This window comes from Pteronotus mesoamericanus, unplaced genomic scaffold (genome assembly GCF_021234165.1).
Source record: "Pteronotus mesoamericanus isolate MK-2021 breed Mesoamerican mustached bat unplaced genomic scaffold, CSHL_Meso_final contig_68, whole genome shotgun sequence".
Taxonomy (NCBI): domain Eukaryota; kingdom Metazoa; phylum Chordata; class Mammalia; order Chiroptera; family Mormoopidae; genus Pteronotus; species Pteronotus mesoamericanus.
The window spans coordinates 26,052,439-26,124,527 of record NW_026555234.1 but is presented as its reverse complement, the minus strand read 5'-3'; the positions used below and the strand labels follow the sequence as shown (position 1 = coordinate 26,124,527).

At 43.0% G+C, this 72,089-nt stretch overlaps 1 protein-coding gene across 1 annotated transcript; it reads left to right on the top strand.

Moving 5' to 3' along the window:
* The first annotated feature begins 32,919 nt into the window (after window positions 1-32,919).
* BEND4 (BEN domain containing 4) lies at window positions 32,920-62,904 on the top strand. The gene is made up of 5 exons (XM_054582256.1): window positions 32,920-33,400; window positions 41,171-41,737; window positions 53,151-53,242; window positions 58,819-59,059; window positions 62,687-62,904. The coding sequence occupies exons 1-5, from the start codon at window positions 32,920-32,922 to the stop codon at window positions 62,902-62,904; spliced, it is 1,599 nt and encodes a 532-aa protein (XP_054438231.1).
* Window positions 62,905-72,089: the final 9,185 nt, after the last annotated feature.

Sequence of the window (72,089 nt, the reverse complement as noted above, 5' to 3'; positions counted from 1 at the left end):
AAGTTGATTCTTGTTGCTTGAAACCAAGAACCTAAATTGATTTGTATGGTAAGCAACTAATTCATTTAAATAGAAAACTAAGATTAAGTAACTGAGGAAATTAGAGTTACAAAACCGATGTAAATGTTATAAACTTGGCCAATATATAATAAAATAATATAACTGACAAACCCAGGAGGCGGGGGAGGAAAGTGGAAGGAAGTAGGAGTGCTCATTTCCTCACCTTTCCTAGCAGGGAATTAATAGATACTAATTAAAATAGAATCATGTAGTTTTAAAAATATAATGACTCATAATGTTTCTCATAATCATTTTAAAAATATTAGAATGATACTTAAGGTAACACAGGTGAGGAAGCTTAAATACAAAGATGTCAACTGACTTCACCAAAATCTAACAGCTGGCTCATTCTACCAAAAATTCAACACATGTGCTACGAGGTGCCAAGCATTATGCCACGTGTTGGGCTTCCAGGGGAGGCTACCCTGACACGGTTTCTGCTTTCATGAGGCTGACAGTGTGGTGGGGGAGCCAGACATAATCAAGTAAACAACGAAATAAATATGAAATTCCAGTGCGGTAAACACTGCGAAGGTAGACAACGTACTTGACGAAGGGCGGACAAGACCCTCTTGGCAACAGGGTAGACATTTAATGAGACTTCGAAGGTGACAAGGAAACTGCCTCACAGAGATGGAAGGGTAGATCGTACCTGACAGAGGGAACAGCATGTACCAAAACGACCAGGAAGGTGTATTAATCCAGTCGGGCTACTATCACAGAATACCACAAACTAGGTGGCTGATAAATAACAGAAATTTATTTCTCACAGTTCTGGAGGCTGGGAAGCCCGAGATCAAGGTACTGGCATATTCAGTGTCAGAGTCAGATTCCTGGTTCAGAAGAAAAGGAGCTGGCACACTGGGGAAAAAATGCAAGATGATGTGAATAAGTGAGTGAGGGGAAAATGTGAATAAGTGAGTGAGGGGAAAATGTGAATAAGTGAGTGACGGAAAAGGAATGCGAAATGAGGGTTGTAAAGACGGCAGGAGCGAAATCCTGCAGGGCACGCTTGTGTGGACAAGGGATGGCGTTCAGCTTTTTCTAAGAGCAATGGGAAGTTCCTAAATAGTCTTCATCGGGGCAATGGCATGACAGAATCTACCTCGTGTCACAGCTGCCAGGGCTGCTGGGTGGAAACGGGTTTGGAGGGCGGCTGCAAGGGCAGAACAGCGAACGCAGGTGACGAGCAGTGGCCCAGGAGCTAAACGATTTTGGCTGAACCTGGTTGATGTCAGTAGAAATGGTGAAAAGTGTATTAACTGGAAAGATACCTTCTTTTTTCAATTTTTATTGAACTTATGAGGGTGACATTGGTTAATAAAATTATATAGATTTCAAGTGTACAGTTCGATAATACATCCACTGTATAGTGCACTGTGTTCGCCACCCAAAGCCAAGTCTCCTCTGTCCCCATTTATCCCCCAGGTCCCCCATCCACCTGCCCCGACTCCCTTTCCCTCTGGTAACCACCATACTGTTGTTGTCTGTGTCTAGGGGCTTTTTTCTTCCCGCTAAATCCCTTCACCTATTGCACCCAGTCCCTCAAACCTTCTCCACAAAACATCTTCAAAGTAAAATCCAAAATCTTAGTGATGGATTAGATGTGGGAAGTAAGGAAGAGAGAAAAATCAGGGAAGACTCCCAGGTTTCTGAATTGGGCTTCTGGGTGATACGATTTACTGAAATGGTAAAGGCATTGAGATCAACATTTTGAGGAGTGACTATTAAAGATATTAGACATTTACATGGCATCTGCACCAATCCGCAATCCCACCAACAGTGCACGAGGGCTCCCTTTTCTCCACGTCCTCGACAACAGTTGTTGTTTATTGATTTATTGATGATAGCCATTCTGACAAGTGTAAAGTGATATCTCAGCATGTAAAACAATATGGAGGTTCCTCAAACATTACAACTAGAACTATCTTATGACCCAGCAATTACATTTCTGGGCATTTATCTGAAGAAATCCAAAATAATTCAAAAAGATATATATACCCCTATGTTCACTGTAGTGTTATTTACAATAACCAGGATATAGAAGCAACCTAACTGATCATTAACAGACAACTGAATAAAGAAGATGTAGTACATGTATAAAACAGAATATTACTCCACTGTAAAAAGAATAAAATCTTAACATTTGCAACAGCACAGATGGGCCCAGAGGGTATAATACTAAGTGAAGTAAGTCAGATAGAGACAGACAGATATCATATAATTTCACTTACATGTAGAATCTAAAGAACAAAACAAACAAACAAACAAACAAACAAAGCTACAGAGAACAAACTGACAGTTGCTGGATGGGAGGGGGTTGAGAGGCTGAGTGAAAAAAGGTGAAGAAATTAAGAAGTACAAATTGGCAGTTACAAAATAGTCACAGGGATGCAAAGTACAGCATAGGGAATATAGTCAATAATATTGTAATAACTATGTATGGCACCAGGTGGGGACTAGACTTAATGGGAAGATCACTTTGCAAATTATATAAATGTCTGACCATTATGCTGTACATACGGGACTAACATAAAATAATACTGATTGTTAATTGCAATTGAAAAATATTTTAAGAAATCTCAAAAAAAGAAAGAATTTTAGACATTTCATGACTAAGATATCTATAAAATATCCAAGTGGGAATGTCAAGTAAGCAGTTAGATCTGCAGTGCAGAAGAGAAGTTGAGGCTGGAATCATCAACACACAAGGTATTTTAAAACATGAGAATGGAAAGAATGACTAGAGTATAGAGAATAAAGAGAGCCTATGGCCATCCCTGAGGAAATCAGATACTTAGAGGTAAAACAGATCGAGAAGAGGAGAACTAGGGAGGTAGATAAAAAACCAGGAGAGGGTGGTGCGCCAGAACCTCAAGGAAGCCAAGTGTTAAGGGGGAGTGGGGGGACTCGACTATGTCAATTGCTACTACTAAGCCAAACAAAATGAGAACTAAAGAGGGTCCATCGTACTGGGCAATCGATGAATACAAGAGTATTTTGGGGCCCCAGCCAGCTAGCTCAGTTGGTTAGAGCATTGTCCTGATACACCCAGGACAATGGTTGTGGATTCAATCCCCAGTCAGGGCACATACAAGAACAATGAATGAATACATAAATAAATGGAACAACAAAGTGATGTCTCACTCTCTCTTTCTCTCTCTCCCTTCATCTCTCTCTCTCTAAGAATCAACAAATAAAAGAAAAAAATTTTAAAGAATATTTTTGATGGAGATGTAGAAACAAAACGGGCAACACTTCTGAAAAGTTTGACAATGCTGAGAAAAGAAATGGAGCAATTACTAAGTATGACTGGGTCAAGGGAGGAATTTGAGGACACTTTTAAGATCCAGTAGAGGGGGAGACAATAAGATAAAAGAGGAGGAGAAGGCACGAAGATAGCAGGTGCAGGGCGGGCACGAGAGAAAGTGAGGCGACGGATGCAGACACAGGAAGGGCTGTCGATAGGATGATGGGACGGCCAAGGTGCACCCGCTAATGGCTTCTATTTCTCAAAGAAGGTAAGTTCACCGGCTAAAAACTAGCTGGGAAAAATGGAGGAAGGAGTGGGAGGTTTGAGATATCAAGTAAGTCATGAAAGGGTCACTGGGAGAGTGGGAAAGCAAACCTATCTCGGTCTGAGGGAGGGCTGCCACACAGCGCAATGTGGCAAAAAGCCCCGGTGCTCAGGTACAAGTTCGGAGAAAGAAAATGGTTGGGTTCATCCAAGGTCAGAGTTTTGCCAGGTAAAAGTGACAAAAGATGAAAGCATCAAGGGAATTCAAATATCTGTAAGGCATTGATTATAATGGCATGTCATGGAATCTAAGTTGGATAATGAGGGAAGGAAAGGGAAGGAGGGAGCTGTAAGTTACAGAGAAAGGAGTTTGATCGGCAGACCAGACATCTCAATGACACCAAAGAATTGCTACAGCAGGTGATTGAGCAAGACACCCAAAAGCACAGGAGGTTTCAACTGAAGAGTGGATGAATGAGCAGTGATTTTGGAAATGGTGTGATACTTGATGATAACCAATGTTTAGACGGAATGGAATGGAGGTGAAGGTCACTGGGTCAGGTGTTAAATGGATTAACCCTTGCCAGTTGAAGTCATCAATGGTGATGCGCATTGGGGTGATTAAAAGGACTTGGCCAAGGACAGAAGTCTCCAATGAGCGCGCAGGAGTAGTGGTGGAAGATTAGGTTAAAGGGCAGACTCTTTAGCACCTGGTCCAGCATCAGGTCCTTTTCCCCTGACTGCCCCCCATTTAGCTACTGTCAGTCTGCAGGTCCACCTGTCTTCCTGCCGAGGAGCTCCTTTTGGTTTCCTCAAGGTTCACGCTCACACACTGGCCTGAGGACATGAGAAGGTCATGGGGTAGAGAAACAGAGTGGAAATATCAACCCTGGCGCTGGGGATGTGTGAAAAATCAACTTACTGACAGAAAACAGTCTTGACAACTTTTGCTCCCCAGACAATCCTCATTAGGGTCATGGCGATGCAGGATGAAGACTTTGCAAGTAAGGCTGCAAGGTCTACCGGTGGGAATGCCCCGCCTGGGAGGAAGAATGGAAGATGGACATAGGAGGAAGAGGGAAGAAAGGGGAGTAGGCCTTAAATCAGCACCTATTCGGTGTCACCCCTGCGGAGGGCTCTGCACTCTGCACAGAGGCACCACATTCCAAGTGCAGATACGACAGCTGCATATGTTTATTCTGACCATTTTCTGGCAGAAAATAGTGTTATGGAGTGAATTGTGAACCCCACCTCCCAAATGTACATTAAATCAACGCCCTAACTCCCCATGTGACTGTATTTGGAGACAGGGCTTTAAGGAGATAATTAAAGTTAAATGAGGTCACAAGGCTGGAGCCTTGATCTAATAGGACTGATGGCCATATAAGAAGAAAGAGAGACACCAATGATCTGTGCACACAGGAAAAATGGCCACATGAGGGCACAGTGAGGAGGTGGCCATCTACAAGCCAAGGAAAGAGGCCTCAGAAGAAACCAATCCTGCCAATACCTTGATCCTCGCCTTCCAGCCTCCAGAACTGTTAGAAATAAATTTCTGTCATTTAAGCCACCCAGTGTGTGGCATTTTGTTATGTCAGCTCTGACAAACTATTATAAGCAGTAAAGTGGTTTTTATTCTCATTATTAGTATACTAGGATGAATTTCTAGTGGGTAGAGGTAAGACGACTTGAGGAAGAAGTTGATTTTTTTTTTAATTCACATAAAAATGCTATATATACCAGCAGGGACCCTGGTAATTACAATGCCAGATGCTTTCTTTTAAGTTATCTCATTTAATAACATACGAGTTTATAAAATAAGAGTTTTAAGATGAAAAAAGAAGCTCAGTAACTTTAACAGAGTCAACCACGCATTGGTAAGAAGCTGATCAGAAATTTGTATCTGGATAAGCCTATACCAAAACTCACATTTCCACTCTATAATTCCACATCCCCAAACAAATCTTGGTATAAAAGAGATGCCACTAATATCAATTGTGCTTTTACTCTGCCTCAGCCAGTCTGCTCGATGCTTTCACATACAAGAGCAAGGTTAGAGGGGACAGAACTGAGGCCCAGAGAGGTTAAGTGACTTGCCCAAAGTTACACAGCAAGTTGTAACCTGTTTAATACCCCACCTTCCCCTTCCTCACCTAATACTTCACCACTGAACCTTCTCTCTTCTCAAATGCAGCTGTTCCTAGGCAATTCATAAACACAAAATGGTCTTTCTCCTGTTTAACATACTATTTATATCCTTTTAGCATAATCAGCATTATCAAAAGTTATTTACAAAGTAAACAAGGTAGCAATTGTCTGATAATGCATTTGCTTCCAAAAAATAAATGGAGATCAAGTTAGAGTCAAGCAACAGTGGCATTTCATTGAATAAATTTCTAGCTCTTCTTGATGCATACAGTTTTTATTTGGTTGATTTATGAATTTCACTCTGAAGATTAATTTGGCCCTCTATAAAGAGCACAAGAATTAATATTCAGTCAAGATACGAATCTTATTTTTGTTTTCATTTTAGTGAATATCAATTTGTTAGAATACTGTTAAGTGCAATTTGTTATTTATTCACTCCCACTTTTCCACTGAAATCGAGGCATTTGAAAATATCTATATAAACACTTTTGTCAATACTCCCAAGATTTACCAAGTTACTGTAACTGTTATCTCTGAGAGCACTATGAATAATGCTATGTGATGTTAGATTTTATTGGACTTATGTAATAGAGAAGTGATCAATTAAAAAAATTCACAGTGAATTTTGTCTGCAGCAGGCAGTATGGAGAAATGACTTCTAGATTGAAGAAATAAAACCAAAAAAAACTGGATGAACCTTCTTCACGTTCCCTAGTCTGGTTTGGAGGCATTTCCATGTATTCCTGAACACATTTCCCATGGCGGTCACTAAGTGGGATCCTGCACTAACAATACCAACTAGCCCGACCCTTAGAATTAGGATTTATCCAGCACTCGCTCTCACTCTCTCTCCCCGCCTTCCCTCCCTCTCACCTCCCTCAGTCCCCCCTCCTCCCATAATAAAGTACCATAAACAGAGAGAATTAAACAACAGAAATGTATTATCTCACAGTTCTAGAGGCTGAAAGTCGGAATTAAGGTATTGTCTTTAATTTAAGGACAATAATTTGCTATTGTCAGAATTAAGCTACTGTCTTTAATTTAAGGACAAAGGCGCTAATTTAAGGTAGCGCCTTTGGAGGCGCTAGGGAAGCCTGTTCCATGCCTCTCACCCGGCCTCTGGCGGTTCACGGCAACCTTTGCCATTCCTTGGCTTGAAGACACTGCCCTGAGCTCTGCTTTCCTGTTCATGCAACGTTCTCCCTGCTTGCCTATCTGCGTGCAAATTTTCCTTTTTCAAAAGGACACCAATGATATTGGATTACTATGACCTCATCTTAACGAATTACGCCTACAACGATACAATTTCTAAATAAAGTCACATTCTGAGGTCCTAGGGGTTAGGACCTCAACATATGAATTTTGGATGACACATTTCAACCCATAACCCTCTCAGTGTATAAACATGCTTTACCGTTCTTACAAATAAAACTAAAATGTAACAATAACATCTAATATGATCTTAATTTTCTCTACCTTTTCATAGCCAGCTTCTCAAAAAAGTAATCTCTTTATTTTTTCACCCAGTTTTTCCGAAACCCATTTTATCTGGCCTGGCACCAAAGGTCCTCGGCACTATCACCAGCAACCACCTGACTTTGAAATCATCTCACATTTTAACCCTGATCCTGCTAAACCTCTCTGTGGCTTTTGAAGCTGTGAATCACATCCTCCTTTGGAAACTGCATCTTTTCTTGGTACCAACATCACTGTCCTGAGAGTCCCTGCTTCCTGCTCCCAGGCGCCCGTGGCGACAGCCTCTGGAAGCACTGAGGGAATTCTGGTCCCAGGCTACCTGGCTTCTGACCCCTCTTCCAGGCGCTCCTCCTTGCATGATCGCCACCCACCCCTTGTCCATTGCTGTCTCCAGCCCACGAATCTGGCCCATCTCCCCTCTGAGATCTAGGACATCCCTGAGAACTTTAATGGTCACCTCCTTCTGTGTCTCCCAAGTCACCTAAAATTCAACATATCTAAATAGAAATCTTTCTGGTCCTGTGTCCTCTATACAGAAGAATGGCATTACCACTGAGTCTTGGCCAGAAACTCGGGAGTCACCCTGCCCCCTGTTAACCAATCTTATCCCCAAACAGAAATTCACACAGACTCTAGCACGCCTTCCCCTAAAAGGCCTTGGGAGTGAAATGCACAATTCAGAACAGGGCGGCGGCACTCCCGAGTAGCTTGAAATTTAGATGGTTCTCACAAGGACCAGCAAGAAATCTGAGCCGCTCCGAGCCGCTCTGTGGAGTAGACAGCATTGCTGCGCCTTGCTCCTTAGAATCCTGCCCCTCCGTGGGCCCCCTCAAGCCCCAGCTCCTGTGCCCCTGATCCTCCCACGGAGGCTCAAGGCTGAGCCCACCGCTAGGCACAGTTGGCAGTGCTCAGACCATGATCCTTTTAGGAGCCTACAAAACGAGTTTACTTTAAATTTTTTTAATTAGGAAACAAACATGAATACAATCCACCCTAAATTATATTCACATGTATACTAACACAATCATAAAATAAGCTTTTTGATTTTTTTTTTTTAAGGAAGAAGGAAGGGGCCCACAAAAGCCAAAGTGCTTAGGGCATAGAACAACCTGCCTGGCTCTGCTCTCCTTCCCTGGTTACCTTGCCACGGGCCCTTCTCTTAGCTACAGAGGAAAAAATACATATATTAATTCACACTGCGGCACCAAAGACTGATCATTTAACTGGGTAACCATCCAAGGAAGATGTGCTTCACATTTGTCTGAAGATACGGAAAGGGATTTCAAAAACCATGTATTTAATCCTCCTTTTACTTTAAGTGTAGAGGAAATACATGAACATACTAGAAATTTCAGAAAACTCCCAGAAGTTTAAAAGTAGGTATAAAAGTCATCTATAATGCCAGAATAATCTCTACTAACAATTTGATCTATTTTCTTCCGGTAACCATGTGTGTGTCCAGGTTTGTTCTTCATCAAAAAGTGATGTTACCTTTTTTCACTTATTGTTTTGCCATGAGCAATTTACTATAGCATTAAATGTTTGTGTTTTAATGACATAATTGTTTTCGTACAAAAAATTTTGTACACAACAGTTGTTCCTTCAGTGAAACTTCTGTTCATGAACTTAAGTTATGCCATTGGGATGATGATCTTTCCTACTCTAAGGGCTCTCTATATAATAGTTATTAATTTTTATATGATTGTACATTTCGATTCAAGTTTATATGATTTTCAATTGGGTGTTATTTTTAAATCAGAAGTTCTTAGTTAAAATTTAATGAAATCTTGTGTCTGCTTTAGAGTTATGCTTTAAAAGTCATTTATCATCCTAAGATATTTCTTTTCTAATATTTCATGGAATTTTGTTTTTATATTAAAGTTTTCTCCAAATGGGATATATTTTAATGTAAGCAATGAGAAAATACTGTCATTCTTTTTCCCTAGGAATTAGAAAATTATACAAAAAATTATTTTTTGAATAATCCATTCAGTTACTCTTTCATTGATTCTGTTTTCCTTTAGTAAACTAAAAGTGACTCTGTTTCTTGAACTTCTAGTCTAATTCATCAACTACCGCCCAACTCCTGGCAACAGAGACAGACAGAGAAAGAGACAAAAAGAGAAAGAGAAAAGGAAAGTGGACACTGAAGATGAAGTGGTTCTCGGTCTGCTTTAGTACCTCCTCAGTTTGATTTACTCCAGCTAAAGAAATTCGAATTCCATCAACATCTCATGACTGCATTCTGACCTAACTACATTCATATATGTTATGTCAGTTCCTTCCCCCTGAGTGTCAATATCTAATTTTTAATCAATTTCTTTAAATTCCTTTTTAACATTTTAAGGCTCAAAGAATAGAAACAAGCCTTTTGTGTTTTCAGGACCATGGAATAAATTTATTAGAGCAGTGAACATCCTAAGGACCAATATTCCTGGAGTTCTCAATTTTTTAAGGCTTGACCAATGTACCTCAGTATCAGGAATTCACATCCAGGGACATAGCTTACTGACGAGCACCATTAATGTTATTTTATGGATATCAAAGTTCTGAGATTTTTATTATGCAATTTTTAAAAAATCTATTTCATACCACAAATATGCAATTCCAAAAGAATGTAAAAGGACTGATGAGTTAAAGTCCCATACCTCGGGGCACTTGGAACAAGTTTCTGCGCGGTCACCGGACGATTGGCTCAGGTGAAGACAGGTTTCACAGAAGGCTCACAGGATGTGAAATTTCTCTTTCTTCCACCTGGATCTAGAATCCCTCTAGAGCCTTCCAGAAAAAAACACCTTATCCATCCTAGGCGACGGCTCAGTGCAGCAGCAAAGAGCCGGCCCTGGGCCAACAGCCCACCCACCGAGCTCACCTCTACCACCCCTGCGCTTACGCAGCCAATAGTTTTACTTGCCGTCCTTCAGTTCCCATATCTATCACGTGAGTAAATTAATGCCAAGTAGTGCACGGTTGTGGAGATTAAAAGGGTTAACGCATCAAACACGTTCATTCGACACAGAGCCTATAGCAGGAAGTAGGTTTCCTATAAATGGCATACTTTCACCTCGGTTTTGAGTTTTAAAGAATTTGTCTTTTTAAATCGATTGTATTAACAATGCAGGCCCTACCACATTGCTGTCACTCAATAAATGTCAGGCAACAATTTAACAAGGCAGTACCTCTCCAGGATAATGAATTTAAAAATTCATGAAAATTTCTTACAATATCAATTTTTTAAAAATTCAAACATTAGATTTTTTCCCCATTCGCCATGGAATACAAAAGGGAAGAAGCAAAAATAAAAAGTCCTATTAAAAGCAATGTTAATTTACAGCATGTGTTTTTAAACCACAGTGTTGGATTGCATGGGCAATCCCTGCCTTGACTATACATGTTCCTAAAGATGGATGTGAACCCACCCAGTTTGAACAGCCTTCTATTCCCACACAACTAAGAACTATTATAAACTCACTATATAATGCTCACCTTTAATTTTGCCCATTTCCTTTGTAGTTAACACAAAGGAATAATTCAACAGGCTTAAAAGCGGATGGTCCAGCTGAGGTTAAGCATGACAACCACCTGCCTTCAGAGTGGTTTCCATCTTTGTCTTAATGAAGTAAATAAAATTTATGAGATACTCATTTTCTATCACTTTAATTTTGCCACTTGGCCACTCAGTTTTATAAAGACAACAGACAATATAAAACAATAATTTTCAGAAGCTTTTAAAATAGGAACCTACCTTTAAACACACACACCCACCCACCCACACACACACACACCCCCCACCACCTATCCAGAAGCCAGACACGTAAGACAGATGAAGGTGAGGTTGCCCTGCTGGAGGGAAGTGGGAGGCATGGAGCCCTTCTAGCAAGCACCACTCCTGCCCAACAATCACGGTCTCTGTCACCCTGGTATCTCCTGAACAACACACTAGGTCAGATCATGTCATAGATGATGCTCCGGACCCTCCAATGGCTGTCCCTCCTTGCACAGAGATTAAAACCCAGTCCATAGCTTGCTTGCCTTGTTCTGGTCTCTGACCACTTCCCGGTCATTTATGTCCTGACCCATTCTGTTTCCCACCCACCGCTAGCCCACTACTGCCACCGTCTCAGTGCACACTCCCTACTGTCCTCACTGTGCCTTCAACAAGCCAGGCACCCTCGCTCCTCAGCTCTTTTGCATTTCTGTTCCCCTACAAAACCACAGGTCTCTGCTCAGATGTTGTCTCCCCAGAGAGGCCTTCTTGGCTGCCTGTACAAAGTGGTCCTTTCCCACCCCTAGGGCTCTCAATCCCCATCATTTTTTCTCCTTAGCACTTACAGTGGTGACATACTTCTCTATTGATGTATATACTTCTTTATTGCCTGTCTCTCTCAACTAAATGTGAGCTCGTTAGGGCAGGAAATCTGTTTTGTTCAGCCACCCGTTCATAAAATAGCACCTGACACAGAGTAGGTGCTCAATAAATATGTGCTGATTAAATAAATGAATGAGATATCTGCGCATGGTTCACGAGGCAGTTTTAAACCTCTGCGATGTGTCAGTCAATACTATTCTGTAGACAAATGGGGGGACTCTGTTAAAAATGGCACAAAAAAGAAACACTGGGGGTGTCACAAACACCAACGCCAAAAATACAAGTGGCTTGGACATTCAAATTTAGTGTCGTAGCTTAGATTGAGGAGGGGTTTGTGAACGGCGGAAATGAATCTCATGAATGTAGATTATTTTTAACTCAAAAGCTTCATGGAACATCAAAAAGGGTACGAGAATGACAGAATCAAAGGCTATTGTTGGATGTTTCTTTCTGGTGTCCACCAGGGTTGTGGTCCACGGTGCATAGAAAATCCACCAGACCCAAAGATCTCCACACAAAGGTGGGAGGAGGATCCTTGGCTTCTCGCTTCTCCCCACCTGCTTCCAGCAAAGTTGTGTCAGTTCCCAGAAACACTTTATTGCTGCGTACATGACATTCATTGGGCTTATCATCAAGCCGCATCATCCAGGACTAACGTCCAAGGTCTCCATGTTGAAATTAGTACTACATCTTTCTAATACAATGTCTTTTTTCCTCCCTTTATCTGCCCCTCAGGATCCAGGGATTTCCCTTGTATGTACACTTGGGGGCCGTCCATGCTCTGATCCAACCTACCAAAGCACAAAGCTGACGACCACTGTGAAAACACCGAGAGAACACGAAATCCATGGTGTAAGCAAAGGACTAGATTCTGGAAATGATTTAAATAAACAAAACAAAAAAAAATCACTCAACCAAAAAATCCTGCCATTCTCATTAATACTCACTTAACATAGGTTTTACCAGAGCAGGAGGCAGGTGCGAGGTCTGTGGCCCAGGTCACTGGGAATGAGGTGGGTTATTTTGGACATTACTACAACCCATGTTTAAACTGAGCTTAACAAGCTGCAGTCTACCATTGTGCTATTGTCACATTAATGTTTTACATATTTTATAGATCCCTAAAACCTTGATCTTAAGGAGGTTTATTGATCGCGGAGGAGGGCATCATAAGGAGGCTAAATGGTAAAGGAAAAAAATACAATAAAATTTTTTTGAAGAAAAAGAAGTTTTGTTGTTGAGTTTTTCTGCCTGGAACATTCTTCTCTTCCGCACTCCAAATAATTCCTACCCATGTTTCAGGTCTCAGCTTCCCTTTGCATGAGTCCCACAGGGAGGCTCTCTCTGACTCCTTTCCTGCCCCCCAAGAGGCTGCCCGACTGCCCCTCCTGTGCAGTCTCAGGAAACCTGGACTCTTCCTTTAACGCGCCTAACTCCCCTGTGACCAACACGTAGCACTGACCTGGTGAATATCTCTCTCCCTTACTGGACTACGGAGAAGCTGCAAGCGGGCAGGGGCCGTGTTTTTATTGCTCACGGCTGTATCCCCAACATTTCACACGGACCAGTGTGCAGGCAGTCCAGTCTATGAATAAATGGAAGGAATGAATGGAACACATCCTGAAGTTTATGTTGACAATCGCCACAGATACTTGCAACAGCCCCACTTTATTAGGATAATAGGTCCCCTATACAAGGAAAAGCAGTGATACTTGGAGAAGACGTGGGTCATTTTCTCAAGGCTCCCATCCCCAAACCTCCCTAATGAGATCATTCAAATCCTTGCAGGTGTACTGACAGGGTCAGGAAGCTCATGGAATTGTGGGCTTGAATTCTGCTTAAAACATAACCTTAAGTTTTTTGAGACATTAGTGGGAATGGTAGAAGTCCAGTCGGTCATCACTCCAAACCTTCAAGCAGACAATAAACAAACAGCAGCCAAAAAGAAAAGCCCAAGCAGTGTGTTTCCATGCCAAATGCAGCAATGCCCTTGGCATTGGGCCACTGCTCCACATCTCAGAGGCGAGACCTCCCTGGGCACCCAGAGAAACGGCAGCCTGGGGAGCCTCAGGAAGCAGCAGCTCCCAGGGGAAACCATGGCCGCTGGGGAAGATGAGAGTCCTCCAAGGGGAGTCTTTGGCACTGGGTGTCAACTACACACTCAGAGCAGGAGAAAAGAACATGGCAGACATGACACGGGGTCTATACCTGACATCCAAGTTGCGGGGCTCGCCTTTTAGGATTCCTAGAAAAATTGGCTAGGTGAGGTGCTTTCAGGGCAAGAGGCTGCAGTACAAGTGAGAGTAAGAACAGGGTGTCTAAATTGATGCTGTTGGGACTTCATTTGTATCTGTAAGGTGATGTGCTTGGTAACCTTTGGATAATGCCATTGCACTTTAGCCACAAAGAGAAGGAGAGGACAGGGAAGTTCAGAAGGTTATCAGTACACAGTGAGAAGATTCTGACAAGTAAAAAAGTTCTTTCTTCAGAGAGACAGCCCTGGAATCACCACTATGGGCTGCAAATGCTACAAAGAAGCAGGAACTGATGAGTAAGTGCCAAAGCAGCAGCCACACAGCATGACAAAGCCGCCCGGAATGTCAAAGGCTTGGAAGTTTTCCTAATCCTTCTTTAATCTCCTGGGAGATATTTTTCCCCATAGAAATGCATCTTTAACTTCGTAATGAAAATCAAGAGGCAAACAGATTTGATTTTTCAGCCAACTTACGAAAAGATATCTAGTCCATTAGCGAGTGGACATCTGTATTTATAAAAAGAAGGGGTTCTAGACAACGAACGTTTAGCTTCTGAGGAGACTACCTTCAGTTCATTCATTTGCCAAATGCTTATTGCGCCAGGTGCTGGTTTAGGTGCTGAGGTCACTGCAGTGAATACACCTCTCTGCCTCCGTGGGGTTTACGTCCTAGTGAGCAGAGGTACCCCGTAAACAAAGGAAGGAAGCAGAAAGAGGTAGTAGTCACATGACCTTTGGAGAGACATCAGGGAGGTCGGTGAGTGTGGGGACAGCGCAGGGCTCCCTGAGAAGGCGAAATTTTAGTATCTCACTCAGGGATGTGCTACCTCTCACTGAAAATTTAATCAAAGATTTAAAGAAGCTGAAGGAGCAAGTCATGTGGGTCCAGAGGGAGGAGAGGTCCAGGCAGAGGGAAGAGCAGTAGAAAGACTCTGAAATGGGGGTGCTTCTCATGTGCCCCAGAAACAGGAAGGCTGGTGTGGATGGAGTGGGGTGAGCGCGGGAGGGAGAGATCAGGGCGCAGGGGTGAGGGGGTGGGGATCATCAGGGTCTTTGCAGGCCTTGTGTGGGCTTTGGCCTGAGTGACAGGGGAAACCATTGCGGATCTGAACAGAAAAGTGACATGATCCGACTTCTCTTTAAAGAGCATCGCCGTGGCGGCGGCAGCACAGGCGCGGGATGTGTTTGACCTGAAGCCCCCGAAGAAGATTGAGACTTGAACTCCCTAAGAGTTCCTACCCGTCTGCCAGCTCAACTTCACAATTCCCACTGAGATTTTCAAAACTAGGCTGAGAGGTCATTTTGCACAACTGCTGAAAACAGCATTTCTGTCATTTTAAACACGCTGCGGAGACACAAAGGGTAGCACAGGATGGAAGAGAGCTGCCGCCCCACAGGAAGTCAGCTTATATACGTGTCTGAGCCTGTGGCTTCTGGACCGTACCTAGAAGTCCATTTTGGTCTGGTCAGTGGCCAGGGGGAACCTGAGAGGAGACAAAAGGAAAAATCAAAAGGACGGCACCTGACCCAAATCCTAAAATTCAGCCTCAATAAAGGAACCAGGGACTGAAGTATGCTGTATCTGCCAGGACCTGCGCACTCACTCTGATGTTTGATGGCAGCCCTTGGTCCTAGAGAGCCCAGGACAATGATTTCCCATATTGAATCCCACTGGCCCCACAAGTCATTAAAACGTCCCTAAAGAACTTCCCACAAAGCTGCAGACAGAAATCATCAGGAGTCTCTGTCACAGAGGGAAGAGATAGGGAGGGCTAGGGGAAGAGATTCTACCAAGAGCAACTAACTCTGAGGAGGGACGAGGAAGGGGACAGGGTGAGGTGCAGGAGTTTGTGCGGTGGCTGAGCCCTGGCTGGCACGGCTGTCCATTCCTGTGTCCCTGGCTGCACGATGCTGACTAAAGGAGGTAACGCGCACATGCCCAGGCCCTCCAAAAGGCCGGTTCTCTTTCCTCTCCCTTCACTCATCCTGCCATCTTTTACAAAGGCAGGAGGAGAAAGACAGGTTTTAGACAAGTCGCATGATATGATTCCACTCTTGCTGAACATACGCACAAACATGTGTGCACATATTAAAAAAGAACATCCAGAAGAATGTGTTTACAGTCACTATCTCTGGGTAGTGGCACTGTGGGTAATGATTTTTGTTGTTGTGTATCTGTATTTTTTCCTTTTCCGCAATGAACACAGATTACTCGTATTTTTTTTAGAGGCAGAGAAATATGTATTACATTATGGAAAGGTTTCCTGCTTTAGCGGTTCACATGAAAAAGAAAGTCCCCAATAAGCTAATGTTTTGTCATCTGAACATGCCTGGAAGTGGTTCCTGAATCATTGATCAGGGAAGCCAGGCTTGGGTGTGGAATATATGGCCAGCATATCATCCAGCCCACAAGCAGACTGGTTTGGGGAAGGCACGGGCCTTGGGGATCGGAGCGTGTCTTCCGCACCTCATCAAGGAAGTGTGCTATAAGCACCCTATTGTTTAATTATAAGCTTGCCAGTCAAAACACTTCAAATCAAGTGACTGGATCTTTGGGCTTTCACTGCCAAGAAAATGACTCCTTGCTGTCCCTGTCTAGCAGGATACAGAAAAGCCCAAGGATTGGTAATTGCTGCTTTATGCTTTCTGTTTCCGCTTTTTCTCTAACTGGGACTTTTTACTACATTCATATTCTTTTGCCTCCATTATTATACGCTGGGTATTTCGAAGATGGTGAGTTATGGGTTGCCAGTCTGTAAACAGCCACACTTGAACTTGACCTGGAGGAAAAGGCACTGCCCAGAAATGTTACCCTTTGAACTTCATGTAATGACTGGATGTGACATTAAGTTGTTTTGAGGTAGGTTAGTAAGAAACTAGGAAAGTTCCCTGGCAAGTGGAATGAAGAAACTGAGACAAATGGCCAGAATGGCTGAGCAATTAACAGCCAGCTAATAAGTCATAAGACCCTATCCTTCCTAACTGAAAATGTCTAAGAGCAGATGGTTTAAAATCATGATAGTCAGGAAGGCAAATAACAAACACCAGTTAGAGCCAGACTAATCCAAGATAAAAAACGAACCAGAAAACAATCCCAAAGCTCATTATACCATTATTATAATGAAAACTGACACCGTTAGTAGGAGGAGGGCCAAGGGGGACAAACGCCATAACACTTCCAGAAAGGACCATATTAGGAACAAGACCCTGCTTCCCAACCGAAAGCAGAGTCAGAATTTGGCACCGCTAAGCTCCTAGACACTCCCTGCCTGGGAAACACAGAAGATCCCAAGCACTAACTGAGCACACGTGCAGCTCACCCGCGAGCTGGCCCACAGCCACTCGGACAGGTACTTCTCACTTCCTTCACAGCAGTGCCAGCGCAGCGGCCTCCTTCTTTTCCCATAGCGGGATCAAACTTGCTTTGTTCTCACTTTCACCGAGACTCGTGCCTTGAAATTTTTCCTGCGCGAATCAAAAACCTGGAGATCGCCTGACATGCAAAAGGTCCCGGACTGGGCCCAGGGAGAGCCAGTCCCCCATGCAGTATTGGTTCAGTGACAGTTTCTCTCAAAGGGAGTATGTGATTGCGTTTAGGTTGGACACGGGACAGCTATAATAAAGGGTTGCATTCTCGTGATTGTATGGTGTATATATAAGGCAGTCAAGGGAGGGACTGACCTCATGGAATCTCGTGGTAACTCCAATGACAACTGTCTCATCTCTCCTCTCCTGGGAACACACTCTCTGCCCCTGGCTACAGTGGTAAGCATCAGACCCAGATCAACCAATCATAATAGCCACTCTTTGGCAACAGAGATTGATTGGCCCAAGGGGCGGGCATATGTCCCAAAGTAGAGCAAATCAGCGTCCTTGCCTCGGATTTCTATCCAAGCACTGGGTGAAAGAAGCTGAGATTGAAGGGGGCTGGATGCTCTGGCAGGTGGGCAGGGTGGGTCTTCAGGAGAAGAGAATGGGGGCAACACAAAGAGGAACCGCGGTAAGCTGGGACGGAGGGGGAGTGGGCAGGAAAGCCCTGCCAGTACTGAGTACTTGGTTCCAGTTGCCACAACTTGGGCTGCCGTAGTGAATCTGCTGCCCTTGTAACCTTCCCAGCGAAGTCAGTCCACACAGCCCTTGGCTCCTTCAATGGCCTGAGCTGGGTTTATTGACCACACTTCTACCCAAGCGGTCAGCTACAGCAACTATTATCAAAGAGGCACTGGATCGAAACCGATGTTTCTTTATCATAAAAGAAGCCCAACTAGTTTATTTTTCATTCAAATCCATGTTGCTCTTCCACAGTTTCCTGTTCTTAGTCTACCTTCATTGGTGTTAAAAGGCCTCAGGATTACAATGACACATCAGAAAGAGAATGTAAACATTTTGTCATCGGGCCAACCATTTCAACATTTCTCACAGCAACCACTGTTGTTAAGATAGACTTATGTTTCCTCCGTGGAATTCCCTGGTAACAGAACATAAATAAAGAAATCAGCTCTGGGAAGGGGGCATGGAAGGGCAGCTGGGTAGGGGGCGGGCGCGGGGGTGGCGGGGTGGGGATGGGTGGAGGGATGGAGCTCAAGGCTCCTGTGTATTAGCTCAAATACTTAGGACCCAACAGGAGTGCCACCTTGACAAATATGCAGAGTGCAGTCTCTCACCATAGGAACTACCAAAGGAGCTAAAAGCAGCAACATGCTCTGCATAATCTCTAACCTCAGGGGACAACAAAGACAGAGAACCGCAGTGTCAGTCCCGTTTCCTCGTTAGCTGCGTTACCGTCGGTGTGGGCCTTTCTGAACACCACACTTCGCTGACATTTACCCACGCTGCTTTCGGAAATGTTAAATTCCACAGTAATTTTGTTTTTTGCTTTTGATCTTTACTATTTTGCTCATTTGTCCATAACCATGAACTGCTGAACTGAGCTTAAATTAAACAGTTAAGATTCAAACCTGAGGCCACCAGAAAGGACTAAACCAGGAGCCCAAGAAGGAAATTCACTGTTGAAGTGAGTAATCATAATAAATAATTAAAATTTTCTATCTTTGGATACCTCCATGTTAGATTATTCGATAACGGTCAATGTCTTGATTTACCTTGATACTCTGATAAATCAGGAGAAAGAGGAGGGCTTTATATGACACAGGGATTTTCCTGACACAGGTGTGGATGGGAAGGGGAGTTCTCATAATGCGAATTTTATAAATCCTCTTCTTTTGTCAAAACACTCTTCTTATAAGATAATTCTAAGGAGGGAAATTGCTAGGACCACTCTGCAAAGCAGAACTTTGTTATCACTTGACTAATTTTAAAAGCACTGGTAGTTCATTCAACCAATTGTGGTAACTGAACTATTATCTGAAATCTGAAATAGCAAAAACTTGAATGCAAGACGGGGACAAAATAGGAGACTATTAAAAACAAGCTGCAGTGCATTTTAGGGCGTCTTTCATTTACTGGAGCATTACCAGTGAGAGGAAGAGAGTAACGGCTATCTGAGCTGGCGGCCACTCGCTGACGCCGAGCCTGGGGCAGCTGGCAGACATGGCCTCCTGGAACTGCTCACCCGGCAGAGGGGTAAGTTCAGTGTCATTACCCTGGTTTCACAATGCAACTCAGAGTCATAAACTTGTCTGAGCCAGTAAGCGGTGGAACCTGAACTGGGGCCCAGGGCTGCTGGTTCCAAGGTCTGGGCTCTTCACTTGGCTTAGAGCGAGGCCAGGAGAGGAGCCTAAGCTACAAATATCCCTCTCCTGGGCCTTTGTTCATTTGGGATTAAGATACACACAAAGGACTTCGTTTAATTATTTTCTAATGATGATGAAGACAGAGATCAGAGCTAAACTTTATCGAGTGCATTCTGTGTATCAGGTTCTGTCTATGTGGCCTGTATTAATTCCTTTCATCCTCAGAACGATGCTGCCTAATGGGCACTTTTATTATCCCCATTTTATAGATGGGGAAACCAAGGTACGGAGGGTTAAGCAAGGACACCCAGCTGCGAAGCAGAAAAACTCATATAAAACCAGAGCGGCTGGCTCCCGAGCTCACACTGCTAACTTCTGTGCTCTCCTGCTTCTCAGACACACAGAGAATGGCTGGTTAGCACAGCCTCCAACTGCGTAATCCTACATTGTGCCACTCAGACTTATTCAGAACAGCACTCATGTTACCCTTCTATTGGCAAAAATGAGACACTTGGGGCATAGAGCAGCTTACAAATTTCAAAGAAAAAAAAATAGGATCTCTTTCAACTTTACTCCGCAGAAAAACAAATCTATACTTGAAACCAGTATCTATGTTCTTGGAAACCTGAAATACCTATAATATTTTCAAGAGGCTGAAACGCCATGACCCCACAGGTGTAAGACGGGGGCTCCCCAAGGCAGGGCTCACACCCACGAGTCTGTTCTTATCTTCCAAATTTGTGGATGACCTTTATTACAAAGCCAGCAGACCCACTTAGAGAAAAAACAAAACCAAACCACTAGGGTCTTTCATTAAATGGAAAGTAATCTAAGTAACAGCTGTTGTCATGCATATTACAGAAAATACAGTACCAGCTTTCCAGAGCAGAGTGTGCGGAGCGCAAGTCAAGTCATTGTTTGCACAGGTATATCTATCTGAGAACAAACAAGTGCAGATCAATCCTCTTGAATTTCACCAACTAGGAAAGACAGGTAGCATAGCATAAAACCATCTGACTCATGTTTTTGACATTCAAGTTTGTCTTCCTTTGCCATTTCATTTTTCTCTTACGATTCCACAGAAGGCTTTTTTCTTGACTTAAGGAACATTTTTATCCCACAGAAAAGGCTTTTATTAAAGGTTGAAAGAGGAGCTTATTAGTTCATTCTCAAAGACGCAGGAGAGAGCAGTTGCTTCCCCCCACCTAGCGTCCTTCCTCAGGGAACCACACCCCCATGTGTGGGACCAGTGGGTGGCCCTGTGACCCAGGCCAGCCCATAACAGAACCTTCTCTCCCAAGCAATGAAAATAGGTCCAAGGATAGCACAGGACACATGCCTTTCCGCCGTGGATTTTAAGCTGGGAAGATGGTCTTTGCTGGCCATCTTTCCTGCAACATGAAGAGATGAGAGTTAAGTGAGGAGAGAGAAAATCCCAGAATCTGTAAGCCACTTCTTCCCTAATTCCTACAGTCCTTCTTTGCCTTCCTGTGAGATACCTTAACAACCTCTGCGCTGAATGAGCCCATCCATTTCCCTTTGCACTTATGAGTCTGGTTTGAGTTGGATTTCTGTCTCTTGCAACCCAAACAGTGGCACTATGAAAGAGTGAAAGTTTAAATCGCTGCCTTGACCACTCACAGAGGGCGCCTGCCTGAGCTGAAGGTACTTCCCTCATTCAAAGGACTGAGTTTTAGGCTCAACAAACCTGTCATCTTGCTAGTCTCCATTATCTTCTGCATTTGATCCATTCTTTCTTTTTCACTCCTCACTTAGCCTGAAATTCAGGCCAATGTGATTGTTCTCTAACTGCAGTAACTTAGTCTGTCTTTGAAGAAACAGAGAGGTACCCTGCTTGCTCATAAGGAGTAAAATGCTCAGACACCCCAATGTGGCCTGGTTTTCCAAGTGGTTGCCTTGAGACCAGGATGTGTTTATTTCAGTCACACTGCTATTCCTTCAAGCAGTGGTGTTCAAGATAGCTGTACATCCAAATCACCCAACAAAGAGATTTAAAAAACTTCAATGCCAAGGTCTCACCCCAGAGATTCCATTTTCATTGGTCTGGGGAAGGGCCTGGGCATCAACATTTTTCAAAATTTACCGAGCCAAGGTTAAGTCAGCCAAGGGTGAGATTGGCTGACTATCCCTGGCCAGGTAGCTCAGTTGGTTAGAGCATGGTCCAGATAAGCCAAGGTTGCAAGTTCAATCCTCCACCAGGGCATATATAAGAATCAACTGATGAATGCATAGAAAGTGGAAAAACAAATCAATGTTTCTATCTCACTCTAAAAATCAGTTAAAAAAAAGAAAAAAAGACAAAATATATTTATATGTTTTTAATAATTTTTATGTTTGATTCAACTAGAATAACTTGTCATCTGACCATGCTTTTAGGGGTGAGGTTGGAGAAATCACGCAAGTGTTAACCACAAGTGTAACTTTCCTTCAGCATTTCATGGGCTATGTTTGAATTCATTAAAACATACTGGGCTTCCTGCACACAAACAGGCTCAGCAGAAGGAGCCACATGCTGTACGGATCACTGATAGCTCCAAACAGGTTGACCAGGGCCGGTTACAATCAGCATCTGACAAAGGTCTGCACCAGAATCTTCACATATCTACCTAATACATAGAGACAAAAACAAAGGAGCAGCCAAAATGGGAAATCAAAGAAACAGGCCTCAAAAGAAAGAACAAGAGAATTCTCCAGAACACCTAGATGAAATGGAGGCAAGCAATTTATCAGATAGAAAAGTTAGAGTAATGATTATAAGAATACTCAACAGCATGAAAAAACACAAACCATATAAAAGGTCCAATAAAAAATAAAGAATATAATATCTGAAATAAATAATACACTGGAAGGAATAAACAGTAGATTAGATGAAGCAAAGGATCAAATCAGTGATTTGGAAGACAAGGTTAAAAAAAAAGCAAAACACCCAGGCAGAGCAGCAGAAAGAAAAAAGAATTTAAAAGATGAGGAGAGCTTAAGAAACATTTTGGGCAACATGAAGTATAACAACACCCACATCATGGGAGTACCAGAAAGAAAAGAGAGCGAGCAAGGGATTGAGAACCATTTGAAGAAATAATGATCAAAAACTTCCCTAATCTGATGAAGGAAAAAGGCACACAAGTCCGGGAAGCTAAGAGACTACCAAACAAGTTGGACTCAAAGAGACCTACACCAAAACACATCATAATTAAAATAACAAGGCTTAAAGACAAGGAGAGAATCCTAAAAGCCACAAGAGAAAAGCAGGTAGTTACCTACAAGGGAGCACCAAGTAGATTGTCATCTGATTTCTCAACAGAAACATTTCAGGCTGCAAGGGAGTGATGTGAAATATTCAAGGTGATGCATAGCAAGGACCTACAACCAAGGCTACTTTACTAGGAAGGCTATCACTTAAAATCAAAGGAGAAATAAGAAGCTTCCCAGATAAAAACCTAAAAAGTTTGTTAACACCAAACCAGCACTGCAACAAATGTTAAAGGGCTTGCTTTAATAAGAAGAAGAAAAAGGAGGAGGAGGAGAAGGAGAAGATAAAGGGGGAACAAAACAGAGGAAAATAGTATAACAATAAAATGGTACGTATCTACCAATAATCACCTTAAGTGTAAATGGCTTAAATGCTCCAACCAAGAGACACAGGGTCGCTGAATGGATAAGAAAACAAGACCCGTGTATATGCTGCCTCCAAGAGACACATCTCAGATCGAAAGATACACATAGACTAAAGTAAAGGGATGGAAAAAGATATTTCATGCAAATAGAAAGAAAAAAAAGCTTGGGTAGCAGTGCTTATATCCAACAAAACAGACTTTAAAACTAAGGTATAATAAGAGACAAAGAAGGATGCTACATAATGATAAAGGGAACAACCCAGCAAGAGGATATAACCCCAGTAAACATTTATGCACCCAACACAGGAGCACCTACGCATGTGAAGCAAATCTTGATGGACATAAAGGGAGAGGTTGACAGAAATACAGTCATAGTCAGGGATTTTAACACTCCTTTGACTTCAATGGACGGATCTTCCAGACAAAAATCAAAAAACAGACAGAGGCCTTAAATGGCACACTAGATCACATGGATTTAATTGATATCTTCAGAGCATTTCATCCCAAAGCAGCAGAACATATATACTTTTCAAGTGCACATGGAATATTTCCTAGGATAGACCACATGTTGGGACATAAAACAATTCTCAATAAATGTAAGAAGACTGAAATAATATCAAGCATCTCCTCTGACTACAATGCTATGAAACTAGAAATCAATCACAAGAAAAACAGTGAAAAACAAGCAAAAATATGGAAGCTAAATAATATGTTGTTAAACAATGAATGGGTCAATAATGAGATCAGGGAAGAAATCAGAAATCAAAAGAAACCTTGAAACAAATGAAGATGAGGACACAACAATCCCAAATCTGTGGGACACTGGGAAGGCAATCCTAAGAGGGAAATTCATAGCAGTACAGGTCCAACCCCCCGAAAGAAAGAAAGAAAGAAAGAAAGATCTCAAATAAATAATCTAACTTCACACTTAAAGGAACTTGAAAAAGAACAACAAAGCCCAAAGTGACTAGAAGGAAATAATAAAGATTAGAGCAGAAATAAACAAAATAGAGTCTAAAAAAATGATACAAAAGAATCAATGAATCCAAGAGCTTGTTTTTTGGAAAGATAAACAAGATTGACAAACCTTTAACCAGACTCATCAAGAAAAAAAGGGAGAGGAGCCAAATAACTAAAATCAGAAATGAAAGAGGAGAAGTAACAACTGACATCAAAGAAATCCAAAGGATTGTAAGAAAATATTATCAACAACTATATGCCAACAAACTGGACAACGTGGACGAAATGGATAAATTCTTTGAAACATACAATCTTCCAAAACTAAATCAGGAAGAATCAGAGAATCTGAATAAACAGATAACACCTGGTGAAACTGAAGCAATAATCAAAACACTACCTACAAACAAAACGCCCTGGACCAGGTGGCTTCACAGGGGAATTTTACCAAACATTCCAAGAACTAACACCTTTCCTTCTCAAACTATTTCATAAAATTTAAGAGGAGAGAAGTCTCCCAAACTCATTTTACAAGGCCAACATTACCCTAATTCCAAAACCATATAAAGATACTAGAAAAAAAGAAAATTATAGGACACTATCCCTGATGAACATAGATGTTGAAATCCTTAACAAAATATTAGTAAACAGCATACAGCAATGCAACAAAAAGATCACACACCATGATCAGGTGGGATTTATTCCACAAATTCAAGGTTGGCACAACGTTCACAAATCAAGAAATGTGATTCACCACATAAACAAAATGAACGATTAAAACCACGTGCTCATATCAATAGATGCAGAAAAAGTATTTAATAAAATCCAGCACTGATTTATGATTAAAAATTCTCAGCAAAGCGGGATTCGAAGGAACATAAAGGCCATAGGTGACAAACCCACTGCCAGCATCATACTCAACAGGCAAGAACTACAAGTGTTCCCCTTAAGACAGGGAACAAGAAGGGGATGCCTGCTTTCACTTCTCTTATTCTATATAATACTGGAAATCCTAGCCACAGCAATCAGAAAAGAAGAAGAAATAAAAAGCATACAAATTGGAAAGGAAGAACAAAACTGTCATTATTTGCAGATGACAAGATACTGTACATAGAAAACCCCAAAGAGTCCACGAAGAAACTACTAGAACTGATAAATGAATTCATCAAAGTAGCAGGATACAAAATTAATACCCAGAAAATCAGTTGCATTTTTATATGCCTACAAAGAACTAACAGAGAGGGAAATTAAGAAAGCAACCCCATTCACAATTGCTACAAAAAGAATAAAATACCTAGGCATAAATCTAATTAAGGATGTAAAAGACCTGTGCTCAGAAAACTATGAGACACTGAAGAAAGAAATAGAAGAAGATACAAATAAGTGGAAGCACATACCGTGTTCATGGGTAGGAAAAATTGGCATTAACATCATTAAAATGTCCATACTACCCAGAGCAATCTATAGATTCAATGCAATTCCTATCAATATTCCAATGACATATTTCACAGGACTAGAAAAAATATTTCAAAAATGTACATGGACCCACAAGAGGCTCAGCAAAGCAACAGTGATTCTGAGAAAGAAGAACAAAGTTGGAGGAATCACACTACCTAATATCAAACTATACTGTAAGGACATAGTAATCAAAACAGCACAGTACTGGCATAAAAATAGACCCATAGATCAATGAAACAGGATAGAGAGCCCAGATACCTTTCTGGTCAATTAATATTTGACAGAGGAAGCAAGCACATACAATGGGCTAAAGATGGTTTATTCAATAAATGATGCTGGGAAAATTGGACAGATAGGTGCAAAAAAATGAAACTAAACCACCTTCTTACACCATACACAAGAATAAACTCAAAATGAATTAAAGACTTAAATGTTAGACTTGGAACCATAAAAAATCATAGAAAACATACGCAGAAAATCTTGGACATCTCTCATAGAGATATTTTTTTGTGATATATCGCCTCAGGCAAGGGAAACAAAAAAAAATGGGACTATATCAAACTAAAAAGTTCTTGCACAGCAAAGAAAACCATTAACAAAATGAAAAGACAACCCACTGAATGGAAGAACATATTTGCCAATACATCTGATAAGGGATTAAGATCCAAAATTTATAAACAACATATAAAACTCAACACGAAAAAAATAAACAATCCAATTAAAAAATGGACAAAGGGCCTGAATAGACAACTTCTCCAAAAGGGCATACAGAGGTGAATAGACAAATAAAAAGATGTTCAACGTCACTAATCATCAGAGAAATATGCACATTAGAACCAAAATGAGATATCACCTCACACCAGTGAGAATGGCCATCCTTAACAAATCAACAAACAACAAGCGCTGACGAGGATTTGCACTCTTGGTGGAAATGCAGGCTGGTGCAGCTACTGTGGAAAGTAGTATGGAAAAACCTCAAAAAAAAACTAAAAATGGAACTGCCTTAGGACCCAGTGATTCCACTCCTGGGAATTTACCCAAATAAACCCGGAAACACTAATTCCAAAGAATATATGCACCCCTATGTTCCCTGCAACGTTACTTACAATAGCAGATGAGTGGATAACAAAAGTATGGTGCGTCTACACAGTGGAATACTACTCTGCTATAAAAAGAAGGTAATCTTACTGTTTGCGACAGCATGGATGGACCTGGAGAGCAGTATATCATGTGAAATAACCAATCAGAGCAAGACAAGTACCATATGATTTCACTCATATGTAGAATCTAATGAGCAAAATTAACTAACAAGTAAAACAGAGACAGATTCATAGATAGAGAGTGGGCTGACAGTTGGGGAGTGGGGATTAAAAAAAGAGAAAATTCATGGATGCAGACAATATGGTGATTGGGAGGTGGAGTGGAGCGGGGACAAAAGGTGATGGGCAGAGACTTGACTTGGGGTGGTGAACACACAATACAGTTCACAGATAATGTGTTATGGGATTGTGCACCTGAAACCTGTGTAATTTTGTCAACCAGTGTTACCCAATAAATTCAATAAAAAGGTAGGAAGAAAGCCCACCGAGGTTGTAGTGAGGGAGGGAGAGGGTAGAAGGAATGAGCTCGGAGAGGCAAGGGTTAGTTGTAGTTGGACTTTACGTTTTACTGCACAGAGAAGGATATATATTTAGATATCTATATATTTTTTTAATGACCACTCATTTCAAAGCAGTAATAATTTAAAATTATAAAAACCTTTCCACTGTCGAATATGTATTACAAGGTGAGGGTAGGACAGGGAGGCTGCGGTGGGACATGGCGGTAGGGGTAGGGGTGGGGGTTGGGTACGGAGGAGGAAGGGTAGGGGATGAAGGGGTAGGGGCAGGGTGGCAGCTACAAGTGCCCAGCCCTTCAACGGATGCCCCTGAGGGAAGGCCGGGCTCCCTCCGCAGCCGGAGGCAGTGGGTGTTCAGAGCGGCTGCCCACAAACCAGGGCACAGCCAGCAGCGGAGTGCACGGGGCCGCTGTGGCTGTGGTGCAGGGGGCGGAAAGACAGGATTGTATTTTAAAAGGGTCACTCAGTCACTGTTTGGAGAATATACTGTCTCCCTGTTGCCAGTCTGCTCCTCTACGGCCCATTGTCAACAAAGCAGAATGAATCTTGTAAAAACACTGTGGAACAACCCAGCAATCCACTCCTGCATATCGCCTCCCAGAGAAGTAAAAGTCAGCCGCCAAACACAAACATGTCCACGACTGTTCAAAGCAGCTTTATTTGGAATAACCCCAAACTGAAAACAACCAAAATGACCTACAAAGGAGAATGGTTAAACAAACCGTGGCACACGAAGCTGTGGAGTGCTACTCAGCAATGAAAAGGAACAAACTATTGATACAACAAGAATGGATCTCAGAGGCATTAAACTAAGTGGGAAATCTCAAAAAAAAAATCCCATATGGCAGGATTCCATTTATATAGTTACGAAAAAAATTACCCATTGGAGGAAGTGGATGAATGGTAGGTGATGGGGACCTCTCTGTACTTACTATCTGAGCAACTTCCTGTGAATCTGTAATTATATCAAAACAAAAATTTTTTTAAAGAAAGTGTTGTAGAAAATAAATTGTGTTTCAGTGGAAAAGCGTGCATTGTGTACATACAGCACACCCTTTCCAGTTAATCTGATTCTACTCTTCCATTGTCTCTGAACTCTTTTTGCAACTTTGAAATTTAGGTAGGTAACTGACAGACATGCCGACTCTCCTGTCTGGTAGTGGTTCCCTTCCCCTCTTCGCCCATAACCCCCATGGAAAAAACACTTACGCATTCAACTGAACATTCCTTTATTTCATATAAATTTGTGCTTTTTTGACTTTCCCCTTTGAATAACAGGAGGGCGTGGAGCAAGTTAAAGAAACGCTTTAACATCTGCTCATTTTTCTGTCTGTGTGAGAGTCATGATTGCACCTTTTCTGAAAATTGAGAACATAAACCTCACTCTCCAGTGTTATGCCTCCAAGGATCTCACTGGATTTAGAAATCCCAAACATTCCCCTGGGTACACGGCCTGATCCAGGCCTGCCCCTCGGGCCTCACCTCCTCACTCAGCCGCTCGGCAGCACACTCCGACCGTGTGCCCTTCTCTTTGCTCCCTGAGAACATCAGCTTGTCCCCCTCCTGGCTCCTGCACCTGCTGCCCCTCAGCCTGGATGCTTCCCTCATGGATGGCTGTCCTTCACAAGTGTTAAGTAAAGTCTCAGCTCAACTGTTCCACCCCAGTGAGGTCTTCTCAACCACTCTGTCAAAAGGGTCCACCCTACCCTACTTTTTCACCAGTTAGTTCTATCTCAAACAATAATAGTAGTGTGTATGATAAGTTTTATATATTATTATATTTATAAGTATACATTATATTTCTTATGAATTCTACGAACATGTTTATTATAGGCTATATAAATATATTAAGTGTTCCATTAGTTACTAGTTTATTTGTTTATTATCTGCTCACCCCAATTCCATAATAGTAGAATTTTGGAATTTGTTTCTATTGCATCCCTCAGTGCTTAGAAAGACCTAGTATATTGTAGACATTGAATGTTCTCTGGGGGAATCATGCTTCTGGTGGTAGCAAGCTGCCCATCACCGGAGGTTTCTAGCATGGTTTACACCACCACTTAAGAGGTCATAGAAAGCCTGTAGGCACAAACTCAGTCACAAGAATGAAAGGCCATTAAAGCCCCTTTAGCACTATCAGTCTATGATGCTACGGCCACCATCCCTTTCTGCTGCGCAATGGGAAACACAAAGGAATATTCCTCAGTCATTTTCCACCAAATGACAGTATGCACACCCCTGTTCCTGCTGCAATATCATCTCAGCATTAAAATGTTGAAGCTAATCAGACATTTAATTTCAAAGTAGAAGGTCATTATCTTGTCACAAAATTTTATTCCAATTACTTTTTTTTCCCTATTATACGAAATGAATTAAAAGTAGCACAAAACATTGGGAGATCAAACAGTCAATCAGAAGCTCATTAAATATCACTGAAATTGGTGCAATAAAAAGTATTTCCCATGACTGACATTATTTAAAAGCTATACTCTGGAAGGCTCAAGAAATTGACATGCTGCCAATCAAAAAAATCACCCTGTCCATAAATAGCCACTTGACTTTTAAAAGTTCACTATCTATTTTTCTGAGATAAAGAGTAAATATCTAAAAAGATTTAAAGCATGAGTGCACTTACCATCCTATCAGCCCCTATGAGACCCTGAAGAGAAGATATCAGCAAAGTCACCATCTGATAATGTAGACCAGCGATTTTCAACCGATGTGCAGCACGAATTTTTAAAACATGCAAGTGCCTAACTATTTAGTCAGGAGCACTGATCTCTTTTCCCTTAGATTATCAAAGTAAAAAAATGACAACATCCAACACAATAGCCATCCGGTGTGAATGAATCAAAATTATACCTATTTTTTTTTTTTGGTCACATCAGCAAAAGTATATTTTTTGGTGTGCCACGGAATTTAAGTAATTAGTTGATGTGTGCCATGAGGTAGAAAAAGGTTGCAAATCGCTGACTTAGGCTATAACTTAGAGAAAGAAGCTCACAAAGTGCTACCAATGATTTTTTAAACACTTCCATACATACACTGATGTACCCTAATCAGCTAGTACAATCTCAGACAGGAATTAGTGGGTCAGTTACAATATTAAAATTGAGTTCAACTCCATACTTGGAATAAATGCCCATTTAATTTTCTAAAGAATGATTATTAAATACTTCATTTTTCTATGTACCCAGGCATAGGTGACGGCTAGCGTGAGGATCTGAAAGCTAATCATTTTAAAGTTTATAATATTCTTCCTCTAGAAGCACTCCCCCCACCCACCTCCACTTTTTAAAAAAAATTAAACCACTAATTTTAGCTTTTAGTTTTATAGAACTACCAGTTTTTGACATACAGAATGGCAGGCCCTTTCAGTTGGTATAATATAGCAACAAAAGTACTATTCCAGTCTCTTAGGATGATTTAAGTGATGGGATGATACAAATTAAAAATATATAAGCAAAAGAGAAAAAACAAACCTACCCCCGCCCCACCCCCACCCCCGCCACTCACACATGCTGCCACTTCCCTGATTTCTTTTCAAAAGCCTGGACTTACTGGCAAATTATCTAGGAGTAAAGTGGGAGGGAAAGATTTCAATGCAAAAATCAGAAATGCTTTATAGAAAGAAAAGTGAGGGGAGGTTTGTTATCATTTATTTCCTCTAGTATATCATTCAATTTCAGCTGTCTCACATCTCAGGAGAAGCTCCCCCATTTCTCACTTATGTGCCTTAGAAACATCTTCCTGGCATCTCATTCTCCCTGTCTTTCACCAGCATTTCATTATTTTTTAACTGTCCCTCTCATCCTTGTCTCCCTTTTTCCTAGTGATCCACGTGTCCTCATTTAGCAGTTTTCAGAAGCCAGGGAGAAACGTTGCAAATAATGTTAAATATGATTAATATCTTGAATTCCTTGAAATATGACATGCATGAGTTACAATGAAACCTCTTTTATTTCCCCATGAAATGCTTTTGCATAATGAGAAAGAAAATGTCCTCTATGCCCTAATCAGCCCTGACAGTTCCTGGACTCCCAAATACTTTTATTTATGGCATTATTTATTTCATCTCTAATAAATGGAGGTTGGGGAGAAACCACAGCACGATCTGAGGAGGTTGCAGAAGAGAGGGAGACTATGTAGGGTGGAGGAACACAGCAGCTGAACCAGGACAGAGAGGAGGCTTCCAAAGGAAGCGGGGAGCTGTGGGACAGGAGGGGCCCAAGACACGATCCCCGGAAAAAGAAAATGGGCCACTTTCCCCAGACTGAAAGGAAAGCTATGAAAACGAATGTAACTCAGAGTCGAAAGATGAGGGTTTTACATCAACGAAGGAGAGGTACCAAGAATTCGAACCTGGAGAATGAAGACTGAAGGCTGGAAAAACAAACCTGGCATGTGGGGTATGCTGGTATTGAAGCTCGCCTAGGGCAGGGGTGATCTGCCCTAAGAAGTGGCTGGGGGAGGCCAGGACAGTCTGTTAGATTTGAAGACATCTCTATCCCCATGGGACCTTCCTCCAAACCACAGAGGCTCATACTGAAATTGCATGGCCTTCAGGAACCATAGCCTGGTGGCTCCTGTGCAGAGAGGAACTGGCTGGGCAATACAGAAAATGAGCTCTGGGGCTGCACTGATCCTACAAGCGTGTATATCTATAGATATATCTATCTCTCTCTCAAATAACGTTTTTGAAAATATCTAATGATCCCCAAAGGGAGGTGTCCGGTCATACAGACACCCTCCATTGCTTAAGGTGTCTATATACCGTGAGAAGTGATTTATCTGAATTCAAATGCTCTAGGTGCATCTGTGTGTGTTTGGGCTATGTACTCGAGGAACCTCGGGTTTCTCGTCTGTAATATGGGGGAAATGATTCTGTTATTCATTCGCAGGGCCCCTATGGGGAACTAACGAAACAATGTGAAAATCCAACACCCTGTGCGCCCTTATGATGAGCATGAACTCTAAGGCCACTTGTTGGGCATGGGCACGAACCGTGCACACAGCGCACAGCGATTAGGGTCAAGACCTTCAACAGGCTCTTTACAGAAGCTTGGGGGAGCAATTCCCGATCCGGGTAAGAAATGGCTGTAACACCTTCCCAAGGCACGCACGCACGCACGCACTCTAGCCACCCCTCCCCGTCCGTCCCAACTATACCACCAGCCACGCGTGCAACACCGAGAGTTTGGGGTAGTGCAGGGGGCGCCAGGAGCTCGTTTCCGAAGCTGGACGCCGCCAGCGGCACAAGCCTCGCCTCCACCTCTAGAACTCCGAAGTCTCGCCTTGGTAGAAACCTCGCCCTGTTACCAGGTCGCCCCCCTCCCCCCGCCAGTCCCAGCTGTCCCCTTCCCCTTTCCCGTCGAAGGCGCACACCCGGCTGGCCCACTCCGCGGGCGGTGGCGGCGCCAGGCCCCGCCCCTCCCCCCATTATCATTAGCAGATATTACCCTAAACACTTGCTCTTTACTTCCTTTCTCCCTCCAGGCATTGGCGAGGCGGCCTGTCAATCAGCTCTCCGGCGGCAGCCCCCCGCGCGGGGGCTCAGCGATGCCAGGCTTAGAGACAAGCGGCAGTGACGGCGGCGGCGGCCACGGCACAGACACACACCCTCCCACACGCGCGCACTCGGGCAGCGCCGGCGGGCGGGCGGCGGAGGCACCCTCGGAGCCCAGTGCCGGTCGGGGAGGGGGCGTGCGACCGGGAACCGGCCCCGAAGCGCAGCATGGAGGAAGAAATGCAGCCGGCGGAGGAGGGGCCCAGCCTCCCCAAAATCTACAAGCAGCGCAGCCCCTACAGCGTCCTCAAGACGTTCCCAGGCAAGAGACCGGCACTGGCCAAGCGCTACGAGAGACCCACCCTGGTGGAGCTGCCGCACGTCCGGCCACCCCCGCCGCCCTTCGCGCCGCACGCCGCCGTCTCCATCAGCAGCAGCGAGCCGCCGCCGCCGCAGCAGCAGCAGTTTCAGGCTCAGAGCACCTACCCCCCGGGGCCCGGCCGGGCGGCCGCTGCCGCCGCCGCCTCGTCGTCATCGCCTTCCGCCGCGTCCCAGGGCCACCTGAGGACTCCCGCCCAGCCGCCCGCCGCCCCCGCCGCATCTTCATCTTCGTCTTTCGCCGCCGTCGTCCGGTACGGCTCGGGCCCGGCGGCTGCCGCGGGCAGCAGCAGCGCTGGCAGTGACGGTGCCAGCCTAGAGCTCAGCGCAGGTACCAACTCTTGGGCGCAACTTTCCTTCCCGCCCAGGCCGGGGAAGGGGTGGGGACCGGGGAAGGGGAAGCTGGGGACGGCGGACACCCTCCCGCGCCAAGGGCCTGGCGGGAGTGGCGGGAGAGGAGGGGGAGCAATCCCCGAGCTGACAGTCCGGGTATCCGAGCGCACCCCGGGCACCTTGCCGCGCGGGCAACAAGTTCTGGAGGATTCCGCGGCAATGCGGCCGCCGCATCCCGGGCTTCCGACGGCGCGCGCGCCTTTTAACAGGTGGCTCCGCCACTTGGGTCCGGCTTGGCGCCCAGGAAGTGCAGCAGTAGCCAGTCGGCGGCGGGAATCTTTCGGGCGGGGACTCGGGAGGCAGCCCTGGCGCCGAGGCCGCGGGCCGGGAGTGGGGATCGGACACCCTAGGGTGATAGCCGCGGCCGCTCCCGGAATAGCTTGAGCTGCTCCGGCAGCTCTCGGGGACGCCCTTACAGCCTCCAGTGCCCCACTTTTTTCCTTCCACTTCTTTCCTTTACCTCCCTTTCTCCATTTGTTTTTCCATCTCTTTCCCCTTTGCCTTCAGGTCCTCTATTTTCGCCACCTCCTTGATGCACTCAATGTCGCGGTCTACTCGGCTGGCTCTCAATGCGCGCGTGGTCTCTGCCTCTCTTTCCCCACCTACCCTAAAGTCCCAGCCAGTGAATGAAAGACTCCGGGCTCCTCTGCCCCCACCACGAGGTGGAACTGGCGCTGGTCCCTGAGGCCGACTTCGGGAAAGGAGACATCCTGCCCCTCGCCCCAGCCCCGAGAGTCCCGGCGCTACGGGCCCTCTACCCACACCCCGCGCCTGCTGGGTGGGACGCTGCTCTGCACCGCGGGGTCTCGCTCCGCAGTTTCTGGGCCGGGGCCTGCGGTAATGCCTCCTGGGGCGCATCCACCTCAGGGAACGAGGTTGCTCTCCTTTACCAGGAAGGAGCCTGCGGGCGGCCGGTTATGAAAAGGCCGGCCCTCCTGTCCCGGCAACGAGAAGAGAGATGGGCTGGTGGAAAGGCCAGGGCCTGGGGCCTTCGTCCAAGGGCGCTCCCTGCTCCCCGAGGATGTGCAGCCACGTTTTTGCAGCTCATCGGAACTAAAAGTTCCTGCCTCGGGCCTTTGATGGTACTTTGGAGCTCCCCCCACCCCCACCCCCAATTCTGCATATCGGTGAATCCAAGGCTTTATTTCTAATGAAAATATGAGTATTGTCTCTAAATGAGTTATCGGTTCCGACGTTAATGCTCAGTTGTTTGTCAATATTTTGACACAAGAAGGATTGGTTTTGAGAAAGAAAATCTAATTACAGGTTATAGTGAAGACTTGCTACATACCTCACTGATTTGGAGATGTTTCACTGCTTTGAGTGGTGTTCTTATGTGGTTGTCCTTATTGTTTGATACTTTTTTTTTTTCCAGTTGCTCTTGGCCCTTTATTCTGTTGTGTTTTTATATTCATTCTCAGGCTACTTACCCACTTTTATTTTTCCCCTTGGTTTTCTTCTGTTTTACCCGCTTAAGAGGTTTGTGTTCTTTGTCCCTAGACTTGTGCATGCCCATTTTTATTCCCCAGCTCCGCTTTATCTTTCTATTTTTACTACGTTTTTTAGAAGTTTGGGTCCTTTTCCCATTTTCTATATTTTGCTTGTTTATTTGCATAACCTCGGTTCCACCTTGTTCATTGGGTTTTCCCCCTCCTTTTCTGTCCAGTTTAGTGTTTACTCTTTTCTTGCTTTCTTCTTTAACTCTGCTGATTTTTAGTCTTTTACTTCTTTTTATACACTATCAATCTAATCCCCTCTCATTTCCACTTTTACCCGTAGTTGTAACCTTGCCTTTTCATTCTTTTCTCTGCACTAGTCACTTGCTGTCTTGTCCATGGTCTTTCCTGCTCTAGCACTTTCTGTGCTGCTTTCGTTCATAAGCAGTTTTTCTTTTCCTTCTCACCATGTTCTCAGTGCTCTTGTAGTTTCTCCTGACATCCTATTTAGTCTACTTTGTCTCTGGTTCCAGGTGGAAATCACATCACTGAATCTGAGGAAGTGAAAAGGGACTTGTTGATGCCCTCAAACAACCTATATTTCTTATTTTCTTTTATTGTTAAGGCTTCCTTTTTTTTGTTTTTGTTTTTTTAAAGAGGTCGTAAAGAGGTAATCTTAATGACACCAAGGGCGGGATGCCATGTGCTTGTTGGAAAGATGAGAATTAAGTGGTAGGTATCTTGCATGTAGTGAGGAAAATGGTCTGGGACCCCCCCAAAAAAATTGCCCATAATACTAGACATCATGAATTGTGGTCATATTAATCCCTGATGGGCAAAGCCATCTCTTAACAGACACAGTGATGTGACTGGCCATCAGAGGGATAGTCACCTGAAGAGCTGATTGGTTCTTTGAAAAACTAGTGGTTCCACTTCGAACCAATGAGCTTATGTGCACAGAAGGATGGCCAGTTCAGCATACTGGGGGAGTGGGGGGGATGGTTTGATTGTTGCCCCCTCACGAAAGTGTTACTGCAGCCTCTCAAACCGCCTGGTAAACGGAAACTAGTCAGAACGTCAATGTGACTAAATGAGTCAAGCATAGAAGGAGAAGGGGTAAGGGTGTCCAGAGTAAATGCAGTGAAAAGATGAAAGGATTGAAGTGAGTCTTGTTTGCCATTAAGGGCCATAAACCATTGAGAGAACTGTGTGATTAAAAATAGATTTTTTCAACATTCTTATAAAATCTCATGAACAGTATAATTTTCCTTAAAAGGGGTAATATACCATGGTTTTAAAAGCATATTTTTTCTCTGTGGGAGGCTTAGAGTTAAAACCCACGTAGATCTTGATATGCGGCCTAAATTTGGCATCAGGAAATGGGAAATTGCATCTTTAAGCAGAGTACAATCAAAAATGAATTACAATAAATCCTATATAATTGCATAGGTCATTCTCTTTAATGAGATTTTATTAACCTGACTGTCAAGCTTTTGAGTCAGGCAGATATTTTATCTTCTTCAACTGATAAAAGTGTCAGCTATAAACCACCATATAAATATTCATAAATCTACACATCTGTGGCAGCCTATCAGCATCATTCTTTTGGACATTAAAAGCATTCTAATTACTTTCTGTCTAGCAGAGCTGAAATGCTGCCTGTTATAGTATGTGCTTGGCAGGCATGATTGCTTTTGTTTGCCATCACAAATAGCAGCATCCTATTTTATATACCGATGGTCCAGAAAATATTCAGGGATTGACTGAGCAGGATGAATATTAGGAAGCACCATCTGGTTTTGATAGCACCAAGTATATTAACTCATCTGTTAATTTTTGACACATCATTGATTTATTTATTTAGAAAAATTGCTTCCTGTTTTGCTGTATTGATGTTTGCCATTATGAAAAAAAAAATGGGATGGCTTTTTTTTTTAAAGACATAGTTCATTGATTTAAGACAAGGGTGATGCTTCCAAAGATGCTTTCATTTTCTGACTTCTATTTCCTATGCCATGGAGTCCTTTCTTTAAAAGAAGTTATATTAATGTTTTAAGGAAATTATCAATTTTGAATTAACTGGAAGTCCTTTGGCTAGATATACTGTATGGGCTACATGAGAGTAGGTCTCAAATTTTTTTTTCTGCTTCTGCATTTTTAATATTTATATATTTCATCCTTTGCTGAGCTAAAATCAAAAGGTTACCACTAATCTCGACTACTGTGATCTCCTTCATAGAAACAGAATACTCTTGGGGATGTGCTGTGATGGGCAAATTCCATTCAAGGCTTTACTTACAAAGAAGGACATTAAAGTAGGGAGCCAGTGTTTGATTGCTGAGTTCCCCGTCCCTCTTCTTATTCACTTATTCTTATTACCAGATGGATTAAACCACTTCAGTTCAGAAAAAATTGTAGAAATGAGTTGTTTTGATTAAAAAAATAATATGGGTTCACATTTTGGGATCATATTAGGTACAGTTTGCAGCATGATATTATCTCCCAGCAGACTGCACCATAAGTTAGAAAGAAGTGGTTACTTTAGAGTGGTTTGTGACTGTGACATTTGGTGTTTAATTTTAGAGAAGTCAGGGATAAAGTAAGTATTTTAAAGCCCTTTTATAAACTGTTGACTTTGTACTTCTCTGCCATCATCTGAGTGGAGCACTGTGTGGCTGGCGGGGAGGGAAGCAGGTTAAAAATTTCAGAAAACATGTTATCCTTATCCTTAACACTTAGCGCAGTTAAGGATATGGATCAGTGGCCATTCAGTTGTGTTCATATGAAAACAGAACTTTTTCTCCATTTCTTAGCAATAATGGGCATCACACTATACTTGAATTTCTAATTATAATCTGTCTAGGAAGCTAAAAGTACTGCTGGCTGCAATTTGTATTAAGTGGAAAGATTTGCTGTTTTCTCCCAAGTGTGATAGTAATATTTTTCATCACACTCTTCTAGGTATTGCTCTTAACGTACTATTCAAATATTTTAAGATACTGAAAAGAGAAGAAATTCAATTTTAAGGCTTAGTTGATGTTTTTTGCATACGTCAATTGTGAGGATAAAGCATTTTTAAAAAGCTGCTAGCAAGAACTGCTTTATGATTGTAACTATTCTCTGATATTCTGAGTGCACTTTATTTAATACATTCTCTTCATAATGTTGGGTATTACATAATGATTTTTTCTCAGGCATATTACGAGTTTATTCTTCAATTAAGAAAACAAATTATACTTGTCCTCGAGTCAGATTCTTTTCTCTTAATCTATACCTTAATGTGATTTATCAATGTGATTAAAACTACTAAGTGTTTTTTAGGACATTGAACAAATATATAGAGAATTCTTTCTAGACAACTCTACTTTAGCCTTCCTTTAATATTTGGTTCATTTCATCAAGGTTATGGTAATAGTGTGTAAGCTGTAAATCAATTGGAACTGTGCTGATTAAAATGCAAACAGTAAATACAACTTCAGGTCTAGAATGGGATTATAGGATTAAAATGAATGAAAACTGTTAGTGTGTTACAATTGAGAATTCCCAATCAATATCATCCTTTGATTTTACTAATAAAAGAACAAAAACCTGCAAGTAAAGAAATGAGAGGACAACATCTTAAACCTCCCCGCTGTTCAACTGTTGACTGCCTTGTTTGTTTGTTTGTTTGTTTGTTTTTGGTCATTATAAAGAAATGACACCCAAGCATTTGAGGGTTTTCCCCATTAAATTTTGATTTATACCTTGAGCTCAGCTCTTTGTTCCACCTGGCAGAGGCGGAGGTGTCAGCGGTTCCAGTGGCTGGTGTGTAGGAGATACTTCCCATAGCCACACCCCTTTTTCTCCAACGTAGTAAACGGACTTTATCTTGGCAGCTTCTTCAGCCCAGTTTCCAGCCCATGAATCAATTCTAGCCTGAAACTATGCCTGGCATCTGGTTCCTCTGTAGCACTCAAAGTAATTGTGTAAAACAACAGGCCTTCGCCTATTATTTGTGGAATTCAGGAAAAGAGTACAAATGCAGGCCCATGTATCATATATCTAAATAACTAAAAGGCCTGAATCAAGCTGTCAAACTGTTAAAATACGTTCTGTCCACATACCCTGACAAAGACACCGTCATAATGACCGGGTTTGACTTGGTGCTTTCAGCCAGCCCGAGGCCTTCTCTCGCCACCCCCAGCTTCATCTTCCTGTGGGAGGGACCTCCTACACACACACACAGACACACACACACACTCCCCATCCCCGCGCGCACCACGCCTCCCCCCACCCCGCCCCCATTCATTCTTCCGAGCTCTGGCACCATGGTCTGCCTTTGGGAAGATGGCTCAGAGGAGAGACCAGCACAGGCCTTCGGAGCAGTTTGAGCAGCAAATTCCTGGATCTGGGGACCTCGCCCGGTTGGGGGGTGGGGAGGAGCAGGGCCTTGCTGCCTGTGTCTAGGTCAGTACCAGTCCTGACAGCAAGGAAACGCCAGGCAGAGAAGATGATGTGGTAGATGCGCAGCCCCCTTCCAGGGCGCCTCACTAGCCCCACCCCAGCAAGTGTATCTGCAACTGCTGTGAACTGAGATCCTCCCTTGACAACACTCCCTGCGTGTATTCAGCCAATATTTCTTGAAGTACTAGGCAGGCCCGCAATCCTCGGTGCACTGAGACCTGCTCTGCTCAGGGGGTGTACAGTTTCTATTCAGACTCTCCTGAACCAAGGAGCACTGGCCTGTGTGTGTCAACTTCTTGTTTCTTTGGAGGGAGTTAGGAACAGTGGCATTTTATAGGTTTGGGGCGTGTGAGGGTGCTTCTTGTATGCCAGGCACTGTGCTGCAGGCTGTACATACATGTTCTTATTAAATCCTTGAAAAAGGCGACTTGGCTCCCCCTCCCCCGATACCTTTGTTACTTCAGGAAAGACCCATAAGGAACAAAGCACAAAATGGAGCCTGAAGTACTGTGTGGTGGTTTCCTTGGTCGTACAGCCTGGATTTTCTAGAGAAACCAACTTCTCAACACAACTAGTCTAGTTCCTTGTTCTCATAGAAGCCCTTGAGGATCTCACTGTTTTTTGTTTTAAGAGTTATGGGGCTTTTTGTTTTCAGGAAAAAAATCCAGCTAGTCATCATTTTCTGAGATAGCAAGTAGTTATATTTCTATTATAAACAATAGTTATTGACGCCAAAAACCTACAATATTTTGTTTGTTGCGATTGTTCTGGTTGGGGGATGGGAGGCATCCTCTTACCACTCTGTAAAGCCCTAAAACATGTGTCTCTTTGTATTTACAAGGAACTTATTCTGGGTGGTACTCAGGAAAGAAGGGAATCTGCCTTGTGACAGTTATACTGAGGGTGAATTTTCAAGACCTTTTGATTGACAGTATTAAATCACATTTTCACTATTTGGGTTTTTTCCCCCCTTTGTTTTTTGCAGTGAATTGATTGCTTTCTGTTTGCTTTTTGCCTTTGCCGATTAACAGTTAATAATGTTTTACAATTCATGTATGTGAACTAACTGGCATTCTCTGCACATGCCATGTTAGGAGATTTGGCAACCTAATGGAAGAGGCTCTACTGCTTTTCAGATGATGCTGATATAGATCGGCCACGCTGGCCTTGACGAGAAATCCAAGTGAGCAGATAGATTGAAAGAGTCGTGGACACGGCTATTAGATAACACATACAGCTTTGCTTTAGAGCTCGTCCTCGCCTGCCTGATGGGCCCACTCTTTGTTTTACCTTAAATGTCTAGAGAGCTCTTATCTTTTCTTCTCCAGTTTATCTTTTCTTTTCCAGTTTGCATGTGGGAGCAACTACTCTCGGCAGGGATTGTATCAGCTGATTAATAGCAAGGGCACGAGGGCGCTCCAGAAATAGAAGTAATGATTGCTCTAAGCCCGCCTATCAATGAGGAATTGAGTCTGCGGCGGCTGGCTCGATTCGTTGAAGATATTAATGAAGCCATAGGTGTGAGTTCGGACGTGTGCAGGCCAGTTAACGCGACAAAGAGGGAGCTCTCTATACGGTCCCAAAGTCACAGTCCAGCCGTTTCCCAGAGCAAGGGGCTCGGGCGACTCATGAGGCACCCCACCAGTCAGAACAACAGGAAGCTATGCATCCTATTGAAAGTGGATTCTCTGTGTCACCTTGATGTGTCACAGTAGAAAATGCTTTTTTTTTTTTTTAACATTTTTTTAATGTTACACTCAAAATTGAGGACTTGATGTATCTTTCATCTTTGGCTGTTGGTTTCTGATGTGTCTTTTCATGTGTTTCAGAGAGTCGCATGATCTTGGATGCCTTTGCCCAGCAGTGTAGTCGCGTTCTTAGCCTCTTAAATTGTGGAGGAAAACTTCTGGACTCCAACCATCCTCAATCCATGATTTCTTACGTAAAACAGGAAGGCCCAAGTTATACTGAAAGACAGGATCAGTGTCACGTTGGAAAAGGGGTCCACAGTCAGACCTCAGACAATGTAGACATAGAGATGCAATATATGCAAAGGAAACAGCAAACTTCTGCCTTTTTGAGAGTTTTCACTGACTCCCTACAAAATTACCTGCTCTCGGGGAGCTTCCCAACTCCAAACACATCCTCGGTCAGCGAGTATGGCCACCTCGCTGACGTGGACCCTCTGTCAACCTCTCCGGTACACACGCTAGGGGGCTGGACCTCCCCAGCAACGTCTGAATCCCATGGGCACCCATCTTCTTCTACACTGCCAGAGGAGGAAGAGGAGGAGGAGGAAGAAGGCTACTGCCCGAGATGCCAAGAACTGGAGCACGAGGTTATTTCATTGCAACAAGAAAATGAAGAGCTCAGAAGGAAATTAGAGAGCATCCCAGGTACGGGCCAGCTGCAACCCATTCCTTTGCATTGTCTCATTTGTATGTGTGTATACATGTATTTGCATGCATGTATATTATTCTTTTATTTGCTTTTGGCCAGCGATGTAAAAAAGTTGGAAAAACAGGTATGCACAGGGTGCCCATAGCCTGTTTGTGCCAAACAAAATTTCAGGGTGAGCCACCAGCCACGTTCTTCTTGGGTGCAGGCCTGATGAGCAGAGCCCCATTAAAAGACCTTTCCCTGGCTGGTTGGAGCATCATCCAGTAAACAGAAAGGTCACTGGTTCAATTCCTAGTCAGGGCACATGCCTGGGTTTCATCCCTAGTGAGGCGTGTGTGAGAGGCAACCAATCGCTGTTTCTCTCCCTCTCTCTTTCTTCCCTCCACTTCCTTCCCTTCTCTCTAAAATCAATAAGCATTGTCCTCCAATGCGGATTAAAAATAATAACTTTAAAAAGATATCTCTGTCAATACAAGTGATCCTTGTAGTGCAGTGAGGTCAGAATAGGACGAGGGCTCTGAGCCTGAGTCTCCGTCCAAAAATACGGCCTTATTTCATTTAAAATGGCTTTTGTATTTTTAAAGACTTTGATATATGTGTTTTATTAATCAGTGATAAAGATTAAAATGAAATGATACCTTCGGAGAGACAGGACTCAGGTAGTAATGAACAAATGATCTGTTCCGTTCATTTCTCATCTTTCTCGTTAAGTTTCAATAAGCAGTGTCTCCTTAAAGTTAATAAGCAGCAGTAAACTAAAAGGAATAGATCAAAGACAGACCAGCAATTAAGCTGATCCCAAACTATTTGTGCCCCTGGCTAAATACGAGGAATTTCCTGCCTCTTAGAGACACTAGATTTGCAGAAACGTAAAACTCGTCTTTATGACAATGTCTTCTCTGGGTTGCAAAGCAACTTTTTTTTACTATTTGGAGTGATACTGATTTTGCTTTTTTCTTTGAATTCATCCCTGTATGTCAGTGGCTTATAAAAAGATACTAATATTAAGATCTTTAGCTAGAACAATATCTTGAGACCTCTTTAATCATACAACCATTGATAAAAATTTTTGAGCATGTATTCACCAATGTACACATTTATTGGTGTACATTGTACATAGCAGATGTTCTATATTGTGTTGAAAATAAAACACACATAATAAGTTTAAGTTTTTTAAAGCTGATATGTAAATATAGATAGAAGTTACTTTTTTTTCTGTCTTTGTACCATCCAAATAGGCAAACTGATCTAGAAAGGACTTGTTGAAGAAAGTTATCCACTTGTTTATTAGCACACGTAGGAAGCAGAAACAAATGTTCAGAATTGCCAAATCAGAAATCTATTTTCTTTCATTTAAGAAAATTTTCCAAATAGACCTAAGGTTTGGTTCTGAATATTTTGGAATTATATTTAGTACAGTAGTTTTACAGGAGAGAAGCAAGAAGTAAAGTCCATTCTCTCTTTTGCATTTGAGCCTTGGGGTTAGACGCAGAGTTGGGGCATCTTCCACCAGGCCAGCACTTAACTGCAGGAGAGAGACTGGGTGGAACCCACAAAAATACGATGGAACCAGAGCACTTCCAGTTTCTCCAAGTCAGAGAGACATGGGTACAGCTGATGCACTGTGGGATTTTAGAGCTTTCCCAGCTCCACAAATTACAGCCGATCGATTATGGGTTTTATCCTCAAAGGGGTATTTTCCATTTTACTCTCCATATCTCTTCTTTCATTGGGAGAGAAGATAGTGACATGGAGATCCGCTAACTGTGGGTACTGACTGTATCAGCTATTCAGAACTGTGGATGAGAGTTTTAGAATGTGAGGACAGGTGACAAAAATGTCCAGAGTATTATTGCCTAATCCCTAACCCGAAATACCTTGCACACCATTTGTCCTTGGTAAGTTCTGATCAAACATGGGGTGTCAGTCCACCGCTCTCTTCCTGAATCTGTACCAGATGGAATGTTGGTCCCAGGGAGAGCTCATCTCTGACCTGCACTCATCATTGTCCTTCTCTCCTTCCCAGAAAGGCCAAAGAAAGGTTTCTTGAGCCCTTTTGATGGCTACACATTGAATGACACAGGTTGATAATAGTCGAACAACTATTACTATAAACATTTCAGCCCTGTTGATCATCAGAACTTGTACCAGTAGACATTTTACCTGGAAAACCGTGATTGCTTTCAATGATTTCTACCAAAACCCAACTATATGGAGGAAAAACAGCAGGTCCATTATGAATAGAAAAAAAGTCACTGTAAAGTGCAGGAAATCCTAGTTTATTTGTGATTACTTAACCACACATCCTACCTACCTGGGGACACCTGCCTTGGGCATCAGGTTGCAAGTGTCATTTTGAGCTGAAAACTTGACCCAGAAAGAGACATGATTGCCCTCTTGGCCTCATTTCCCCACTTTCGCTTTGGCTAAACAACCAACTGGATCACTCAGGATCCGCTGTTCACCCTGTTAGCTGTCTCTTTGGAGGAGGAAATCTGTTATTTTTAGTTACCCACTTGAAGAGAAGTGCAGCAGGTCATACTCTGGTTTTACACATGACCAGCGTACTTAGCCAGCAGTGACTCCCCAGTGTCTTGCGGACTGGATTTCCCCTCAGCAGAGTCGCTGCTTCCCGGTGGCCCCCGTGGGCCTCTGTTGTCCTAGAGGCCAGCAGATTTCCGTGGGAGGGCCTGGGGCTTGCTTCTGGGGGAACCTGCCCTTCTGCAGTGGCATCACTCTTTACAGCTAAGCAGGGTGGGTGATGACAACGGAGATGGCTGCGTCCTTAAGTGCGCCGAGGAGATAAGGTTGACACGGAGAGGGGGGCGCCTGCTGTAGGGCAGCGCCAGGACGCTGTTCCTCAGTCACTTCTCTGCCTTCTCCAGAGACAAGCTGTGGAGCACCTCTGAGATTCCTGTTTTCTTTTTTCCCCCAAAATAAAGCATTCGTATCTGAAAGCAGTCCTTGAAGTGAGAGTTCAAAAGCCTATCCGTTTACAAGAAAAGAAGATTTCAGTTAGGCAGCCATAAAAAGGAGAAAGGAAGGTGGTGGACCTCAGCAAAAAGAAAGGCTCCTTCCAGCATCACTTGAGAGGGTCTGTGTTACTGTATTATTTGTGAAACATTCAACAGAGTCTGATTAATTATCAGCTACATGCAAGCAAGGGGCTTCTGAACAGTACTTGCTAACGTGCCAAAGTTAACTTGCAGGTGTAGGCAATTAAATATTGTATGCCAAAGAAGTAGCATCAGCGCATTTTCTTCTGTATTAAGATTATCACACTACAAATGAGACAGTCTGTTTAAAAGTTTAAATTTTTTAAAAGAGAGTGAAAATAGGTCATAGGAAGAAAGCCACAAAAGGAAAAGACATTTGGATCAGGAATACAAAGAGCTGCGAGACTATAAAGGAAGGACAGTGATGGGGCAGCTTTTCAGTGGAGTGGGTGTCAAATTAGAGCACTTGTGTTCGATTAGAGAACTTGCAGTGAGCACAGGTGAAGGGAAGTCAAAAGGGAGGGCAGGTATAAAATACCGTTATTTCATCTAAATTAAGACCCCAACAAATGTTGTGCACACCAGTGTTGTAGGTTCCACTAAGAAGAAAAACACTGCAAATTGTAATGGTACATTATACCAGTAATTATCTTTGAACATAAAGTTCAGAGATTTTAAAATGTGAAAAATGTTGGTCTTAGAACCATAAGATATGGTAACTTAAAAATAATTTCCTAAATGAAGTAAGTTTGACATGGGAAGATACACGTGTTGATATCATTTAAGAATTTTCTACTCTTTTTTTATCCTCACCCAAGGACATGTTCATTGATTTTAGAGAGAGGAGCACAGGAGAGAGAGGGAGAGAAACATCCATGTGAGAGAGAAACATCAATCAGTTGTCTCTCGCCCACGCCCCAACAGGGGACCAAACCTGCGACCTTTTGGTTTACGCGCAAGACTCCAGCCAACTGAGCCACACCAACCAGGGAAAGAACTTCTTACTTTTTGAAAAGTATACTCATGATTATTTCAATTTATCCTCATAACTCCAGTATTTCCTTTTTTTCAGACAAAGAGGTTGAACCTGGGCAGACCTAGGAATATAATCCAAGCCTCTTGACTCCAGATCTATTTTGTTACCCCCTCCCATCCTCAAAAACAGTTGATTCTCGTTATTCACAGTAGTTATGTTCTGTAAAGTCCCTGTGAGCACTGACTGCTGAGCCATTACTCCCAGTGGAGATACAGAGCTAGGTTCCTGTGAGCCTGTGGCCACAGCGCTTTCATCAACCAGTCGATACACAACCTCGTTTTATGTAAGTTTTTCTTTAAAGAGACCTTATTTAATATATAGTGTTAGTTGATTAACATTGGTCTAAAAACCAACAGCTCTGTAACTCATGCCTGAATGAAACTTAACTAACACGTATTTTCTTTGTGAAGCACATCATCGCCCGCTTGCATTTGGGAACACTAGACAGCACTCAGCTGTGCATTTCGAGTACGTTTTAAACAGTGAAATCACCAACAGTGAGCACAAAAATGCGAAAACTGGCACTGAACAGAGCACGAAAAGGATACTTGTTTGTGGTATAAGAGCTCCAGTGAGGCAGCGTGTTCACCTTGTTCAGCCTCAGCTGGGATGGGTGCATCGGGCTACTCAGTTTTCAGCGATCTGCAAATGACGACCAGAGCCCCACAAATACTGACTTGACCGGAACAAATACATGTTAGCGAAGAGGCAAATTTGGACATACAGCATCCACAAATAAGGGGATCAGCTGCTAGAAACTAGAGAACTATCCTTGGGCTACGCAGTTCTGATCCTAGTAGTCCACAGTCATCATTTTCTAAGTAAGAGGATTTTTTTTTTTTTTAAGATAAGCCAGTGTCAGCTTTCGGGGAATGGTAGTTTTGGCCAAACCAAAAGCCCTTGGAGTAAATACAGCATAGATTCACTGGTACCCGCCGCTGCTGTCCCCACCCACCAAACTCACACGTGCCCAGAGTGCCTGTGGAAAATGCTCAGGTCGACGTAGGGCGTGTGGGGACAGTGAAGACACATGTTCTGATTTAAAAAGTAGAGCCAGTGATGGGAACAGAGGGGAATAAAGACTTGAGTTTTTTTACTTAGAATTTGGTAAAAGTCATCACAACTCCTGTAATAGCTGTAAAGTGAGTGAGGTTGAAGGAGCCAGAACAATGTGAGGGGAAAGGAATGGGTTTCGAGTCGCAACTGAGTTTCGTTTTCTGCTCCTGCTACTTGCTAGGTGTGATTTTTGGCAGATCACTTAACCATTCTGAGCTCAGTCTCCTTTCTGTAAAGTGAGGTTATCATACTATAGGAATGTTGGAAATACTAAGTTCATTAAGTAGCCACTGAGTGCCTACTAGATGCTCCAGTAGGCACTCAATAAATGATGACTTTAAAAAAGGAAGGGGAACTTCTTTGCCTCGTAATACAGAAATCTTAAGTGGTTTTCTTAGATTACAAGTGGTATTCTTACCTTGTTAAGAGCTCACCAGTCAGCCAGTTCCCCAGGTTTGAAACCTCAGATCCATCCATAAAGCATCTCTCTTCCCAGCTTGCAGTCCATATCTTTTCCTTTGGATTCCAGCTCGAACACGTCCATCAGTTTGGGTTCCTCCTCTCTCTCCTCTGCCTGCCCTCTGGGCCTGTCTCACAACGTGGGCGATTGGCAGTAGCTACTCTACTCCTCTCCCAGACACCGAGCTCTCCCCGCTGAAAAGCCGCTGCTGCAGAGCCTCTGAGGGCCTCACATGGTCTGTGGAATCAAGTCCAGCACCCTCAGTGTGGCCCATGAGGTCCTCTACTGCTTGGATCTTTCCCTGCCTATTTTTGTAGACTTGACCCTCAGTTCCAAGCACACAACAAGCGTTCCAGCTCCACCGGACAATATTGTGATTCCTGAGTTGCCACACACAGTTTGCCAAACCTGGTCTTCCCTTTCTCCTGCTATTCCTTCCGAGAACATATTGTCCTTTTCCTCACTTGAAAAACTCCAACTCCTCTTTCGGTACCCAGTTCAGGAGTCAGTCTTCGGTAGCAAACCTTTTTCCCCCAGTCCCAGGCGAGATTAACCACTTTCTATCTAGTACATCAGCATATGTCTGTTAATATCGGTGTCAGGGCAAGGTTTTCCTTTTTATGTGTCTGACTCTCCTGATGACTAAAAGGAGGAGAGGCAGGCCCTATAAGGTCTTTAATGGCAGTGAATCACCTTTGTATCCCCAGTTCGTAGCCCAGTGTCAGGCATGCAGCATCCACACACATCAATTAAATTACCCAGAACATCGTCATTATCAAAAGCATAGCCCTGCCTCTCTTGGCTGAGTAATACTTAAAGCTCATTGTTTATTCCTAGATATTTACAATTCAGGAGCTGATACTTTAGAGAGACAATGGAAATGGGACAGTTAACCGGGAGATCAGCACACAGATGGCTTGGTCCTCGAGGACAGTAAATAATTTCACGCTCCCTACAAAATTGTATGTGGTGTATTTTGAGATAATGTTTGAGTTTTACCATTAGCTAACAAGGTAGATTAAATAATGCCTGAGGAATGAGAAGAGAAACTATGGTTGAGATTTTAGTGCGATGATCTGCAATGAAAATTAGGCACTTGAAACCCAAGTACCCTTAGTATAAGGCAAAAAAGCAGTTCCTTGGAAGAGCCGTACTTCACAGTCACTCCGACAATATAGCAGCCAAGTCAGCAGAGTCAATTAAGTGGCCTCTCTGAGGAATTCACGAGGCTCCTAGTCATAAAATAGCAATCGCTTACATTAGGCAGTGTTTATTGGGTGCCTTCTGCTTTACGGGTATTATTTCAGTTAATCCGCGCAGTAACTGTATGCAGCAGGTAATATACTTACAGATGAGATAAGGAGGTTAAGAAGCTTGGCCAGTATTCCACAGTTCAAAAGTGCCAGAGTCAGTACTAACAAAAATATATAGTACCCCAGAATCACTTTAGGGCCGATTCCCCAGCCTTTTTGTCAGTGAACTGTTACGTACTAGCGTTCTCTTGGACTATGTTAAAGACCCTGTCTGGGGGGACGCAACCCACTAACCCTGACCGTGGTGAAACAAGCCACCCAGCCCAGGGTCGACTTCGTGTTTAGAGCAGCGCAGCCACTTAGGTAGCTTAGGTGCTTGATGGAGGATATTTGCCACCCATCCCTCTTGATTTTTACTTTACGGACACAAAAGAACTTTCTGCTTTGTAGCTTTTTTTCTCCCAGGTATTTAATCCTCTTTCCAGAATTGTCTAATATGCATTTTTAAATGTCACTACATAAATGTTAATATCAGGATAGATACTAGGGACATTTGGGGTACCCTTCCTAGTCTCACTTTCCTTTTATAGGAAATTGCTACAGTTTGGGGTTCCTCATTGAGGCGTGTGTTTGTTTTTGTTAACCTGTGAAATGGACCCTACTTTATTTGTCAGAACGCGTAAGTGAATGAGTGAAACCTGCCCAGTGGGTCTGAGGTGGTAGCCACTCCATCAGCATCAGTGATTTGCCTAAAATTCATAATGCGCACAGGAGACTGTTAGATGTGAAGGTCTTTGGAACATTAATCGGCTCCTTGAGAATTCTGTCGGCCACAAGCCCTGACCTCCCTCCCTTTCACTGTCTGGCCTGGACCGCACAGAAACACACACGAAGCGCTGGCCCCTTACCCCCCATTGGTGAGAGCCCCGTGTCCTCACCCAGAAATTCCGCAGTGTGTCCACAGAACTGTAGGTTAACAGAACAAGAGGGCAAGAGGACAGAAGGCTTCCCACCAACCCCTGCTCAGTGCCCTGTGCAGCTCGCATGCAGGCAGCACGGTGTAGCTGTGGGTCAGGGTGAAATTTCTTTCCCCTTTCATTCCTCCTTAAACACAACTATGTCCACTTTCCAGGCTGTTGTCCTCCCCCTCCCCCCAGAAAACAATTCACTTGATTCTGCAGCGTTCCTGTGTAAATCCAGGCAACTCTCCACGGCGCCCTCAGTCAGGAGGGATGTTCCAAATCCACGACGGCAGGGCCTCTGGGCCTGAGAGAGCCCTGGCGGCCTGTGCCTTCCTCAGAAGGATCAGGCTCGGGGGAGGCCGGAGGGAGGGGCGCTGCTTGGAGGGCCCAGGGCAGTGGTTATCTCGGGTTTTTAACGTTTGGCTGAGCCTGAGCCTTATCTTCCTGACCTTCAGCCTTGTGCCCAGATACCAACCTACAGGACCCACATGCCCTGAACAGAGCCCCCCCACAGCCAGTAAATGCAACATATTTGAATAAGCTGACCTGCTCATAGCTGTGCACTGCTGCCTAAATATTTTGGGTGTAAAGAATGGGGGAATCGACCTCCAAGCCCTTCCAGGGCTATGTGCTCAATGCCTAGGGTAACAGAGAAAGGAAGGGCTCTATGTAGACATTCTTCAGTCAACTTTCAGACTATTCTAATATATACCCACTGTAGAAATCTTTTAAAGCTTGTTTTTACAAGCGTGAAAAAGGATAAACATAATAATAACTAATCTTGCTACTAAAATATAATCATGGTGAATTATTATTAACACTTCTTTCCAATAATTACTTTTTTTTAAATCCTTACCCAAGGATTTTAGAGGGGGAGGGAGAAAAACATCAGCGTGAGAAATACCAGTCGGATGCCTCCCATACATACCCAACTAGGGATCGAACCCACAACCTTTTGGTGCAAAGAATGATACTCCAACCAACTGATCAGCCAACCCGGGCAGCACATAATTACTTTTAATATGATGGAGGTCATAATGAATATTCAGGTTTTATTTTATTAAATTTATTGGGGTGACATTGGTTAATAAGATTATATGAGTTTTGAGTGTACAGTTCTGTACACATCATCTCTATATTGCATTGTGTGCTTACCACCCAAAGTCTAGCCTGCTTCGGTCACCATATATTTGACCCCCTTTTTATCCTCTTCAGCCTCCCCCACCCTGCTTTCCCTCTGATAACCATCACTCCCAGGTATTTAATCCTCCTTCCAGGATTGTCTAATACGCATTTTAAAATGTCACTACATAAATGTTAATATCAGGATAGATACTAGGGACATTTGAGGTACCCTTCCTATTCTCACTTTCCTTTTATAGGAAATTGCTACGGTTTGGGCTTCCTCATTGAGGTGTGTGTTTGTTGAGGTGTGTACTGTTGTCTGTGTTTGTGAATTTTTTGTTTGTTCATTTGTTGCCTTCTGTTTTATATTCCACATATGAGTGAAATCATATGGTTCTTGTCCTTTTCTGTCTGACTTATTTTGCTTAGCATGATACTCGCAGGATCCAGGCCTGTTGTCTCAAATGGCAATATTTCATTCAGTTTTGTAAGCATTTTTGCTTATTTTAAACATTTTTCCATAAACATCCTAATGACTATAAAATATGGGTAAGAGATCAAAAGAAGTTTAATTCAGATGCTAATCAGTCAATCAGTACTGACAAAGTTTACTAAAACTTCCAAACTAAATCCAGAGTAGTACCTTGCCCGTGTCACTTGACAAAGCAGCGACATACGCGCAGTTGCATTTGATTCTAACCACAAACTGAGGACAAAGTGCTGGTATCGGGATCCTCCTGCTCAGCCTGGGTAGAGCCGACTTAGACACAGGGGGTCAAATGGATCCCAAAGGCCACAGTGGGTAAAGACCAGAACTCAAGCAAAACATGTTTTCTGCCTCCATTAACTTCCCCAGTCTTCTGCTTTTTCCCCCACAATTAATGCCCATTGCCAGAAGATTCCATCTCACCCACTGTGGCATCGGTAAAGCGGATTAGACTTCGAACAAAGGCAGGTGACACTACGGGTACTTGACTGGTCTTAGGACACGCCAGTGTAACGAAAGTCCTACCTTACACTGATACAGGCACGCCTCCTTTTTGTTAACTTTGGTTGTTCCGCAAATACATCTTCAGTTTGAAGAATATATTTAAATGGCTATTCAAGAGTGGCCTGTGACAAAGGACTATAAGGCACAGATCTACAAAGATGGTTATTTAAGAAAAATTTCCTAACCTGCTTCTACTTCCTATCTTCAAATTCTTTGAAAGGATGCTGATGGAGTTTTTGATTTGTTACATCACAATATGTTACCTAAAAATCCTAAAGCTGTTAGCAGTGGATAAAGATGATGATTTCTGTTTGCTGTCTTTTAAAAAAAGTGGTGAGAAAAACAAAGAAAGCCCAGTGGTGATACTTTAAAATTGGGGCCTCGGTTAAATATTTATTGTTGTCTTCAGTATGACAAAAGCACTGTAAGAAAACACAGCTAAGACATAGTGGCAATAATTCACATAAGTTTGGTTTTTAACTGAGCTACCAAGGCCTTGAAAAACAATTAGTTAGTACTTCTGAAAAGGCTCTAATGTAAATCTTAAGATCTAAGAATTATTTATGCAGGGCTACAAAAAAATGTCAGGCTCTGTGTTGGCTTACTACTTGTTCAGTTTTCTTTTAATTATTCAGTGATTCTGTAAAACTAAGCCTCAAAAAACTAATGAACAATTAATGAAATACACAGTAACTAAACATGAATTGGACCAGATCAATTAGGCTCCTTGAGAGAGAACGGGACACTTTACAGTGGGAGCTGCGTGGCCGGGTGTAGTCCTGTTGGGAAAAGGGACTAAACTGCACGGCATTCCTGCTTACTGAAGAGGTGGGCATAAATCTCTCATTAAACACGAGTATGGCCCTGGTGATGTGGCTCAGGTGGTTGGGCATTGTCCTGCAAACAGAACGGCAGGTGCCTGGGTTGCAAGTTCGGTCCCCAGGTGGGGCCAGGTCAGGTCCCATTTAGGTGGGTACGAAAAACCAGTCAGTGCTTCTCTCTCACACTGATGTTTCTCTCCCTCTCTTTCTCCCTCTTTTCCCCTCTCCCTAAACCTTCCCTCCTTTCCCCTTACTCTTTAATGAATAAAAAGGCCAGGTGAGGATAAAAATAAAAGTATTAGGTTATTGATTAAAAATAGTGAAACATTAGTTTTCGGTATTTTAACTTTAAAAAGCATCCTTACGTACTACTGTTACAACATGAGTCCAAAAGGACAAATCGTGTCTCTTCTGTGAGCCGTTCCTTGATCGTGAGTGTTGACCCAAATTCACCTTAGTTTAAATGTGACTTGAAAGTTTTCAGGGAATTGTGCTGAGCCCAAAAATTCCCCCAAAACCGTAGCGTGTGTTCTTTATTTACGCACTGAAATAACTACGGCTGTCAGATGCAAGAAGAGTCTCTGTCTCCTTTAGAAAATAAGTCCTTTTTTTTTTTTTAGAAGTTGACATCAAAAATCTTTTTAGACCTTGTTTTGTTGTCCTGTGGCACAGTAGCTAATGTATAATTGTTGCAATTTCTTGCCCCCAGTGCCCTGCCAGACCGTGTTAGATTACTTGAAGACAGTGCTACAGCACCATAACCAACTCATGATCCCACAGCCGGCGGACCAGCCCACCGAGGTAGGTGTCCTGTTTGGAATTTCCTTAAGACGAAGTCTCTTGATGGCTTAACGCACATATATCAGAGCAGATTGGCTAGCAAAACATGTTTTTGACTCTCAAGGCTTAGGGGTGTGTTACCTGTGAGTATGTAGACTGTGGCAAATGATGAGTCATGTATTTAACTCATGAAGATTCAACTGTGTACTCAGGGAATAAGAAAGAAATAGCCGTAAGTGGTGTGGGCAGTTTTTCCACCGTTCTTTTGGCACCTGGAGAAGGGGGCTGGAGACGGGAGGCAGCACCCTGTCGTTCCCTCAGGCGGAGCCAGGGTCCAGAATGCCATCCCGTGACCTCCCCCAGAGTGAGAATCTCAAGTGTTTAAAAAGGTGTTTTCCAAACGTCAGGGCCCCTGAACACGGGTATTTTGTGTCCCCGGACCTCAATGGAAGAAACCCGTTTCTTCCAACGTGGGAGAGAAGTGGTCTGTTTTGGTGGTAATGGTGTATCTGTTCAACCACAGGCCACTTTTACAGGATTTTCAAGGCTCAGTCTTCTGTGTTTGTTATTTTCATTTTAGGGACGTTAGCGCCTAAGTTCAATGGAAGAAGTGTACTCTACTTTAGTGGGGTTATAAATGTCTAGAATTGATAATAATAGATTTAAGTGGTTAAGTTTTCTGCATTTGGCCAGGTGGGTGATTTGTTCATGCTGGTAATGGTAGGATGTTGGCGCTTTGTCATCCTGTGGTCAAATATCCGACAGCATTCAAATAATACTAAAGTTCCATCCCTGTGCTTACTGTCTGGTAGTTCCATCTGCACACTTGTTCCCACCTGGCCCCATGCCTCTCTGCTGTAGAAACACAAAAACACATGACCCTGCAGTTTTCTCATAGGAGACGAGGCGAAGAGCGGGGAGTCAGTCTAGTGCTGTCAGAGACCGTCACCTTCAGTGTGACCTGAGACTTGCTGAGCGCTTGCTCCCTTTCCCTGTCATTGGAGGAGGGATTTCAAAGGTCTGGCCCTTCTTGCAGCCCCAGCCTATCCCGGGTCCCACCACACTCCCTCTCTTGAATTCAGCAAAAAAGTAAGACACCGAGCTGAATCAGCCCGCCGAATTCGGCTGCACCTGTTCAGATTTGGTGCAGGAGGCGTGCCCTTGCCAGTGCCGGCGGTCGGAGGTCGGGCGCGTAGGACAGTTTTTCCCTCCCTCCTCCAGGGCGTCGTGCCTTCAGTTACTCCTTGACTTCTGCACTGATTTCTCGCTGGTTACGGGGTCATTCCCCTGAGCAGCAAGCACTCGCGTCCTCGCACCCTGAAAAAAAGCCTCCCTGATGCTTCCTCCCTCCCTCCAGCACTTACTGTCTTATCTTTCTCCTTCCATCACCCAGAAGAATCCTCTGTCAGCACTTGCATCCTACACTGCGACCCAGCTCACTCCTCGAAGGTTAGGCCCCCACTGCCTACCATTGAAGGCACTTGCTGAATGTTGACCTCCTTTTTTTACAGAGACTAAACGCTCGGAAGACTGATCTGTAGTCATCATTTCCACCTGCTTAATTTCCATTTGCCCCTCCACCCCCTGCAGTCTGTCTCTGCCTCCACGACCTGTCTGATGCTCTGCAGGAGGCCTCGGCGGCTTTGCCAGTTGTCCAGTCCAGGGGCCCTTTTTTCAGTCTTCGTTATATCCAGGATCTCCCCACCCTCCTCCATGATCTTTCTCTTCTGGTTCCCCGCCCGTCTCTTAGTGTGCTTTAAGGAGTTTTCCATCCACTGTTCTCCCAGGTTTTGTCCTGCATCTCTTTCTTCTGCTCTCCGCTGCCTTTCTCTGCTCAGGCATGTTCTCTTTCTGATCATCAACTGTGTGTAGGTTAATGGTCCCAGATCTAGCCCATCAGACCCCAGGGCTCAACTCTAGACCAGAGTGTCCAGTGCCTGGCCAGCATGGAATGCCCGCGTGCCCTGAATTCAAGACACCTCTGAACACCCATCCAGACTCCGCTTTCCCTGCAGTAAAGGCAGCCCCAGCCCCAGACAGAAAGGCCTGGGGCTTCATAACCCCTCCTCTTCCTCATCCCTGACGTCCACTGTCGAACAGCCCTGTTGAATAGTCTCACTTGTCTGTAGTCCATTCTCGTCACTTTTCACCTGGACTGTGGCAGTGGATTCTGTCTTCCCCATTCTCCAAGCTAAAGTAATTTTTCTAAAGCATAGATCCAAAATACATGTCACATACTTAAAATCCTTTGATTGCACCTTAGGATAAGATCCACAGTTTCTTAATTTGACATTTCTGTTACACAAAAAGCACATCTGAAAAGCCCACTTTGTCCAAGAAGCTCTCCCTGACTGCCACGCCATCTCTGTACCGCCAGAGCGCATTATTCATAAGATGAACTCAGAACTTACTGAACAGTTAGGTACATCTGTGTCTTCCATGTGGTTAAGAGTCTGTGAAGACATAAAAGGAATACTGTTCATCTTGGCTTTTTCAAAGTTGACTCAACGATAGGTCAGAAGTCAGTAACCTGTTGGTGACTAATTAAGAGGCTATGCAATCAGGATTCTAGAAAAACATGAAAATAGGGGAAATACCTACATTTCCCCTGGATAGGACAATATGAATTTTAATTGCCCATCATCATCAACATTACTATATATTAGTGTTACTGTCATGTGTGGCATATAACCATTTTCACATTAGTATTACTTGTTACATTTCATTTCTATTAACTATGTATGGTAAATCTTATCCACAGCACAGAGCATTGAGTTGCTTTGAGCTATAAATCACTTTCTCTCTTTTCCTTTTTTTTTTTTTTTAAGAAAAGTACCTCCAAATGGCATTTCTACATTTTATGAGAGCTACATTTTATGAAGAGTTGCTGCATTTCTGAGGAGATTTTTTAAGGGTTTGAGAAAGCTTTCTCCTTGGATTGTCAGCTCCTTGGTCTCAGGTGCCTCCCACCTTGAAATAGACTCACTCTGGTCTGAGGGGTGAACTCTGAATTCAGGGGCAGGGTTCCCAGCTCTGCCTTTTGACTTGTGAGAACTTGGGAAAGGATTTAACTTTGTTTGACCAAACAGCTACGGGAATCCTGTCTTGCTAAAGGAGCTCACACACCCAAGGGAAAGCCACTTTAAAACTTGTACGGTGTTAAATAAATAAAAGGTTTAAAAATTGGTTGCACAGTCTCCTTTTCTAAGGCTGACAAGTGTACTTATAAGGACCATAACTGAGAAGATGATTTTAAATTAAGGATGGTGGTGAAAGTCCCCTGTCTTTGATGGTCTCCGTGAAGTTCTTTAATTTTCTCAATTTATTAAAATCAAAAGCTCTTCAAATGTCCTAGTGCTGCAGCACTTAAAAAAATAAGGAAAAACTCTTCATTGCAGCACCGTTGTTGAGTGTCCGCTGTGTGCTGGTCACGGCCACGTTCCCTACCTCAGTCATTCGAGGTGTTTGTGGTACCGACTCTGCAGCAGGCACTGTTCTCTGCCTCCGGGAAAGGCCCCGAATAAAGCAGAAAATAATCCCAGCCCTCGTGGGCTTATCTTCTGGTGGGGAGACAGGTGGACGCCTCACCTCAAACCTGCACACTGGAATTATTGTCCTTATTTTGACAGAAGAGCACTGAAGTTTAGAGAAGTGAAGCCACCTGTGTGGGGCCTGCCCCTGAGCGCCTTTGTACCTCGACCTGTGAGAGGAAAGAGGCCAGGGGGACAGTGCACGTGGCCGCCTCAGGCTGCTCGTCCTCAGCTCAGTGTATGGTGACAGTTTAGTAAGGGCTTTCCATAGAAATACTTCTGACACAGTTCAAGGTCTGAGGCCACCAGACCTGGATCCCGCCTTCCCCAGGCCCCAGTGGGCTGCCCTGAGGGCTGAGGGGTCAGCTAATCCGAACCCTGTTAGCCTTTCCCTCCATGTGCGTGGGAGGCGGGGGAATTCTCTGGCTATCAGCCTCCACCTCCTCCAGACGTGCCCCTGTTCCTTACCTGTGCGAAGGACACCACCACTTCTCCTGGAATCACCCAGACCCCACCATCCCCCGCACCCTGGCTCTCTGAGTTGGCTGCCTAACCCCCTTGAGTCAGCATCTTTCATGCTCGCTTCTCTGTCTGCCCTGCCACAGACTCAAGTCACTCCATCCCTTCTCCTGCCATGAGACAGCAGCCTGGGCTGAGGGACCCTTTGGGACCTCGGGGTCCTGCCCATAGTGTGATCCTCCATAGTACACAGAGCCAGGGCTGATTTATGCTCCCAAATACTCCTATCTTAAACCCACGCTAATAGAGCTAATTCCTTCCATTTCACAGGCAGAGAAACTTGGGTTCAACAAACTGGAATAGTAACTTGCTCAAGAAACACAGCAAATAAGACCTGGAACCAAGTTCAGTTTACACTGAAACTAATTCTAAATTCAAAGCACAAATCTTGTGCCTCAGCTTCCTCCCTTAAAAAGGAAACTGAGTCACACTACTGCGAATTTAAGGAAGGATGAATGATACGGAGATGAGCTTCCAGGGTATAGTTTGGTGACGATGTCATAGCCAAATCTGGCTACCTCCTTCCCATGCGCTTCTGTGCCATTTGCCCTTCGGTGCTTAACTGAACAGAGAACACTTTTTTAAATAAAGCCCTAATAGACCCAAACATTGCCAAATTTATAACCTATAATAAATGTGCAGAGTTGTAAAACTGAATGTGTTTTCCCTTCTTTATTTTGTACACCTTAATTACTGGAGAAGGAGTCCATTAAAACTGAGATCACGAGTTAATTAATTGTCCTGGACTGTAGAATTTTATGGACAACCAGAACTAAAGGAATGGTTGTGTAGGTGCAGTTGACTAAACATGGCTTATAAGTGTTACAGAAATTCCCATAATTAGTCCCATTGCAGCTGTTTAGCTGGGGAATTTTATAGCAGACATAAATTATGAAGGTGGAAAGTAAGAAAAATTTTGAGTTGACATGGCATTTGCAAAAGCTGTAATTTGAGGAAACCTGTTATGTATTATTATTAATGATTTTTTTCTTCAGTTTCCGCAGTTCCCCCCTTTTTAAAATTTACTCTTTAATGTTGGTTGTTTCCACTGTAATGTAATCAGTGTCTCTCAGGTGTTAGGTGCATAAACACAAGTAATGCCTTCTGAAAATAAGACCACCAGAATCATTTCTGAATGTACGTGACTGCCAACAGAAGGATGGAGAGACCTATTTGATCACATTCTTCAAAGTCATTCCTGCATATTTTAATAGATTGAAAAGGAAAGTTACGGCTTCTATTTAAATAGTGTTCCCTGTCATTGGATCGTGACACATTTTAACCTGCCTGTTAAAATGCAAGTTATAAATAGCTCCTCTTTCAAAGGTGTTCATTATAACTCGTTGGCTCTTGTTATAGAAAATGCAAATGTAATTTGAAAAGTGCCCGTTCTAAGTGTGAGCAAATTACTTGGTGCTCTCCAATACCTGGTTCATTGTCAGCACACAGCCACTTGGTTAAAAAGCACGTCCGCCTTTGAAATGGAGATCGCCTGCGCTCCTGGCTGGCTGGCTAAGTAGGTAATGAGAGAATATTTCGCTCTTCCAGGGAAGCAAGCAGCTGTTGAACAACTATCCTGTCTACATAACGAGCAAACAGTGGGACGAGGCTGTAAATTCTTCAAAGAAAGATGGGAGGCGGCTCCTTCGATACCTCATCCGATTTGTTTTCACGACCGATGAGCTTAAGTACTCATGCGGCCTTGGGAAAAGGAAAAGGTCAGTGCAGTCAGGAGAGACAGGTCCCGAAAGACGCCCTCTGGATCCAGTTAAAGTAACATGCCTCCGAGGTACTGCATCCTTCCACTCAGTGTCGCCATCTGTGATCTCATTTCACCGCATTGGCTGTGGCTCCCGTGCAAGTGTTCGGCCTTGACTGTTTTTTGGTTTTTTCCCTCTGAGACCGTATAGGCTTCATGTGGCCCATCTACTTGGTATCGAGAGGTCTTTTTAAAAATTCTCGTGTGCTTTTAGCCTGGGTGTTCTCACTGAATGGCACATAAGCATTGCATAGCACCTCATGTTTCACGCTTTAAATTCAGACTTTATACGCTGCTGGAGAAGGCCACCTCCAGCGGAGCCGGAGCACGAGGGGAATGTGCAGAGGATGGGAATGTGCAGAGGATGGGAAGACGCGGGATTTTTTTTACACTTTAGGGAAATGATACAGCCCATTTTCCTTTGGAGCCTGTGGCCCATCCCTGCCCGCATCCCATCTAGCTTCCTTCTCGAGAATATTTACTGCCAACTCCTTAAATTTATTTAGCATTCGTTTTCCTTAGCGCCTAAAGTATTACTTGCCCAGTCAAACTTTATTCTATTAGTTTCCAAAAAAGAAGTTCCTGTATTAAAAATACAGCTTAGGTTTCATCAGTATTAACAACTGATTGCTTGGCAGCAGACCCACACTTGGTAGCCAGGGGAGAGGGTGGGGGGAAGAATCAGCAGATACATAGTTCATCCAGCAGGTTCAAAACAAGCAAACACAGACAGCTAAGAACATTATAGTGCCAACAAGAGACATCGTTCACACCTGGAAAAGTTCAGACCAAAAAGCTTGGCTATTAACCTGTATAGTTCAGTAGGAATTTCATTGATCAGAAAGATTTGATAATGATTTACTCTGGGCATGGATCAAACATTTTCTGGTGAGGAAGTCACAGGGAAACACATGAGCACGGTTCAGACCTCAGTTATTACACAGGACAGTCTCTCTTACACTCCTCCCTGGGCTGCCCACAGTGACTTGTTAGTTGCCTAAAATGCATGTGTAATATTTGTGAGCAGCCGAGATTTCCCATGCCCACCCTGAGCTGCTGATTCAACTACTCTGGGGTGGGGACAGGGAGGCATGTGTTGCTGCACCTCTGGATCACCCCAGGTGATCTGACGCCCATACTTGAGAAAACCACCAGAATGAAAACGCCCATAGCGGTGAGGGACAGGTGCTCCAGAGCACCCCCTGTTGGCCGTCCTGGAAGTTGCACTTGTTCAGAGTGGGTGTGATGGAAATTTCCAGAGTCTTTTCTCCGCAAACTAGCCATGGCGTCCCTTCTTTCCCGACATCATCAGAGCTGATGGAGTCAGTCCCCAGGAGTACCAGAGGCAGCAGGGGCTGGGAGCTCCCCTGAAAGCGCTCTGTGGGTGAACTCCGGAAGTTGCCCTGAGGCTTCTGAGGGGCTCAGGATAAGAGGCCTCACAGTGGTTTCCCTTTCCAGAAATTACTATGAAACACTTTACATTTTAACTAGCAAGTTCATGAGACAGAAGGATTGGTATCTATCCCAAAGCACCAGTGCCACTGCCCTGAGCGTGCTGCCAGGCCCTGCGTGACACTAACTGCAGCCCGGGCTCACAGACCAGACTCCACCTTCTCCAGCTCCTGCTTCTCTCGGGGACATGACCCACAGGCCTCCCCTGGAGGATACACAGGCAGAGGATGGTGATTGCCTGTGTCCAAGGCAGCTGGTTAGAGCATTTCCATGTCTGTCCGAAAGGCTGAAATCCTAGGGCCTTCCTATGACCCAGATGGGGGTCCCTCCCTAAAGGTTTAGGCCCGGTGACTCCTGGGGTGGATGTCCTTGTTTTGAGCAAGATTACAGTGGCCAAAGGAAGCCTCAGAGTTCGGACACTCTGGGGAATAGAATCAAATCCTGGGCTAACCTGCTCCCAGAGGTGCCCCTAGAGGGAAGAGGACCTGTGAAGACAGAATGAGCTCTACTTTCAGCTTTGAGTCGGCTGTCACAGTATTAAGGAAAGTCTTGTCACAGCAGGAGATGCTAAGGAGGGGGAGGTGTCCCAGAGCAGCACACGCTCCCAGAGCGCCGACGTGCAGCCCCCTCATCCGTTGGCCTTTGTTTCCTCTCATTGATAAATTTTGAGTCTCATTGCCTTGTGCTCACATGAGAGTGGTCCATGGAGAGGGACGGGGAAATTCCTACTACAGGTGCTGAATACTTACTGAATACGGTCGGGACTTGAGGAGGACAGAAAGGAGCAGGAAACAGTCCCTGGCTTCTGTAGCTTGTAGTCTGGCTGGAGATGATGGGAGGACAGTTGTAAAGAGCTGTGAACGCAAATGAAATAATAGGAAGCGTAAATGTCTGAGCCCTCGGGGTCTCAGAATGCCTCCTTTCTCTCTGCCTAGCGTTATGAGGACTAAGGACGGTGACCTAGGCTTGAGAATTACCTTCTGGTTTTTCCCAGGCTTGCCCCCCAGGATAAGCCACTAAGATCATGGCAGCTTTGCAGAGGGAGGAGCCGAATAAGCAGTGCTGTCCCCAGGGAAGGCCACCGGGGCTGGGACTCGGGTGAGGCAAGTGCGTCTCTCACGTCAGGCACAGAATCAAAGGGGTGCCAACCACCTCAGAGGTGCCCTGCTTCTCTAAGCCAGACTCAACTGAGATAGGCACAGTTCTGTTCCTGAGATTTCTGAGGTCTGGGTCTTTGAAAGCGTTAGCTTCCCCCACAGGCGGGTAGAGCATGGATTTCACAAAGAAATTTCAGGCCAATCCAGTCATACGGTCAGCACTGTTGTCTCGTGGAGGGATCATTGCTGGAGAGAAAACGATGTGTGAATAGTAGTCATCCTGAACTCTGCCAGCTGTACCAAAAAAAAAAAAAACATAGTAGACGTAGAGCTTTTCCTAACATGTTCACTTCATTGTACAACTGTGCATATTTAAATAGCTACGTAGGCATGATGCAGGTGCCCTCGGCCCTGCAGAAACACAGGAAGGGCTAATGTTCCATTGGAGCCTTAGCTACTTTTTATACAGACATTCTTCCAGGCCTGCTAATTGCTTGCTGGTGAAGTTAAATATTTAAAGGAAATCTCATTTTAAAAATGTTTGTCAGTGCATATATGTAAGACACCACAATTAGAGAAAAAAATATAGCCTGTCGTATAAGATTTTAAGAATGTGCAAACCTCTTCTGAACCAAAATTTAGGCAGTTTTTCACTGGATGAGATTTTGTTATTTTGTTACACTTAGTCTACACATTAGCAGCTGGCTGGAGGGTACCATATGAATGATACTTGCTATGCTTCTGGAGATAACCTAAAACTGTGAGGCGGTAACAATAGGGGTTTTGAAAATATAACTCCGTAACTTTTATCAACCATAGTGTTGACCGTGTCTTGCCAATCAGGTTTACCTTTGATTTCAGTAGCAAATGTTCCTTAGAAGGATCACCCCCCCAACTTGCGTGACGGTTACTCTTGCACATTTGTAGAAAATGGGTATGAAATGTCAGGTCTAATAGTGGCATCATCATGGCATTGCATTGGAGTTCTCATAAAGCCCTCCTTACAGTACTTCTGTTAATGTTTAAGCCGTCTCTCCTACCATCTTCTGCAAAATCCAGCTGTTTTTCTTTCCTCTCTCTTTTTTTATTGTCTTGTATGTCCCCACAGAATTCATTAGGATGCACTGTACCTCCAACCCCGACTGGTGGATGCCCTCAGAGGAGCAGATCAACAAGGTGTTCAGCGACGCTGTGGGCCATGCCCGGCAGGGGCGCGCGGTGGGGACGTTCCTGCACAACGGTGGCTCGTTTTACGAAGGGATGGATCACCAGGCTGCCCAGGATGAAGTCTTCAACAAGAGTTCCCAGGATGGGTCTGGGGATTAGTGGACGAGACTTTTCCGTTGTAGCCACTGGTCCTCCCAAGAGTCCCTGTTGTGAATGTCCTATTCCCATCACTTTAGAGTCCAAAGCATGGCGTTCTGTCAGACTTGACGCATCCTAAATGTGAACTCTCTTGACCTAGTGCCACAGTTCCCAAGTCTGTGGAGCCTACCACAGATTTTCAGAATATGAAAAAGAAAAACTACAATTGATTTTAAAAGATTACTAGCTAAGTGATAAGGGTGGAAAACAAAAAAAAATAGGCAAGCCCTCCTAGTCTCCTGTCTGAAATCAAGTAAACTCTACTTCCTGAGCAGAGCTGGTCCCCGTGGAAATTGGGTTAGTGTTCCTACCTGTGGGAATCACTTAAAGAGACAGGGAACAAGCATTCTCTTACTTTAACGCAAATAAGTTGTCTTTATGTTTTCCAAAGACTTGCATTCATACTCAGCAGAGACATAGGACAGGTGACATCATATGCTGTGTCTACGTTGATAGAGCCTGTTAACTAGAAACCAGAGAACGGAGGCCACCCCTAGACAGTGATTAATGGGAAGTCAGCTGTTTTTCTCAGTTATTTTTACCAAAAAAAAAAAAACCCTACTGTGTTGATCAGGAAGGCACTGTGTGATCTCTGGAGTTTACAAACAGCAATAGTTCTCAGTAAGGTGGTCAGGAAACATCCAAAGATCCAAAACCACTGTTCAGTGCTTGATTTTGTAGGTTCATAGATCCACAGTTCCCAGAACCTTAAATCTGGTTTTATTGACACAATGCCAAAGTGATGGGTTAAACAAAGACTTTGTATCGATTCGTTGCTCGGTGCACTGAAGGCCAAGCAAGCGGTGTGACTGATGGTGTTCACTGAATTGAACAGATGTCTGAGTCGTACGCACATACAGCTTCAAGACCATGCTGACAACTATGCAATGGGCTTGTCTGTAATTTCTCTGAAATTTGAGGGTCTTTCTATGCTCAGTTGGTCTTTAGAATTTGCATAAAACTTCTGTTTCTCGTCACCAATGAAAGTGTTTCATCCCACTGTGTGTGCCTGCTTCTCCCGATACTCTTGCAAGCTGCAAGCTCTGGCTAGGTTAACATCCACTTTCCCCAGTTTAATTTGTTGAGTTGCGTATGTGAAATTAATAGTGTCTTTGGAACCATTTCTTATCCACAGATGCTACAGAGATGCTAGAATCTGTTTCTGAGGGCTTCGGGTTTGCACGTCAGGAGAGACTTTATCAGATTAATCCAGATTTCTACATCCTTTGTAAGCAAAGGGCTAAATGGGCAGCATTTCTTGAAGGCTATTAATGTCATCTACAGTCGTAACTAAGGATTTTGAAAATTGATTGAAAAGTCATTTAAAGTTTATGAGCATCCATTTATAAAGCGTTCTTTTTTTTGCCATTTTTGGTCAAAGTAAATAAATTTTCCTTTATTTTCAATAACTACCACCAACTATATGCACAGGCTTAGTTTAATATTTATAGAGATGGTCAATTGTCAGATCTGTTAAATGGTGTGGGGAGAACTAATATTTTGATCTTGTTTTAGACAAGTTAGCTAAAACTTGGGGTTTATTTCGTTTGGTTTTTTTTTTTTTAAGAAATATAAGGGCAAATGCAGTGTTGCCTGTGGGAACTATGAAACTAAGATCTTTTTCCTTGGAGTTTCTAAGGGTTTTAGAGGCCTAGAAAATCAATATCTTGTAAGATTCTTTTGTGACATAAAATCTTGGCTAGAAGAAAAGTACCACCATAACCTCACCTGTCTATCCATTTTACTTTTTCTTTTTCTCTTTTTTGCATTAGACTTTAGTTATCTGTACTGCTGAGTACCTGTCTTATTTGTATAGCAGCAATATTTGACCACTGCTTTTAAGAACACCTCCCCCCAAAAAATAATAAAACTTTTGACTTACCATTTTCCTGTAATCTTGAGAATTCCACACGTCTCCACATCTAAGTATCATCTTGTCCTGTGTTTGCCTGTGTTGTGCTGGTCTTCGCTGAGGATAGTTAATCCCTCAGTGACCTGCGTTGGACGACGTAGGCCAGGAACCTGTGGAGGGGACCTTAGTCTGTGATTACAAAGGTCACATTTCTCACCATCTCGTTGAAGCTGCACTGTTTAGAAATTTATGGTTAACCCCAGTGCTAAGTGCTTTTAAAATAAACTAAACGTTAAAGCTCATTCCATCCCTTTTTACTTGAAAATATTTCATCCAGCCCTTGAGCCTGCCATCACTCACTTGTTCTTCATTTTCACCACAGTGTCCAGGTTGTTGTCACCGTTAGTGTTTCCTAAGGCTTCACTCGGAATGTAGGGAATAAGATTAGAGCATCGTGGAAGATGGCTGTCACCTACCTTGGTAGGGAATTGAGACAGATGTGTAGCTACTTCACAGCTGTAGAGCAAGAGGGTGATTTTATATTCTGGATCTGTCTTAGCCTCTCCTAAGTCATAAAAACATGGACCTAAGAAATACCTCCATTAGGATTATAGGGAGACAAATTATTGCGATATATTTGACCTAGCCACTCCATGTGTCCAGTGTCGATAGAATGTCAGTCCAGTAATGATTCCTGTATTATCAGATGTTTTCCCAAAATCTGGACGACACTCCAAACTTGGGAATCTACAAGTTCATGATTTCTACACTCTTTTCTGCCCCCTTTAATGGCTTTTCCTCCTTTCTGTTGCTATAAGAACATGTGATGGAGCACCAAATAGGATTTAACGTGCACTGTTTTCTGAAAAGCAAAGTTTTAACATTGCCTTCATTTATTCTACCATTTATTCTGTGCTCTAGAACCTAACCCTCATACCCGCTGACTACCTCCTTAGGTTTTTCTTACATTTCAGTCATCTCAGAAATCTCATTCTTAGGTAACTTCATTTTTAGGAAAGATTTAGATGTATAACTTTTCTCATTCAGTGCTGTGTCATTTCATAGTACAGAGCTGTGTGATTTTTGACAGCTCATACAAATTTTTAGAAATGTAATAGAAAATGATTTTTGCACATATGGTGCAAGTCTAACTGATGTCTGTTTAATGTGGCAACACTTAACCAAAACTGCGTGGCAAAACACGTCAAATGGAAGGCCGGAGTCAGAATTCTAATGTAAATGTGTCTAAACAGCAGAGTGTATCATTATGATACATTTCTGTAAACATAGTGATGGCTTCTTTCAGTGGTGTGAGTACTGGATAAAAATAAACACTTCACTTGGAGTAATTAGGCAAATGTCACCCAGCTGACGGCCCTCTGCAAAGCTACTTGCCCTGTCAGCCGGTGGCATGCATTCTTCTATTTGTGGTGTGTTTTTAGAAGGGACGGAAGAATTGATACCAGACAACATGGACTGCAAAAATAGTAACCCATCAATATTTGCCTCAGGTAAAATTCAAAACTGTAACTGATACATTCATGCATGAGGCGCCACTTCTATTCAATTGTAAGAAGTATTGAGTGGACTGGACTTTGTTCATCTAATGACTAGTTTGATCAGTTTGGCTATTGAAAGCACTAAATTACCAACATTTGTAGTGAGAGCATTTTCCTTGTGACCATCCATAGCTGGCTGATACAAGGACTAGGTTTTCAATGAGTCACAATTCCCCAAATTGCAATGGGGAAAAAAATCTGCTAATGAGACTTACTCAAAAACCTGTTCATTCTCAGGTTCACCAATGCAAGTGGCCATATTGGAAAACCATTTCAGCCCATCCGAAACCACCACCAACAGTAATGACTGTAGCTACTTTTCATTGAGTTCCTGTGTGCCAGGTATTTGCTAAGAAGCACTTTACAACCACCCTCTAAGGCTGTAACTATTAATTATCCCCATTTTATCGATAAGGACACTGCCCAAATTACTCCGCTAATAAAAGGATCAATTTGGGCTCAGTAAGCAGAATGCCTAGTTCAGTTTTCCCCGTAGTCAAAACAAAGTTCTCAAAGCCCATTAACACTTTGGAAGGGGTTTGTTGTTTTACTTACGCCTTTGAGGGAATGTTGGTATTTGTGTTATTAAAAACCACCTTTAAAGTATGTTGACGCCTAAGTAGGAGCATATAAACCATGTATCTTCAGGGAACTGCCAAGGTTTCTACCTAAGGCTTCATTTACGTGAGATCCAGTGATGAAGAATAAAAAGTCTTGGAAAAAGTAGTGAATAAGTTAAAATCAATTATTCGTTCAGATTTATAGGTTCCCAGTATGAAAACGCAGGGATACGAAACAAAAACTGAAACTGAGTGAAGTATTTTTAGGGAACTAGATGTTAGCAATGGCATCAGTTAGCCAATGTTCCATTCACTTTTCATTATTTGTTGTAGCCTTAGAATTGATGCGTCTGGTTTGGGAGAGAGAGTTTTAATTTTTGGTGTCACTGTGAAAACTATTGTGAAGACTTTGTAAGAAAATACAGTATAATCTGTTGATTCTTTCCTGTAGTTGTGGCTTTAACATCTCTGGCTGTGTTTAAGTTCAAGAGCATGCCAAGGCCGTGAGAACCTAGCTCGTGTTTCTTGGGAACGGGGCATGCCAAAACCAAGAGATGGGTCCTGAGACTCCAGGTCACTGGCCCCGCCTGACCCAGACCATTTTAAGCATTGCCTTTCTGTCTCTTCTCTGGAACTTCATGTAGCAGCCTAACCCTGGGGCCAACTTGCCTTTATTCTCTTTTCTAAGATGAACACTCGTGAACAAACTGACAAATCCATTGACCCTGATATTTTTATTGTTGGAGTCTTGTTGAATTCTCTATGAATAATTTCTATTTGATTGTACTGTGTAGAGTTAATACCCACTAGGGATATGTTAATAAAACTATAAATGCATAGTGTAATATAGAATAGCAAGATTTTTTGTGAACAATTTATATAGAAGAGTAAGTTGTTTTTTAAGTGTTAGGCACATTTCTTTTAGGAACTTAAAATGTTATAAGAGTTTTTTAAGCATTCAATATTTTTAATTATAAGAAACATTTGTTACTAGAGCTGGTTATTTCAGGTGTTCTAATTGGAGTATTGATTTTATTACCTCATATACCTCTAGAATGCCACATGTTCTGTTGGAGATAAAATTGCACAATAAATGTCAAGTCTCTGTTTCGTGTTTTAACTTGCTTTGTAGCATCTTCTTCCAATTCTTTGAAGACACTTCTGGGTTTGGTTTTGTTTTCTGTTGGTTTTTTTTGTTTTTTGAAAACAACCTTTTTCTCCCTGATGCTAAGGTGTTGTTCTTGTCTCTGAATGCCAAGAAAATGGTATATGCTTAATGCCCCATTAAAAGCTACTCAGTTACATCAGGGAACTGGCCAGAAATCATCCAAAAAATTCACTTGATCTAGTGAATGAAAGGGTCAACCAGTGATGATCTATGAGTAGCATAGAATCCAAGATTTCCATCCAGTATTACGTGCACATTTCCTACTCACCGTACCATTCTATGAGGGAGGGGGAAAACCCTACAGCTGCTATTCATGACTTTTAACAATGAACAAATGTTGGTTTTTTACGGTTTTTAAACAGTGAACTCAGTGCAAAAACAAAGTATGGCTAAGGCGGCATGATTGTGACTTCTCACTTGTAGTGTATAAAACATAAATCTGACCTATCAACTCTTACAGAACAGCATCGAAGTATCATTTCCTAGATCACACTAAGTGAAAACTAGAACAAAACATTACATTATAGGGAATATATAAACATGTTTTATTTTTGCACTAGAAGATGCAGTGTTTTAAGCAGTAGTTTTGAATGAAAGAGCAAGCAGCAATTTAATCCAAATTATCTGGGTTCAAATTGGGATCTCAATTAAAATTTATTTTCTAAAACAGTAAAAGGATTAAGTGACTTGGGTTTTTTAATGTTTTGGAGCAGGACACTCAAGGTAAAGATACAGCCAAAAGTATTAGGGCCGTGGTCAGTGTGGTTCGGTTGGTTGGAATGTCGTCCCATAAACCGGAAGATCATTGGGTCAATTCCTGGTCAGGGCACAGGCCTAGGATTTGGTCCCGGATCACAAGGGCGTGCGAGAAGCAACTGATAGATGTTTCTCTCTAACACCGGTGTTTCTCTCCCTGCCTTCCCCTCTCTAAAATCAGTAAGCATGTCCTCGGTGAAGGTTAAAAAAAAAAAGTATTCGGAACAAACTTTGCAAGGTTGCAGGATACAAGGTCAATATACAAAAATCAGTTGTGTTTCTATACACTAGCAATAAACTGAAAATGAAATTAAAAATTTTCAATAACATCAGAAAGAATTAAATACTTAGGGATAAGTGTTTCATGATGTGCTAGTCTGGCACTTAGACACTGAAAACTGTAATACGTCATTAGAAGAAATTTTTAAGTATCTAAAAATAATCGCAGGACATCCCATGATAATAGAGTGGAAGAATTAATATTGTTAAGATGGTAAACTCCCCAAATTGATCTACAGATTTACTGCAGTTCCTATCCAAATCTCAGCTGACTTTTCTATAGAAATTGGCAGGCTCATCCTAAAATTCATATGAAAAGGCAAGGAACCCAGATGGCCAACAAAAATAAATCCTTGCATTTGCAGTCAATTGACTTTTAATAAGGATGCCAAGACAACTCAATGGGGAAAGAACAGTCTTTTTTAACAAATGGTGTTGGGACAGCAAGGTATCCACATCCAAAAGAATGAAGTTTGTTCCCTACCTCATACCATGTACAAAAAATAACTCAAAGTTAGATCATAGACCTAAATGGAAGAGCTAGAATTAAAAAACTGTTGGTAAAAAAAAAAAAAAAAAAAAAAATCTTAATGATCTTGGATTAGGCAATGGTTTATTCAGTATGACACCCAAAATCACAAATGATAAAACAGTAGATAAATTAGACCTCATCTAAATGATAAACTCTAATGCTTCAAAGAACACAAAAATAACCCACGGAATGAGAGGAAATATTTGTACATCATGGCTCTGATAAGAGACTTGAAGACAGGATATAGAGAGATCTTTTACAACTTGCCAACTAAAGGTGAGCAAGTAATCTGAATATACATCTTCCAAGGAAGATATATACAAATGGCCAATAAACATGTGAAAAGATGCTCAACATCATTACTCATTAGGAAAATGCAAACCAAACTACTGTGAAAAACCATTTCACTAGGATGACTAAAATGAGAAAGACACAGGAAGTGGTGACTCACACATGGAGAGATTGAAACACTGGTAGGAATGTAAACTCCTACAGTCATTTTGAAAAACTGTTGGTTCCTTAAAATGTTAAATATAGTGTTACCATATGACCCAGCAATTGCACTCCTATGTATTGAACTAAGAAAATTGAAAACGTGTGCACGAAAAATGTACACAAATGCAGCCCTAGCCGGGTTGCTCAGTTGGTTCAAGAGTTGTCCTCAATATGTCAAGGTTAAGGGTTCCATCCCCTATCAGGGCACATACAAGAAGCAACCAAAGAATGCGTAAAAAAGTGGAACAAATCTCACTCTTCCCCCCCAAAAATCAATAATTTTTTTAAAAAGTGTCCATTAGTTAAATGGATAAACAAAATATATATCCACACAATGACATTTTTATGAAAAAGGATTGAAATACTGATATATACTACATGGATGAACCTTGAAAACATGCTAACTGAAAGAAGCCAGACAAAATAGGCTACGTATTTCATGGTTCCATTTATATAAAATACCCACAATAGTTAAAATAGGCCAATTTTAGAGAATGTAGCTCAGTACACAATTTTCATAATTAAGGAACCAAATATATTATGATACAATCCCATTACAGTAGATTTCCCATTTCTGCAATGTGAGAGCCCAGCATGCCTGGCACTGTGTAAGGTACCATGACCTAAGAACCAAAGTAATACAGCCAATAGCTTGGCAGCTGTTTGAAGAAAAATAACAAATTGTCTTGTTATTGAAAATCCCAGCTTCCACTGAGCAACTTGTTACCCCAAGTAAAGTTGTATTCAAAAAGCCGTATCAGGCATAAAATGAGAGAAGGTAAGTACCACTGAGTCTGTCTCTTTCATACCAAGGAACTTTAATTTGACCATCTCAGCCAACGCGCATGCCAGTTCAGGGAAAGCATTATTCATACGTGATTTTGTGTACTCAAAAATCCTAATTGAGTCTTTTTCCCCCTCTTTTCCTTTTCTCCCCCTTCACTTAAAGCTGAGGTTCAGACCTCACATAGACGTTGTCAGTGATGCACAGCTGGTGTTTCAGCCGTTCTGGCAGAACACAGTTGATGTAAAGATGTGGGCAGGGTGGACTGAATCTACAAGCAGCAGGGTGCTGTCAGCCTGAAGGGGTGAGGTGAGTGCCTGGCTGGTGGCACTGCAATTAGAGAGAAAATGTGATCTCTGTGCAAAGACACAGACTCTCGGAGCCTGCAGGGAGGGAGCCAGGGGAATCCATACCCTGCCCTTTCCTCTATGTGCGCCCCCATCTCTAGCTGAGAGTCACCAAAGCCAGGGGCAGAAGAACCCATTGATGTCCATACAAGGCAGCCCCCTAGGACATGAACAAGGTGCAGAAGGGGTGAAGGGGCGGTGTTAGGCACAATGGTCATGGAGAGGAGTCAGGTAGTTCCAAGGTCTCTTTGGTTGCACCTCATTGAAATCTAGAGAGTTGACTTCTTTATATAAATGACTTATTAATTCTTAATAATTTGAATAGTTAACACTTATTAAGTCAGTAGGTAAGTGCTTTACTGTCATTATTGCATAGAATCTTCTTATTAGGTAAACTCTAGTATTGTCCCCTACTCTGAAGATGAGTAAAGTGTTGCTTAGAGACGTGTTCCCAAAGTCACTGAGCTAACAGTGGTGCAGCCAGGGCACTAATCCACTTGGGCCCTCAGGTGAGAAGCCCATGTTTTAGCTCCAGGAAAACTGATCTTCTAAGGTAAGATCTACAAGACTTTCAAGACAGAAAACAGTTGCAACAATGAGGCTGAAAAATCAGTAACTACTTGTTAAGACTGCCGAGCTCTGGCTGATTAAACTGTAATGATTTATCTCTCAATTTGGCCTGAGAAGACTGCTGCTCAAAATTCTGGAAAAAAATTCCTAGATGAGCACTGGTGCAAGTCCTGGGTCCCAGGTGAGACTTGGCTCTGATTCAGCCCTAAAGCTTCACAGGGAAATAGACTCAGCCCGTCTGCCA

Excerpts from the sequence above, each read along its gene's own strand:
- BEND4 (XM_054582256.1), top strand. The coding sequence starts at position 32,920 with ATGGAGGAAGAAATGCAGCCGGCGGAGGAGGGGCCCAGCCTCCCCAAA. Across the intron at positions 33,401-41,170 it reads CAGCCTAGAGCTCAGCGCAG|AGAGTCGCATGATCTTGGAT; the intron begins GTACCAACTCTT and ends CATGTGTTTCAG. Across the intron at positions 41,738-53,150 it reads GAAATTAGAGAGCATCCCAG|TGCCCTGCCAGACCGTGTTA; the intron begins GTACGGGCCAGC and ends TCTTGCCCCCAG.